This window comes from Zingiber officinale, chromosome 1A, assembly GCF_018446385.1.
Source record: "Zingiber officinale cultivar Zhangliang chromosome 1A, Zo_v1.1, whole genome shotgun sequence".
In the NCBI taxonomy this organism is placed as follows: domain Eukaryota; kingdom Viridiplantae; phylum Streptophyta; class Magnoliopsida; order Zingiberales; family Zingiberaceae; genus Zingiber; species Zingiber officinale.
Genome location: NC_055987.1, coordinates 123857619 through 123929251, shown reverse-complemented (window position 1 = coordinate 123929251; position 71633 = coordinate 123857619). Strand labels below are relative to the sequence as shown.

The 71633-nt window shown below is 40.3% G+C and overlaps 4 protein-coding genes and 1 long non-coding RNA gene across 12 annotated transcripts; 2 read left to right on the top strand and 3 right to left on the bottom strand.

The window, feature by feature from the left end:
* The first annotated feature begins 15144 nt into the window (after window positions 1-15144).
* Window positions 15145-25750, top strand: LOC122030410. Of its 5 annotated transcripts, none has more exons than XR_006125417.1 (6): window positions 15147-15418; window positions 23051-23133; window positions 23224-23369; window positions 23931-24123; window positions 24243-24399; window positions 25168-25750. It is a non-coding gene; the product is annotated as an uncharacterized LOC122030410 (long non-coding RNA). The 5 variants fall into 5 exon arrangements; XR_006125418.1 differs by having other exon boundaries at window positions 25137-25750; XR_006125422.1 differs by lacking the exon at window positions 25168-25750 and adding an exon at window positions 24514-24651.
* LOC122030385 (NAC domain-containing protein 68-like) lies at window positions 22842-24057 on the bottom strand. Its single transcript, XM_042589595.1, has 3 exons — window positions 23880-24057; window positions 23524-23804; window positions 22842-23413 (listed from the first exon to the last, which is right to left on the bottom strand). Exons 1-3 carry the CDS (start codon window positions 24055-24057, stop codon window positions 23036-23038), a joined length of 837 nt encoding a protein of 278 aa, XP_042445529.1. The 3' UTR covers window positions 22842-23035.
* Window positions 25751-25924: 174 nt separating the features above from the next.
* LOC122030393 lies at window positions 25925-34431 on the bottom strand. Of its 4 annotated transcripts, none has more exons than XR_006125411.1 (6): window positions 34100-34431; window positions 33762-33955; window positions 32619-32940; window positions 32202-32294; window positions 30455-30541; window positions 26528-26579 (listed from the first exon to the last, which is right to left on the bottom strand). XR_006125411.1 is itself a non-coding variant. In XM_042589601.1 (5 exons), exons 1-5 carry the CDS (start codon window positions 34199-34201, stop codon window positions 26544-26546), a joined length of 741 nt encoding a protein of 246 aa, XP_042445535.1. In that variant the 5' UTR covers window positions 34202-34430; the 3' UTR covers window positions 25925-26543. The 4 variants fall into 4 exon arrangements, 1 of the variants encoding a protein (XP_042445535.1); XR_006125412.1 differs by having other exon boundaries at window positions 26529-26579; window positions 30455-30536; XR_006125413.1 differs by lacking the exon at window positions 32202-32294 and having other exon boundaries at window positions 25925-26579; window positions 30455-30536; window positions 34100-34430.
* Window positions 34432-35960: 1529 nt separating this feature from the next.
* Window positions 35961-37416, top strand: LOC122009659. Its single transcript, XM_042565915.1, has 3 exons — window positions 35961-36105; window positions 36661-36825; window positions 36902-37416. Exons 2-3 carry the CDS (start codon window positions 36673-36675, stop codon window positions 37274-37276), a joined length of 528 nt encoding a protein of 175 aa, XP_042421849.1. The 5' UTR covers window positions 35961-36105; window positions 36661-36672; the 3' UTR covers window positions 37277-37416.
* A 386-nt stretch (window positions 37417-37802) lies between these two features.
* On the bottom strand, window positions 37803-41005 carry LOC122030375 (NADH dehydrogenase [ubiquinone] 1 alpha subcomplex subunit 1-like). The gene is made up of 3 exons (XM_042589584.1): window positions 40810-41005; window positions 40634-40723; window positions 37803-38030 (listed from the first exon to the last, which is right to left on the bottom strand). The coding sequence occupies exons 1-2, from the start codon at window positions 40918-40920 to the stop codon at window positions 40634-40636; spliced, it is 201 nt and encodes a 66-aa protein (XP_042445518.1). The 5' UTR covers window positions 40921-41005; the 3' UTR covers window positions 37803-38030.
* Window positions 41006-71633: the final 30628 nt, after the last annotated feature.

Below are 71633 nucleotides of genomic sequence, written 5' to 3'. Positions count from 1 at the left end.
GAGATGTGCCTCACCTTGAGCAGAGCGTTTTCCATAATCAGGTCAGCTATATTTGGATTTATTTTATGCAAATTGCAAATATGCAGCAAACACGCATGGCAAGGGGTGTGAAAGGCCATCTACCCTACTCCTACAGCGCCAATATTAACTACAAAATCAGGTTTTACACGTTTATCTCAGTTGCAGTTTTCAAGCACTACATTGACTTTATTATCCGAAATACATGCATGAAAAGAAATCATGAAGCGACTCTAGGCTCTTACCCAAGGGCCAATTTCTAAAAATATGTTTGCTAGATGAAAATTGAGCAGGAGAAGCTGGGCCAAAAGGGGACGGATCGACGAGCGTAGCAACGCCGTTCAGCAAGGGAGGGATACAGCCTAGGCCACAAGCAGAAGCGCCGTTTGGCAAAGGAGCCACTGAGACAACTATTCCCCAGGCCAGCTTTTACTCGTGGAAAGAATTGGCCCGGGGGAATGAACACTTCCGCGGGAAGACTTGTCGGGGGATTCGGGAGCGTTCACAGCTTGAGCCAGCTCCGCGCGCAAAGATCTGATGACCGCTTGCTGCTGAGTGATAGTACGTTGCTTATCCTCAAGGCCTGCGCGGAGGAGGGAGAGCGCTTGTTCATGCTCTTGACGCAACTGTTCCTGGATACCGAGTTGACGCTGCAGGCTAGCCTGGCACTGCTCCTTCCACGTCCTCTCCACATCCACGCAGTACTTCGCAAGGCGGTACTGGTCTTCCATGGAACGCAGAGCAGCTACCTGGCAATCTCGATCCTGAGACACGCGATTCAGCTCACGCTCTTTTGAGACAAGTAGCGTGGTGAGTTCGTTTACCATCACTCGGGAGGGTGGTTGGTCAACTTCCTGAGAAGGAGGAGGAGAATGTATCGTGTGGAGGAGCGGTTGGCGGAACGCAGGAAAGACAGCGTAAAAAAGAAGCGATAGCACGGAGAAGCAACCTTAAGGCTCCTTATAAAGAGGAATGGCAGCTGAATCCAAGCAACTAAGTGGGCGCGGCGCCCCAAGCGGCTGGCGACACAGTAAAGGAGGCATGATATCCCAAGCAACGTGACACAAAAGCTGATGCGTGACGCAGGAAGCAAGGTGCGCAGAGATATGCTGAGATCATAGAGATACGCTGAGGTAGATACACAGAGATCTGCTGAAGTCACAAAGATAGGCCGAAGTCACAGAAATGTGCAGAGGTCTAGTCAGTCAGACTGTCGTCCTCCTTCGACTAGACTTGTGGGGGAGGCTTGTGATACGGTTAGTGATGGAGGGGCCCAAGAGGAAAGGATTAGAAAAGTCCAGGCTATGTGGCGGTCAAAAGTCACGAGGAGGTGGCGGTCAATAGTCATGGCGACTTGGCGGTCAAAAAGGCAGGCTGACAGGGCAGTCAGGGCTCAGCATAGGCAGAAGCGGGTTGGGAGCGGCAGAGCTGAGAGGAGTCAGCTCGATCCACAGGCCTGCAGTAGAGGGCCCGGAAACACAGAGCACATAGGCCGGTCAGGGTCGGCAGAGCTGAGAGGAGTCAGCTCGATCCACAGGCCTGCAGTAGAGGGCCCGGAAACACAGAGCACATAGGCCGGTCAGGGTCGGCAGAGCTGAGCGGAGTCAGCCCGAACCACAGACCTGCGGTTGAGGGCCAGGAAGTACAAAGTGCAGGATGCAAGTCGGTATCGGCAGAGCTAAGCAGAGGCCAAGAACTGGAAGTATAGGCCAATGGGTCGGAAGCGGCAGAGCTGATCAGAAGCAGCCCGAGCTACAGACCTGCGGTTGAGGGCCAGGAAGTACAAAGCGCAGGATGCAGGTTGAAGATCAGCGTAGCTATGTCTAGACAGTTAGGGCTGCAGGTCTGCGAGTGGGAGGCCTGGAAATGCGAACCACAGGTGCAGGCTGGTGCGGGGGCACAATGAATCGGAGGAGCTAAGTAATACGGGAGCGGAGAATCTCAACGGTCCGTCAGGGGTAATCATTACATACCAACAATGCGAGCGAAGGCGAAGGTTCCTGAAACGAAAAGATGCCCTCGTAGCCAGTAGTAGCCTGCCAGCTGTCTCTCACTACAGGACAAAACCCAAGTGCGAAGGCGGAGGTTCCTAAACAGAAAGATGCTTTCACAACAAATAGAAGCGCGACAGGTGTCCAGGACTAGAGGAGAAAGCCGGGCGTCCAACGTTTTCTGACAGGAGGGCAGGTTCTAGCAGGAGGACGGATAAAAGGGGAGAAATCCCTCATACGCAGGTACGCGCACACACTCTCTCGTCACTTTTTTCCACAACTGTTTTTCTTTCTGCTTCTCTCTGTTCTTTCTGGGGGAAAAAGGACCTGACTTGAGCGTCGGAGGGCCTGATCCGGGGACTTTTTCCCTGGGTTTCGGTCTCTAACGTGGAAGGGGGGAGATCGTCTGAGTGTGTGCAGGGTCCTGCAGCCGCATCAGCCACCCGTGGGGAGCCTGCGCCGCCCGCGACTTTCCGTCAACGTCCAGTCCACCGCGACCGACCTTCGTCCGACTCAGCTTCCGGACGGGATCAAGGACGAATCGGAAGCTGAGTCCGAGAGAAGCCACGAATCCGCATCCATTTCCGAAGGGCCAAACCCCTCTGTAAGTAAATGTCGTTTATACAATTTAATTAATTATTTAATGCGTAAAGTAGCTAAGTCAATGTTCGGATCAAGTCGCTTCTAAAGGAGGCAACATCCCTTAAAGAAACGACTAATATCGAATCCTTGACTAACCCAGTTCAGACTGGAACCTCAACTCAAGTCCAAAAACTTGATGAAGAGAATTCTAGCCTGAAAAGTCAAGTCAAGGATTTGAAAATTGCATTGGAATGATTTACACTGGGTTCCAAGAATCTTGACTTGATTCTTGGAAAACAGAAAGTCGTTTACAATCGATCCGGACTAGGATTCAAAGCAAAAAAGGAAATTTCGATCTTATTTATCCTTAGTGAACAAACTAAATAGTAAAATAGTCCAAGCATGGGTACCCAAGTTCAACCTGGTCAATCAAGTTGGACTTGATCAATACTGGGTTCCCAAGGATTAAGTACATTACCTTGATAGACAATATCGAGACTATGATCCAGGGGGAACAAATAAAAAAAATATCCTGATAAAAAGATAAACCATTAAAAGAATAATAACTCAAATCTAATTTATAAAGTTAAATAAATAAATAAATACAAAAATCAATAATATAGGGGGAGACTCCAGAATAACTGGCACCTCTAAAAGTAACCTACCCGGCAGGGTAATTAGGATTAGAATAAAAAGGGGCAACAGTTTAACTTGACCTGTGGTACTGGTGAAGTTTTGGATGATAGTACGTTAGGGAAGCTTAGTCTATGAATGTCTAGGAAGATATGGTTTCAACCTGGTGTATTTGGCTAAGTGGAATTGACCGAAGCTACCCCTTACGGATCCTAACTAGTTAGACCAAAGTTTTGTACTAAATTTAGTGGATAGGACTATTTGGAAAACCTCGAAGGCATGATTACTCTAATGATGCCCAGGTGACTTACCATAGCCCAGAAGTTTATCCAAAGAAATGCCTATTTGTTGAGCCCAAAGCTAAACCTGAATCTAACACAAAGTTAAACCAACCCCTATAATCGAACCTAATTCATCTCACTAAATTATAGGATTTCCTGATTTAAAATTTAGATCGGGTGAAATGATTAAGGATTAAATTAACTAATTAAAAATTAAATTAACTAATTAAAATCAAATAATTAAATTAAAATTAAATTAAATAATTAAATTAAAATTAAATTAATAAAAAAAATAATAAAATAAAAAAACTTATTTAAAAATTCTTTTAAAAAACTTATTTAAAAATTCTTTTTTTTTAAAAAAAAAACTTATTTAAAAATTCTTTTTTTAAAAAAAACTTATTTAAAAATTCTTTTTAAAACTTATTTAAAAATTCTTTAAAAAAAACTTATTTAAAAACTGTTTTAAAAATTCATTTAAAAACTTATTTAAAAACTGTTTTAAAAACTTATTTAAAAATTATTTTAAAAACTTATTTAAAAATTCTTTTAAAAACTTATTTAAAAATTACTTTAAAAAATTATTTAAAAATTCCTTTAAAAATGTATTTAAAAACTTATTTAAAATTTGTTTTAAAAAATTATTTAAAAATTTCTTTAAAAATGTATTTAAAAACTTATTTAAAAATTATTTTAATAGCTTATTTAAAAATTCTTTTAAAAAAACTTATTTAAAAACTGTTTTAAAAACTTATTTAAAAATTCTTTAAAAAAATTTATTTAAAACCTTATTTAATTTTTAAAAAAAAACTTACTTAAAAAATTCTTTTAAAACTTATTTTAAAATTATTATTTTTTTAATTCACGTAAGTCAAATCATTCGAACCTAACTAATCAAATTAACTTAATCAAATTAACAAACTTGACTCATCAACCTAATTAACTTAGTCAAAATAACTTAATAATCTAACCATCTCACAATCACTCATAAGAGATATCTGATTGGAAACCTAGATTGGGTGCGATGGAAAATTAGGGAGTTAACTTCATTCAAACTATCTTTCCCATTAAATAAATTCCAATTCAAATACTTTATGTGTAGGAACATAAAGAATTGGATTAATGGATGTTGGATAGTAGATGCTCCAGACATATGACTGGAGATAAACTGAAGTTCACAAAGCTTAAACTAAAGAATTTAGGATCTATTGTATTCGACAATGATGGTAAACTTAAGGTAATCGGAAGAGGTAACATCAAACTCAGTTCCAATTTTATTATTCGAAAAGTATTATTAGTTGAAAATTTTAACTTTAACTTACTCAGTATAAGTCAGTTATGTGATAGTGATTATTCAGTAAATTTTACCAAATCTGGATGTATAGTTAAAAATATTGATAACCTTGAAATCACACTTAAGGGCGTTAGGAGAGACAATGTCTACAAAATTAATCTACCAATATCCTCAATAAAGTGTCTCCTGACACAACAAAAGGAAACTGAGTTATGGCACAGGAGACTGGGTCACATTCATACTAGACTCATTTCTAAAATGAGTAAAAATGGTCTAGTTAGAGGTTTGCCCAAATTAAAATTGATTAAAAATTCAATCTATGATGCCTGTCAATAAGGTAAATAAACCAAGTCAAATCATAAGTTAACCAATCTAAACAGAACTGCTTCAATACTTGAGCTCCTTCACCTAGACTTGTTTGATTCACACGGAGCCAAGTCATTAAGCAAAAACTAATATTGCTTAGTAATAATCGATGACTACTCAAGATTTACTTGGATAAAATGTATAAAAACTAAAGATGAAACTTTTGAAGTATTTAAGACTTTTTGTAGCATAATAGAAAATGAAAAAGACACACAGATAAAAAGAATAAGAAGTGATCATGAGGGAGAATTTGAAAATAATAAGTTTATTAAATTTTATGAAATTAATGGATATCAACATGAATATTCTTGCCCTAGGACCCTTCAACAAAATAGTCTAGTAAAACATAAAAATAGAACCCCGGCCTACAAAACATTCTTGCACCCAAATATCCTTTCTAAACTAAGTATCCTTTAACCTCTTTCAAAATTCAGCTAAATATTTTTTAGATTTTTTTAAAATTAAGCTAAGTATTTTTCGAAAAAACTTTTTAATTTTAACTTAATATTATTCAAAAATAAGCATTTTACAAGCTTACCTAGCTTTTTAAGCCTTTCAACATTTCTTCAAATTTAGCTGAGTTTACTTTTCAAAATTAAAGTAATTTTCCTTGGCTAAAGTCATTTTTCAAACTTAATCAAGAATATTAATTGCTAAAAGTTAAAAGTTTCACTTAGCTAAAAGTTTTACGATAATATTAACTCATAAAAGCTAAGTGTTAAAAGCCTTTATCTTTTCTAAACATTTTTAAAAAGTTAAAAACAAGCTAAGACTATTAATCACTGTTCCTTTTTACTCCCTTGTTTATTTTGATATATGTCAAAGGGGGAGAGTAGGAATATTCAAAGGAAAATTTAAAGCAAAATTTAAAATTTAGATTAAAAAGAGTTTTTATTAAGGGGGAGCATTACATCGTCAAAAGTTTAAGTATGTTTTAGCTTAAGTTATGCTTGCATTTAGATTTATTTACTTAAGCTTGCTTATGTTTCTTACTTAAACTTTGAAGATCATTTATGCATCTATTTTACTTAACTTTGAATTTTAGTTGCCATAATAAAAAAGGGAGAGATTGTTGGTGCGGGAAGCATCCGATGATCGAACCCAAATTTTGATAATGACAAAGGAGTCAAAGTTAATCTTATTTGTGATCTAACATGTCTGATGGAGATTGCAGGAAAGTCCTAAGTGTTCTTAGGCAAAAGTCCTAACTACGGTTAGGCAAGGTGAAAACCCTAGGGGGTGGTAATCCTAGGTCCTAGGGGGTGGTAACCCTAGGTGGAGAAAAATCGTAAGGGATGGTAACCTTAGGTCATAGGGGGTAGTAACCCTAGGTGGAGGAAAATCCTAAGGGGCGACAACCTCAGGTCCTAGGGGTGGTAACTCTAGGTGGAGAAAAACCCTAGGGGGAGGTAACCCTAGGTCTTAGGGGGTGGTATCCTTAGGCAGAAAGTCCAGTCAGTCTGGAGGACCGGACTGGCATCAGGTAATCTCTCCTGAGGGGAGTAGGTGAGGACGCGTTCCCCGCAGAGGGAACAGTAGACGTCGGGTCGACCTAGGGTTTCCGGTCGGAAATTCGAAGTCAGACCCGGACAGTCCGATGACTGTCGATCACTTGATTTATCATGTTCTAGCTTTGTCTTGCAGGGTAAGTTGTTGTTTTGGGACTAACGTGTCTTGCAGGTACAAAAGGAACAAGCTAAGCCTCGGATGAATAGTGTTCGAGGCGCCTCCATGGAGCTTGGAGGCGCCTCGGGTGCAAAACAGAAGTTGGCTGAGAAGAGGAGTTGGAGGCGCCTCGAATGGAGCTGGAGGCGCCTTGGAATAGGGCTTGGAGGCACCTTGGGCTGCCCATAGAGGCGCCTCAAGCAGGATAAGCGACGAAGGTTTCTGCGCTGATCCACGTGGCTGACTCAGGAGGCTTGGAGGCACCTTGGATGAGGTTTGAGGTGCCTCCAGTGTTAGGATCGATGTACTCGGCTAGAGAGGGGGGGTGTGAATAGCCACCCCAAATCGTTCGTTTCTTTCTACAAATCAAGGTTAGTGCAGCGGAAATAAACAATAGAAATGACAACGGAGAATAGCAAACCTCAAACTCGTCGATGTAACGAGGTTCGGAGATAAACTCCTACTCCTCGGTGTGTCCGTAAGGTGGACGAGCCCTATCAATCCGTCGGTGGATGAGTCCCCGGAGAACCGGCTAATAAATACTCCTTGTGGGTGGAGAAACCTCGCCACAATCTCTTTGCAACAGCAATAAGGAGTACAACAGTAGAGAAAGCAAACAAGAACAATCAAAATGTAAAACCCTTTACTTGCCTTCTCGTTGCCGACTAGAATCCTGATGAAGCAGCAACTTCTCGGATCCAAGCTCAGCTAGAAAACCAGCAGCAAGCTCACCCGAAGCTTCGGCAGCGAGAGCTCAGCAGGAAGAAGAAGAAGGGAGAGCAGAAGCAGTGCTGTAGAAGCCCTTGAACTCCTTTTATAACCTGCGAAGAAGACACAGAAGAAACTAGCCGTTGCTACGCAACGGCTAGGATGTGGACCGATCAGGCTTCATCCTGATCGATCCACAAGGGTCCTGAGCGGTCACAAGACCGATCAGGTCCTTCCCTGATCGGTCCCATGACCGATCAGGTCCTTTCCCTCCCGAAGGTGATCTCCTTCTGATCGTCTACTGATCGATCACTGATCGGTCTGCTGATCGATCACTGATCGGTCTGCTGACCGATCAGATAAGCAACAGAATACTTCTATTTGGTTACTGATCGGTCACCAGATCGATCAGATAACCCAGCGTATCACTGGATCGGTCACCAGATCGATCCAGGTTTAGAGCTCCCAGCCCTAAACCCTACTTGGTCCTGAGAACGAGCTACCGAGTTCTCTCCGACTTCGTCCGGTCCAGAGAACGAGCTACCGAGCTCTCTCTGACCACAGTCCGGAGAACGAGCTACCGAGCCCTCTCCGACTTCGTCCGGTCCAGAGAACGAGCTACTGAGCCCTCTCTGACCACAGTCCGGAGAACAAGCTACCGAGCCCTCTCCGACTTTCCGTGCCAAGTCTCCATCTTGGTCTTCTCCGTGCCAAGTCTCCAACTTGGACTTTTCTCGTGCCAAGCTCCCTGCTTGGACTTTTCACCAGATGTCTGGTCAACCTTGACCCATTTGGATTTCCCTTGCCTGGCTTCACTCACCAGGACTTCCAAACTGCCTAGCTTCACTCACTAGGTCTTTTACCTGGCTTCACTCACCAGGGTTTACCATCTGCCTGGCTTCACTCACCAGGACTTTCACTTTCACCTAGCTTCACTCACTAGGATTTTCACCGGCTTCACTCACCAGGATTTCCCGAACGCCTAACATCACTCACCAGGACTTCCCAGTCAAGTATCCGGTCAATCTTGACCTACTTGACTCTTCTTCATCCAACCTGATCAGACCCTGATCAGTATCTCTCCGCATGGACAACTGCACCTGCATTGTCCATGTCTACATGTCTTTCTGTATTGTCAAACATCGAAACCATGACCAAGGTTTACGCTTGGTCAACTAGGTCAACCTTGACCTACTGGAAATTGCACCAACAATCTCCCCCTTTTTGATGTTTGACAATACCTTTAAGTTAGGCTAAACCAATAGCCTCAACTTTCTTCATGTCACTAGGTAATGAAACATAAGTTACAACCTTACATTCTCCTTCTAAGAAGGCAACCTCCTTCTTAGATAATGAAGGCCTAACTTAAACCCTTCATTCTCCCCCTATTGGCACACATCAACAGACTCTCCCCCTGAAGAGTAAGTTATCGTTGTTCACAACTTCACTCGTTGTGATCAACAAACTCTCCTACTAACTCCAATTTTCTTCCTTGAACATTCTCTAGACATTCTCCATTTTCTCCCTTTTTGACACACATCAAAAAGAGTGAATCAAGGTCAAGAGTTTCTTCCTAATGAAAGTCCCATATCTTTCATTGAAACCCTTAATTTCCCCCTTGATACTCAATTCAGCAATCAACTTAGTGATAATCCCATATCACTCATCCTCAAAAATTTCGACGAGTAAAAACTCCCCTAAAAGTCAACTCCTCCTTGACTAATAGGTAAAACTCCCCCTAAAGGTCAACTCCCCCTTGACCATTGCACCAACTATGTCTTGGAGAGTTTCAAACCTTTAGAAATCCAAAACACCAACTCCCAGCTGAAATTTCAGACAAAACAGTCGAAAATCAGCAAGTTGGCACGCGCTGATCAGTCACCAGACCGATCAGCCTTCGCTGGATCGGTCACCAGACCGATCCACACTCTCCTGGATCGGTCCTAGTGACTGATCCACACTTTCCTGGACCGATCAGAATCCTCTCTGATCGGTCCATAAGTCTGATATCAGAATTTCTGATTTTCCTCCCGAAATTCAGAAACTCCTAGAAGATTACAGAAAATTCCAAAAATTGTGAAATTTTTAGGATACATTCCTCATAACATATACCATCAAGGAAAAATAGTTTTCTATGAAAATAACTTCCCTTTTCAAATCTTGATACAAAGTTCAAAAGTCTTTGAAATAGCTCAAAGTTAACTCATTTTGTATCACGTTGCTCAATGATGAATGCTATCACTAGAAAAGCTTCATCAAGGTTTTTCAAATCAATTTTAAAATGATTTTAAACCCTTTAATTTAGGATCACAATCTTAGGGCTAAATGTACATGACTTGTACACAAGCTTTCCCTATGATCCTCCAATTTAGAATTAGGCTCATCTAGGTACAAGAACTATGCACCTTGATCCTAACTCACAATCCTAATATCTCACACACATCTAGGGTGTATCAAACACATCCAAGTCAATTTTGATGTGAGATATGGGTTTAGGTTAGCTTAGGCTAAGTTCTCATGCATTTTCTAAACAACAATTTGATCTCCATATCAAATTGTGTTTTTGTCCTTAAATCAAATTAATTGATTTTAAATGCAAAAGATGATGACATGGCATATAATGATATCATAAGTAAAAACATGTGCCAATGTCATGATGTCATGTCATAAAGTATGAAACTTAAATAGAGCATGACATTTAACTAACCTAAGCATTATCATGACATTTCAAATGATAATAAATTAAATATGATGTCATGACATGACATATGACAAACAATACATGGCAAATAATATATAAAGGTATAGAAAATACCTAATTCTAGCCTTAGTTGCCATTTTTGATCATTTTGCCATAAAGTCCATATTCCTAAGTGTATTAGGCCTAAAATCATATACTAAGGATTTTTAGATCACTATGTGCCAATTAGATTGACCCTAGAAAACTCTTCAATTGTGATTGGCACATCCTAAACACCTTAGGAATAATTTTCCATTTCATTTCCAAGGCTTGATTACACCTTGAAAATTCCTAAAGTGCCACCTTTTGCCATGATTAGGTTAACTACCTATTCAAGTAAGATTGGCACACCCTAACTCATCTAGCGTGATGAAATCACGCTCCTAGGAACCCAATACCTATTGGAGCTCATTGGGTTCACTAAATATTCACTAGGGATGACTTCCCTAGCAACCCTCCTAATGACCCTCCTAGGCTTTGAAGCCTTGGTCATTTGGGACTCATCAAGATCCACTCTAGGGGTGACTCCCCTAGTGACCTTGGTGATGGTCTTCCTAGTCCTAGGTTTTGTTCCATAATCGAATGGAACATCATGGTAAGTGGGCTTGACTACTTGGGACTTAGGTTTGTGACCCAAACCTTTCATGTCCTTGGACTTGGGTTTTTGACCCTTAGACCCTAGAGTTGACTTCTCTAAATTTTTAAGGGTCTTTTCTAAAGTGTCAAGTCTTGACCTCAAGACTTGATTCTCCTTTTCTAATACCTCAAGTTTTAATTTGTCATTTTTCTTTGAGGTATTCCTAGGCATGTGTCTAGTTGATTTGGGATTCCTACCTAGGTTTCCCTTAACCTTGGATGAGTTGATCCTAGGGTTGGCTTTCCTAGTGTTATCCTTATCTAGGCTCACATGTTTGGCACCTAAGCATGTGTATTGATTCCTATAATTAACATGCTTATCATTCTTGACAATAGCAATAAGGCTACTAGCATGCATCCTACTATAATTGCAAGAATGTGCCTTAGAGATTACCTTTTGGTTTGCCCTAGCTCCCCCTATACATGTGCTCGATCTCTTGTCCTTGTGAGATTGCCTCCCCCTCGGACATTGACTCCTATAGTGTCCCCTTCGCTTGCATTGGAAGCACACCACGTGCTCCTTGCCCTTGCGTGTTGGGACTCCGGCTTCCATGACCTTTGGCGCCGGTGGAGTCTTCCTAACCCTCTTTGGACACTTACTCTTGTAATGTCCATACTCCCTACACTCAAAGCACATTATGTGTAATTTATTTGAAATTGAAATGCTTGAGTTACCTAGGGTTGAGGATGGATGAAGACTCTCTTCTTCATCCCTTCCGGAGGTAGACGCTTCTTCTTCTTGCTCCGATCTTGAAGAAGAACTCTCCTCCTTTTCTTCCTTAGATGTTGAGTAGCCCTCAACTTCTAATTCTTCTCCTCCATGATGTGAGCTCCTTGGCTCACTTGACTCCTCTTCATGGCTTGAAGTAGAGTTCCCCTCATGGAACTTAGCCAAGTTGTTCCACAACTCCTTGGCATTGTTGTATCCACCTATCTTACATAGAATATCATTAGGTAGAGAAAATTTAAAAATTTTCAATACCTCATCGTTGACTAGGGATTGGTGAACTTGTTCCTTGGTCCACTCCTTCTTCTCTAGGGTTTCTCCTTTCTTGTCCATTGGAGGCTCGAAACCTAATTGAACACAACTCCAATTTTCAAGGTTAGTCATAAGAAAATACCTCATTCTTACATTCCAAAACACGAAGTCGTCGCGATCGTAGAAGGGTGGAATTGTGATGTCTTCTCCGAGTTGATCCATCTCTAGCTTGTGCTCCCTCGGTTGTTAATCCGGCGAAGAGCGACCTCGCTCTGATACCACTTGTTAGGATCGATGTACTTGGCTAGAGAGGGGGGGTGTGAATAGCCGCCCTAAATCGTTCGTTTCTTTCTACAAATCAAGGTTAGTGCAGCGGAAATAAACAATAGAAATGACAACGGAGAATAGCAAACCTCAAACTCGTCGATGTAACGAGGTTCGGAGATAAACTCCTACTCCTCGGCGTGTCCGTAAGGTGGACGAGCCCTATCAATCCGTCGGTGGATGAGTCCCCGGAGAACCGGCTAATAAATACTCCTTGTGGGTGGAGAAACCTCGCCACAATCTCTTTGCAACAGCAATAAGGAGTACAACAGTAGAGAAAGCAAACAAGAACAATCGAAATGTAAAACCCTTTACTTGCCTTCTCGTTGCCGACTAGAATCCTGATGAAGCAGCAACTTCTCGGATCCAAGCTCAGCTAGAAAACCAGCAGGAAGCTCACCCGAAGCTTCGACAGCGAGAGCTCAGCAGAACTCAGCAGGAAGAAGAAGAAGAAGAAGTACTGTACAGGCCCTCGAACTCCTTTTATAACCTGCGAAGAAGACACAGAAGAAACTAGCCGTTGCTACGCAACAGCTAGGATGTGGACCGATCAGGCTTCATCCTGATCGGTCCACAAGGGTCATGATCGGTCACAAGACCGATCAGGCCCTTCCCTGATCGGTCATGGAGACCGATCAGGTCCTTCCCTGATCGGTCCCATGACCGATCAGGTCCTTTCCCTCCCGAAGGTGATCTCCTTCTGATCGTCTACTGATTGATCACTGATCGGTCTGCTGACCGATCAGATAAGCAACAGAATACTTCTGTTTGGTTACTGATCGGTCACCAGACCGATCAGATAACCCAGCGTATCACTGGATCGGTCACCAGATCGATCCAGGTTTAGAGCTCCCAGCCCTAAACCCTACTTGGTCCTGAGAACGAGCTACCGAGCTCTCTCCGACTTCGTCCGGTCCAGAGAACGAGCTACCGAGCCCTCTCTGACCACAGTCCGGAGAACGAGCTACCGAGCCCTCTCCGACTTCGTCCGGTCCAGAGAACGAGCTACCGAGCCCTCTCCGACTTTCCGTGCCAAGTCTCCATCTTGGTCTTCTCCGTGCCAAGTCTCCAACTTAGACTTTTCCCGTGCCAAGCTCCCTGCTTGGACTTTTCACCAGATGTCTGGTCAACCTTGACCCATTTGGATTTCCCTTGCTTGGCTTCACTCACCAGGACTTCCAAACTGCCTAGCTTCACTCACTAGGTCTTTTACCTGGCTTCACTCACCAGGGTTTCCCATCTGCCTGGCTTCACTCACCAGGACTTTCTCCAACTGCCTTGCTTCACTCACCAGGACTTTCACTTTCACCTAGCTTCACTCACTAGGATTTTCACCTGGCTTCACTCACCAGGATTTCCCGAACTGCCTAACATCCCAGTTAGGACTTCCCAGTCAAGTATCCGGTCAATCTTGACCTACTTGACTCTTCTTCATCCAACCTGATCAGACCCTGATCAGTATCTCTCCGCATGGACAACTGCACCTGCATTGTCCATGTCTACATGTCTTTCTGTATTGTCAAACATCGAAACCATGACCAAGGTTTACGCTTGGTCAACCTTGACCTACTGGAAATTGCACCAACATCCAGCAGTGTATAAAAGAGGTATTTGAGCAACAGCTTAAAATAATCAGTTCTAAAGTGACATTCTCTCGTGTGCTGCTAACAAGACGACCCAGAAGTGCTGTTGCAAGTACCTGACAACCCGAAGCTTCATTTTCTTCATCTCTAGTTGTCGGTACAAGTTTTCTTTTCAGTATATTTAATTGTAAACACTTATTGTACTCTTATCGATTTTATAGTTGTTGTCCACCGAAAAGCGATCAACGATCGCGGGCCTTGGAGTAGGAGTCGCCCTAGGCTTCGAACTAAGCAAACCCTTGGTGTCTTTGTGTGTGTTTATTATTTCTTTCTATTTCGCTGCTTACTCGTCGAGTTTTTCAAATCCTAAACGCGTGAAAGCCACGAGCGCTATTCACCCCCCTCCTAGCGTTTCTCAATCCAACAAACAGCTCCATACTAAGATAACAAAAATATACATGTAAATGCCCTCAGTCTTAAGTGACCACTTAGGATTGTAGGAGAAAGTCTAAAATCCCTATCAAAAACTCTAGTAGAGAATGTTAAATCATCTATCCGTATTAGGTTATTATAAAACCGAGTACATTGAGCTATGTTAAACCAACTGGTTATAGTAAACTATTTGGCCAAGTCGATAATATTCAATAACTTCAATAATACTCATGCAATGACTAGTAAAATAAGCCCTATTTAAGTATTTAGTCGGTATTTAATCTTAAGTAAGACATATGTATGATCTATGAATCCTAGGTTGAGTTGCTCAGTAGAGAATTTATCATCACTAGGAGGGGTATTACTAATACTAGCAACAGACAGATTAAGGGTCTGTTTTTCCTTAAACAAACATATATGCGTTCAAGATTATTTGTTTAATTTAACGAGTTGTTTAAACTTATTTATTTAATTGATTCTGTATCTATCTAACAAACATAAACAAGTTTTTAGTAAGTTGAACACTAAGCTGGTCCTCGGACATTCAATTTATTTATAACTTTATTAATAAATCGAATATATGTATTAAGTTTATTTATTTAATTTAATTAGTTGTTCAAATAAATTATTGATTCAATTGACATTTATATATTAAAGGAACATGAGTAAGTTAAAATAAATGTTGACAGACTTAAAAATAATTAATTAATATTAAAAATAAGTTTAGGTGATATTAGAGCAATTTTATTTGATATTAAAAATAGATTTCGAGTTTATTTATAACTACAGGTATGTTATAATTAAAACTGCTAAAATATTATTGGAAAATAGTTTTCTGGAGTGTTATTTGATGTTCTAATATAATTAAAAAAAAAAATCATTTACCCTATAATTTATAAGCTTTTCAAAATATCTCCACACTTTTGGCTGGTAAGAGGATGATGTTAAGAGAAGATAATGAAAAGTACTGGAAGCAGAATGAACTTCCGCTTAAATTTTATGGTGGGCCGATTCGCACCAATCCACCACGGCGGCCGAGTTCTACCGGCAGATCCAGAAATATTCGGCCTCTTCTCATCGGTCGACGCTCCCGTTCTTCGTCCTATCGATCTCTTCGAGCGCCAGCGAAGATAGAGTGAGTCCTCGGCCGGCTTTGGCCAACCTTCCAGGACACCTTTTCTATCAGGTACTCCTCCCGCTTCCATCTCAAATCGTTCATGGGTGCTTAGGAGGGAGATAAGGGCGATCACATGAATGAATAAAGGGGGTTCAGTTAGGTTATTGTTGTCGGAATGGAGTTTCTCAAATTCCATGGCTTCTTCAATCCGTCCTGTTTGTTGAAGGGCCGATAAATAGTTTATGCAGATGAAGTCTCTGATGATATGCTTCAGAGAGGTCTGCCTTCTTTCTATTAATTTTTTTTTAATAAAATTTGGGAGCAGACTGGAGTGGATGGGTCCGGCCCAGGCACAAAAACATGTGCTGTGGTGGCACGATGAACTTGATTTTAGTTGAACGAGAGACTATAATTTTTCATTTTCTATATTGGAGTTAGATTCCATGCTTGTTACATGCTTTCCATGTATTCCCACGGTTAGTGATTCTGTGGAGATCTTCATGTTCCGTGTCCTTCTTATCATGTGTAGTTTTGTGCTAGAATGTGGCGTGAATCATGCAGCTTCCTTGGCGATAACATGTTTCAGAAGCAGCTGTCCAATTGTGTGGGACATGGCCTTCTATAAGAAACTAACTAATGGATGCAAATTCAATTGGCTGTTCCACACTTAAATGAAAATATTGAGATGTGGCCTGGGCGAGATAATACATGGATAGTGGCTTTTTTGGGGAACAGCTCATGGTTGTGTTGAACACCTAGTTTAGTATCTATTTCACAACTCCTCTATTTATCTCCTTCCCCTGCCTGCCTTCCTAATCTACACTGAGTATGCAGCTTTTATCCTATGCACAAACTAGCTCCTCAGACAATTGTGTTCAGATTTATATCCATCAATAAGAGTGGGAAGAGAGATTACATCTGTGAGATCATACCACTTATTCCTTGTGAGACAGTGGTAATCAAATGATGACAGTTTAGGAATTTTTGATTTACCACTCCATATTTTAGATGACTAGGAGATGCAGTAGATGCTTCTCTTGTTCAACTTATCTGATCCCTTTTAATCTTTCATAGTGAGATAATCTTTTTTTTTTTTTTTAAAAAAAAAACTGGTGACAGTCTGATGCAGCATTTCTATTTATAGTTATCTTCAAAGATTTGATTTGAAATTTATGGTTAAGTTGTTTATTGACATCTCTGTCCATGTGTAACAATCAATGTAGCTTATGAAAATAACCTTTGTTATCAGATTTTCATATTTGATGTAATTTCCTCATGATGGGTGTCATATTCCCCTTTTAAGGTTTGTTGACAAGCAACACTCCATATTTCGCTGATAGTGTTGCATAGATGATTCATAGTGGAGATGTTGTAAGCAATCATCTTAAATTCTTAATTTGACAGATTAGTTGGCGGAGCTCAAATATAATCTTGTCAACATTTTGTAGCTAGAGGGAGTTTAACCATTCATCAGCTTGCCTTAACTGGACGACAATTGGAGATCCAATGGAAATGTCACTTCTGGTCATTTTGTCATCTTCTCAAATCTTAATTTGACAGGCTAGTTGGTGGAGCTCATAAATGATTGTCAGCTTTTTGAGGTTAGAAGGAGTTTAACTATTCATCACCTTACTCTAACTAGGGTGTCAATGTAAGATTCCATGGAAATGCCAATTATGGTCTATTTGTCACCCTATCCTTTTTTCCCTCTTAGAGTGGGTGTATTTTTAAACCGTTGAGAATAATTATGGTCATATATGACATGAAGCATTTATTACCCAATCTTAATAATGTGATGTTCAATTAAGTCACGTTAGATAACATTAGATAATATTGATTACTTTCTATATGGATCTCCCTTCTTGCATAATAAGTAATGGGTTATAAAATTTGTTTTCTAATTGCATTTAGGAACTCAAAATTCTTGTCCATAATGCCATCCTTTGGATCTTTCAACTCCCCAAATATCTATATTGTTTGGTGCTTTGCATCAAATGTCCCAGTATCTATATATTGCTTATTCATTGCATCGATAATACATGGAAATCATCATTTCTGGTGCTTGGTAGTCAGCCAAGTACGATTTGCAGCTGCATACACGTTAAAGTTTAAGGTAGCTTTATTCTTACTGAAAACTGGTGAATGAATTGATATAGACTTATACGGAAATAGTCAGCCAAGTAGGTATTGCCACCTTTTGTATTAAATATCTCGAAGGGAACAAAGATCATCAGATCAGCCAAGGACAATGATTTGCAACTTGAATAAATGCCTAGAAATATGCAATTTGGTGCAAGGAGAAATTGATTTTTAACTGAATAAACCAAGAATCAGAAAGGAAAAAGATTTGCAAACTTCAAGCAACACAAGATGAGATTAGAGATATATGTTATTGTAATGATACTCCTAAGTAGTTTGGGGAGATTGTTGATATAACAATGCTTGTTAGTGGTTGGTTTTGACCGCATTACCTTGGAATAATTTGATATACTTGATAGATGGCTTAAGTTCGGGGTTGCTTGTAGTACTAACATATTTGCATTAAGTTTGTTGGGACTCGATAGGTCGCACATAAAGTGACTTGACGAAGTTAAATTAGATTATTTTAGCTTCATAGTTTAGAGGTCCGGTTCAAGATGGACAGCGATCAACAAAGGATGATATGGGATTATCTAAGTGATAAAAAAATTCATAGTGTGGTGGACTGTAAGACAAGGAGCATGAGTCTAGCGAAGACTAGAAAGTGAGACCTTTAGGCAAGTGGTGAAGTCTTGAAGGCAAGACCTTTGGCATGTGAAGACTTGGAGTATGGATCCTTGGGCAATATTATCACGGATAATGGGGAGATCAAAGAGTTGGAGTGTGGTGCTTTGGGCAACGCCATCGAGGATGATGTTGAGTTTGAAATCTGGAAGATGGTGAATTGCGAAATAATATGTATGAAAATGTAATATGGGGTTAAAGACCTACAGTGTGGAGCTTTGGGCAACGTCATTGAGGATGATGTGGAGGTTGAAAAATGAAAGATGGTGAAGTGTGAAAGACTACTTATGAAAATGTTATCTAGGGTTTACATTTTTATGCAATATTATTAGTGGATAATGTGGGTATAGGAGCTACCTAATAAGCTTGTAGAGAGCATTCAACCAAGGAATAACAAGTCTCTGGTTGTAGTTTGTGGTCAAGCTCGACCCTAAGCTTTGTGTAGGCTCACAAAGGCATAAACTGAGTGAAGTCAAAATCACCAAGTAGATTAAGTCACCAATCGATTGTAGGTGATTCTTATTAACTAAAGTGTTGAGTCAACTACTGAGTCAGCTGTAAACTCGCTGGTGTGTTTGAGATGATTGAATTTTGATTTGAGTTGATTGAAGAGGGTTCTAATCGATTGAAAGATTAGTCCGATCGCTTGAATTTTTTTACTATTGGCATTGTCTTAATGATTTCGATCGACTGAATTAGATTTCAATCAACTAGAGCTGGTCTCAAACTAGCCATTGGAGGTCATTCTGTATAAGTGTTAAACATGTTTTCTCTTGGTTATAGTGCATAAATTGAGGAGTAATGTTCCATCTATTAAAAAAAAAAGGCAGTCTGGTGCACGAAGCTCCCACTAATGTGGGTCGAGGAAAGGTCCATTGTACGCAACCTTATCTTGCTTTGCAAAAGGTTGTTTATGAGACTCGAACTTGTAACCTCTAGATCACACGGCAACAACTTTACCATTGTGTCAAAGTCCCCTTCAATGTTCTAACTAGTAAGTGGTTGAGAAAAACATTGTCCAGGGACTTTCGAAGGATTTCTCTATGAATTGTTGGTAAATCTTCTCTTTTCATATAATTCTTACAAAACATATACAAGCACCATACTTATCTAACAAATTTGTTTGTTCTTGTACATGCAAAAGAAAGAGAATATATTAATTTGCAGGTTACAAACTATTCACCCCTAGCTTCCTGCCATCCACACATTGATTCTAACAATCTACCAAGAACCAACCAAAATTCTTTATTTTACTTAAGCCAGATAAAATATACTTTATATGAGATCTTAAATATGATGTGCTCGGTTCCTCCCCAAAATATGTTTCCTTGTATAATAATTCCAACTATGCTGGAGATCAATGAATGCTGGTTGAGAGGTTCTTCATCACTACAGAACTTGCACTTATTTTGTTTTTTTAATGATAGTGCATTTCAGTAGTCTGGCTGCCTTCTTTTATAAGCCCCACAAACTAGAAAAACAAAGCCTTGGTATATGAAGCTTGATTGAAGGCAAACCTTTGAGAAGTTAATAATGTTGGATCGTGAATGACGAGAGAGAGAAAGAGAGAGAGAGAATCTCAATCGATTAAAACTTTTCTTTTTTAATCAAACAATCAAACAAAGATAAGTAGCGAAATAAAAAGATAAGACTCGTTCAAGTTTACTTGGTTCGTAGCTCATCTGACTACTACTCCAAGGTCAGCGATCCTTGATCACTTTCGTTGGACAATCCACTAAATGATTAAATCGTACAAGTATGAATACAATATGCAAGTATAATAAAGATACCGACAACAACGCATATGAGATGAAGAGTAGATTGTCGGAAGCCTCCTGACGTCGTATTAGTTGTAACTTGCACGAGTAGTAGCAGAGACATGAATGAGCGCATTATGAATGATGAAATCCTTCATCAGCTCGGACTTCGAGGCCTTCTTTTATAGGCACCGTTCGGTTGATTGAAAACATGTTCAGTCAACTGGACCTATCGGTCGACTGAACCAACCATCCGTTGACTGATCCTCCGTGCCTTTCCTTCTTTGCTTTGATCTGATCCGTCTGATCATGTAAATCACGACATTTGGTCGACTGATTTAGCTGATCCGTTGACTGAATCTGAATTTGCCTTTTCTGTGTTGATTCGATTCGATCGTTGCTGTTACCAAAATTGGATCGGTTGATTGAGCAAGCTTTCGATCGACTGATAACATTGTGTTTCTAAGTTTGTAGAGCGTGATCATATTTGTGCCACGCTGGCCGGATCGACTGAACTGCTTGTTCGGTCGACTAAATCCTCAGTCAACTCAACCTTTGTTTAATATGCAAAAAAAAGTTAGAACAATAATAATATAGTGATGGTCCTGCAAAACAAAGTTAGACAGATGTATAAATGCATATATGAGACAGTTATGACGGTTTTGATCTCAACTTAAAAACCTTCATTGGTTTTTTTTCAGTTGGATCAGCTCCTAAAGTTTGTCCCTACCGGGACACGACCTCACTGTACTCCCTCCAGGAGGTTACCTCACTCACCTGCCGAACATCTAGTCCTCAGTCCTGTTTGGACTTTCTCTGCTCAGTGTTTTATCGTTTGATCCACTAAGACTTTTCCTGCAATATTAAATTAGTATAATAGCAATAATAGTAATAAAAAATAGTGTTGGTAAAACTATACTTAGGCTTACCAAAATCTGCTGGTTCGATCGACCGCGCGCGATCGACTGAAAATTATTCGGTCACACATTCTTGGAGTTCACTCCTACAAGACTTCTTATTACCTAGGGTTATTTCCCCTAGAATTTTTCATTGTCTGGCTTCACTCACTAGTGCTTTCACCACTTACCTACACTCACTAGGACTTTTGTTTGGAGTTCACTCCTCCAAGACTTTTCATTACCTAGAGTTACCTCCCCTTAGGGTTTTCCTCTTGCCAAGCATCAGGTTACCTTGACCTGCTTGGACTTGCTAGTCACTCGGTAGACTACTCACCTTTGCAATCACTTGGTAGACTACTCACTACTTGCAGTCACTCGGTAGACTACTCACCACTTACCAGTCATCAGATTAACCTTGACCTAACTAGACTTCTTGCTTGACTAGGTCAACCTTGACCAAGCTCTATTAAACATATTATAAAATATCAAAACCCTGGATATCGATTGCACCAACAACTAAGGGATTCCAAATTGGACAGCCAAAGATCATGATGAATCATAAAATCCACATACTTCAGTAATTTCCACTGTACATGGTTTATTTTCTCAAGCCACCGTATATAGCTTATCCGAAGCTCAAAGCAGTCTTTTACAGTTTTATGGACCATCCCAGATGCCATGATACGTTATCATTGATGGAGGATCTTGAGAAACTTTTATGACTAGACAGAGATCCTTTCAATCTTAAGTCTATGCTTATTTGACATCTAAGTTAGATTTTGGTTGAGTATTAGTCATCTGATCTAACAAACATCATTCACATATGTAACAAGATATTTGAGATTATTGTTGACATAATCATGATAAGGGTGAAACTTAAATTCAAAGTTATAAAGAAGAAAACCACAATGTAGCTCATGGAGCAATGGTGCAGCGGCAGGGTCACACTTTCTCAGTTTCCTAGGCATCTAAGAAGTCCTAACTTTGACGAATTAATGGATGATTTTTTTTTTAATCGATAGTTGCTTTAAGAATACTGGACTGATCGGTTGTCCGCTGCGAGTGCTTCCTGATTTACCTTAATGGCTAGTGGGGAACTTTCATAGGGTCGGATCGATCACCCGATTAGTCGGCATAAACTGGATATCTGATGCCAACTTACAGAAAAAACAGAATTTAGTCACATCTTCATTGGCAATGTTCTATTCAACAACATCTGTCAATTATGTATTCGATTAACATCTTGGCTCCATCAGTGACCTTGTTATTGTTAAGGGTTGGACGTGTGCCACACGACTAATTAGCTATTTTCCATATTGTTCCCTATCTGATTACTGCAGGAGCTGGCGTGGTGCACCAATCAAGTATAACTGATGCGTCACCTGAACAACCAATCATTTCAGTAACTTTGGCATCGCACTCATCCTTTCCCATCGCTACTATTGTCACTATGCCTATTGCATCCCATTTGGTGTCAACGTGCCGAACCCTTGTTATTGCTAATGATCACACAGGGCAAAAGTGACTCTGAATTGGTACTTGTAGGCGTATGATCACCATAAAGTTGATAGGTATAGATCAACAATAACAGCAGTATCTGACAGAGGCGATAATGTGTTTGTCCAGTTTCTTGATGGTACTACTTGGTGTTAGGTGATGGTTTAGGGATCATTAGTCATTATTGCCAATTTCTTTGGTTAGTCCCTCTTGACATCGTTGGTTTTCACTTCATTCAGAACGTATTTTTTTTTTACTAATGTCTCTGATTAGTCTCTTCTTGGATTGTTGGATGATCATCGCCTGCCAGCCATTTTCTATCTAACAGATTACTTTAATCTTGTTTAATATTTATCGCTTAAACTTTTCTTCTTGTTTATCTCCATGTTTTCTGTGGCTAAGTATGGCTTTGAAAGCCCTACTTGTTCAAATATATCGAAGTAAAACGACATCTACAGATCTATATACTGGATGAATCTATGAACAATCCTGAATGACGAGTAAATAGCGCCAGTCTTTATGATTCTCACTCTGAATAATTTGTTAAGCAAAATCTCATGTTGTTAGACGTTCCTATTAGAGAAATCGAAACATTCCTTCCATTATAAAATGCAGTCCTCCATTCAGGAAAACCTATTTTTGTACATAATGCATCAACATGAAACACAAATATAATGAAACACACAAATCCTAAAGTTTCTATCTTTGCTCTACCATCCTTCTACCATGTAAGTCTAAGCTATTTACATCTTTCGAGTCTTTTTCTTGATTCAGAATGGTTGCAGGTTGGTGTAACATGGCCTCAGAACCGAAGGTGCAAAGAGTTGCGAGTTATAATCTTGGTCGGTTGCATCCATCATGGCTACCGGTAATCCAAAACTCATGCAAGAGGTCTGCAAGTCTTCCAGTTTCAAATCCGTAAACCATTCACTGTCTTCTTTCTGGCTTCTTTGTCCAGTTGCAGCTTGGGCTGTGCTGATGAGATCATTGATATTCGGCAGCGCATTATCGTTTTCAATGTCGGATTCTGGCGTTATGAAGCTGTCTGACACTGTGTCGTCGACCGAATCCATGGTCGCTATGGATGACAACTTCTTCTGCCAGGTATTCTTCTTGTTGTACAACCGGCAAAGAACCCAATCATCTAACTGCATGCACGCATCCACAGACTTCATTCAATCAGCATGTTGAAACACATTCACTAGTTTTGTTATCACATGCAATTTGGAATTAACTACATGGTTTGGTGATTGCATACCCTTAAACTTCCTTTGTTGTGGCCGCGTTTTGCATCAGCTAGTCTGTACTCATGCATGATCCAATCTGTCTTCGTTCCTTGCGGTGCCTTCCCGGAGTAAAAGACCAAAGCTTTCTTGATCCCGACTGTCGTGTTGCCTTCCTTTGGCACGACCGGCTTATCCGCCCCGGTTGCCTTCCAGTATCCTTTCCCAGCGGCCCTATTCGGTCTCGATCCATTTGGGTACTTCCTGTCCCGAGGGGTGAAGAAATACCATTCCTTTTGGCCAAACAACGCCTTGTCTGCAAAACACATGAGTGGGGCGTTCAGAAGCTCGAGTGTTTGCTCTATTATTTCATGTTGCATTAGTTTTGTACCTGGAAGTTCCCACGGGTCGTGCTTGTAAAGATCGACCTCTGCGATGATAGGAGCTGGCAGGTACTGTCCCGCGGCCTTCCGGCAGAGGTAGTGCACGACGAGCTCCTCGTCGGTGGGGTGGAACCTGAACCCTGGTGGCAAGTTGAGCTCGGCTTCAGCGTCTCGTTTCCTTGCCATCTTTGTTCTCAAATAACTCCAATTCAGATGCGCCCTTCGTAAATGGATGCCGACTGCCGAGGCCGAGTAAGCTCTCTACTCTCTCCTTGGTTGCTGCCGATCGTTTAGATTGCTATAGCTGCCTGGTAAGATTTCATGGGCATGCAATGTGTCATTTCTATAGTCGTAGGTCGTGTGGTTTTCAGGTGGGCCCGCGAGGCAACAGGCCCCGGCATCCAGGCAGCTTCGTGTGCTTTCCATTAGTCAAAGGCGGCTGACTATCTTCCAAAGCATTGTCACCGTGGTGGAGACCACCGTGAGAGCTCGGATTCCACAGACCTACCTCCATTACGAAAATTACAGGTAATCCATAAACATACTTGAAGTAATTTCTGATGAACTATTTTTTTTTATGCGATCTAAACTATTCTTTTTCTTTTTTTTTTCGTTTTAACTGTGGTACTGAATTCTTTGAAGAGTGTTTCTCGATGTTTTATTGGACCGCCAATCGGAGACACTCTTTGTAATTCGTAGACAACTATCACAATATTGCCAAAATGTTGACTACGTTTAACATAGGGCTAGAGATTTAGCATATTGTTTTCGTTCTCATTACTTTTTTCGTATTTGCAGCGGTCAGTTTTTTAGTTTTACCCATTCAATGTAACATCGAGCGGACTGAATTTCAAATTTTAGTTGAGTTATTTCGAATTTTCTCAAAAAATTGGTTATATTAATTAATTCGATTTATTTTTTATTTTAAATTTTTTTATTTGATTAAATTAAATAAATCAAAATAAAAATTAATCCATAATTTTTTAATTAATTGAATTAATCGGTAATATTTTTATAAATTTAATTAATTTGATTTTCGAATGTATTAATTGCTATTTTACTGATATTGATTTTTATTTAAAAAATTTGATCAGATAGTTAGTTTAAATTTATTAGATTTATTTAATTTTAATTAATTCTGTTACTAATATTTTGACCGAATACTCTGTCTTGATTTACTTGACTGAGAAAAAGGTGTCCACTCTCTGTTGTTTAACTGATGCTGCCTGCTTCCCTTTTGCACTTGTTATTTGTTAATCATGGAGGCATGTCGACGAGATATTACATCTACTGTAGATCTCTGGACTCGTCGACCGATGGGACGTGGTAGATCAGGTCCATTGAACGAAGGGAAAAAGGTCAATAAATGCACGGGAGAAGAAATACTGAAACAGATGGTGGGAGACAGAATGTTTCGCAGTCACACCACCTAGCTTTCCTAGATTTTGAAAAGCCTGCGTTTCGCGAATTCGCTGGCTGCGACTTGCACCAGATACGCCCGGTGCGCTGCATGTGCCCGGGCGCTGTCCTGCTCACGAGCTCGTGTTTCCACCGCTGGTCTCTTTCTTTGTTGGCACGCAACTGAACTGGCCTTTGACGGCTGAGGAAATTTTACCGATTCAACGGGTTTGTTTGGGTCTGTTGATGTCCGGGCGAGGCATGCGAGTCGGGGCCAGTTCGGCACCTGAAACTCTGCTGCCGCTGCTCGACTCAAACGCCGTGTTCTGCCGTGCGAGTGTGCAGCGGTGGCAAGCTATTACACGAGTGGGTTTAGTAAGTTAAGCACAGTGGCCAGTCGTTTTCCTTGACTCATTTTTTCTGTCACGTGTTCAATTCAAATTTACTTGATAATAAAGTAAGCATCCTGAGGTGGAAGGCAGATCTGGGTCAGTCGTTATCTTGTTTAAAATATCGCTGAAATATAGATTTATAAAATTATTAAATCTGAACATTTATACATTAAATATATATAACAATATCAAAACATACGTGTACGTTCATGACATACTCTTGGGCCATTTTCATGAGAAATAACACAATAAATTATGTTACGACTTGGTTCTAATTTGTATCGCAGTACAACTTTAATAATACTCTGACGGTTTTACAAAGTCATGAATCCCCGGAATAGAAATCGAAAACATTAGCATTGATGTTTCCAAACCAAGGAAAAGAGGAACAAATTCTAGTAGAGAAATCAGATTGAAACACCTAATAGGATGCCACAATTGGATCTCAACTCCCAAGCCCCAAGAGCCCTAATGAAGACACCGATGATAAATCAACAGCGCAGATTTACCTAAAATCTGACATCAAGGCATCTCTATCTTTCTGGTGGTTTCTTTCTTCAAAATGATTCCAAACACCTCGATATGTTTTTCCGACAATGGTGTCTGTTTGACCTTTATGTTCAGAAACCTCATCTGGACGTAAAGAATGTTCTTTTGCCATTGGCACAGGATTCCAAGGTTGAACAGTTGGAAGTAAGGAAGGGTTACAAATCAATAGGAAAGTGCCGAAAGGATCCATAGAACAGTACGAATGAATTTGAAAGAGCTGGTTGCATCTATGACGATAAACCGTCATGCCAAAATTGGTGCTTGGGGGCACAATGTAGTCAAGCAATATGACATGAAAGCCAGATTACAAGCAACTTGTGGAAACACTATCAATCATTGTAATTGTGGTTTTCTTGAATCACTATCAGCCTGCACAGAAGTAATGGAACCATATTTAGACTTTACCATTACAAAAAAAAAAAAAAGGCCAAAAACTATCTCCACAAGGGGTTCATATAAACGATAAGAAAGTTGATATTTACTGGTTGATTTGGTAGGTATTGCATCTTTACAGTTTGTAAATGGGTATAGGATAACGAACACTCAACTGATCCTTCTAAAAAATAAAAAACCATCATTAATAGAAGCATTGCCATATTTTTTAGCTATATAATCCTCGACAGAATCAGCTGGTCATGCTATGGACATTTTCTAGCAGGAGAATACATGTTGATGTGGGGAGTATGAGGAGAGCTTCACGTGGACAAGGAGTCCTTTAGGTTTCCGTAGCTTTCCCTTTTCTCCCCTTTTAGGGTTTCCCTCCTCTTCCTTCCCCTTCCCTTCGTCGATGGCTTCCTCCGCAACTCCTCTGTCACCTTCCCTATCCACCCTAGTTCTTGTTGGATTCAAACTAGTCATCACCCCTACCTTTCGTGTCTTCCTTTCATGCCTCAACAACTCCGTCCGTCACCCCTGGTCCGAGCTCACTGATTGCTCCACCTTCTCTTGCCGGGAGTTCTTCTCCGAAGCCACCTCCCGCATCCACAAGAACTTGGTCTCTTTCGCGTCAATTACGCCACAGTGAACGTTGTTGTCCTTGTCGTTTCACTTGTCACCAACCCTTTCTCCCTCCTCTCGGGTCTCGTCATTTTCCTCACCTCTGTTGGATCCATCATCGTCTCCGCCCTCGTGACTGGCGCCGATATAGTCACCGTCCACAGGGCCTTCTGCATCTAGGAGGTTCCTCGACAAGCAAGAGCCCGGAAGTGCCACCAGGCTATTGTCCTTCCTCAGCGGAGCAACCTCATCTGTTGCCTCGACAGTCATCCCCGTACATGTTTGATCCCCAAATATGATAGTTTCTGCTTTCCACCACGGTGGCCAAGCAAAGGTGGAAGTCAATGACCCTCGACTCCCCAAGTTTAGTCTACTCGACTTTGGCATTCGGGGCTTAGCTTTGCCAACTCCTGCAGTACGCTCAACTACGACATCCAAGGATTCAACTCAATTTTTTCTGACTCCTCAAGCTTGGATTCCTCGACTCCTTCAGTTCAGCATATCCTTCTCTTGCCGGGAGTTCTTCTCCGAAGCCACCTCCCGCATCCACAAGAACTTGGTCTCTTTCGCGTCAATTACGCCACAGTGAACGTTGTTGTCCTTGTCGTTTCACTTGTCACCAACCCTTTCTCCCTCCTCTCGGGTCTCGTCATTTTCCTCACCTCTGTTGGATCCATCATCGTCTCCGCCCTCGTGACTGGCGCCGATATAGTCACCGTCCACAGGGCCTTCTGCATCTAGGAGGTTCCTCGACAAGCAAGAGCCCGGAAGTGCCACCAGGCTATTGTCCTTCCTCAGCGGAGCAACCTCATCTGTTGCCTCGACAGTCATCCCCGTACATGTTTGATCCCCAAATATGATAGTTTCTGCTTTCCACCACGGTGGCCAAGCAAAGGTGGAAGTCAATGACCCTCGACTCCCCAAGTTTAGTCTACTCGACTTTGGCATTCGGGGCTTAGCTTTGCCAACTCCTGCAGTACGCTCAACTACGACATCCAAGGATTCAACTCAATTTTTTCTGACTCCTCAAGCTTGGATTCCTCGACTCCTTCAGTTCAGCATATCCTTATACCAGGAACTCGACTTGGCCAGCTTCTACAGCTCAGCTCCTCATCATTCGGTCCCATCGACCGAACCGTCAATCTTCATCCATTCGGCTCCACTGACTCGAAGCTTCTCCCTCCGACTTAATTACTTAGTTGTTCAATAGCATGTGGTACAATACAAGAACTGACATGACACGTGGAACATGGTTGACATAGTGTGATCCCATACGATCTTCTATAGTACAAGACATAGTTGACATAACCCTAGATATGACAACATGACACTTTCTTTACTGTAAATGTGACATCCCACTCCATATTATAAAAGGAGTCCGCTCTCGTGAGCCAAGGTAAGTATATCTTCTACATAAAACTATATACACTCATCTACTATTCATCTTCTCATCTCTCCATCGAAGACTGACTTGACTGTCAGAAAGACCAAGCCAAGACATCCCTAGCCTCCATTCTAACTCTCTTTACAATTTCTTTCTCTCTTTCTAGCTTGGCAATCTTTCCAGGTGGTCAGCTCTCATTGGCGTTCAACGATCTTGTCTACATAGGCGACAGCTCACCTGTCGATCTCAGGCAGCAACACATCTAATTCAAAAGTAAGATGGTCATGTTACCGAGCAACAAAAGTAAGATGACCAAGCTGCCAAACGACAAAAGATGCAAACTAAGTTTCCTACTGTTTGTGATACTGGTATCTTCCTTATTCTAAGATGCTGAAGCTGAGATTTTCAGAAATGCGGCAAGCATGTTCTCACTGGCAGAGTCTTGTCATTTCATTTTAATGTTGCACAAGCACAAACATGATAATTGAGTTCCATGATGATAAGGGAGAAGAAGAGAATAACAAAATTTTCAAAAAGAAAAGGTAGAGATAAAACATGCAAAATTATTCCATGAAACCTAAATTCTAAAGCATAAAAATACTGATGAAATTTCAAGGGGAAAAAAACAACAGGCACAAAAGAGCTTGTTGATTTAACAAAATTTGCAAGACTGGAATTGGCGAATTGTGGAACATAAGTTGCAGGGACTCTGGGGCACTTAAATGAACATGAACTTATGTTTGGTTGAAGTAAGAAAGCACTAGGATCTAGGGCTACAAATAATTTCAGCAAATGACAGATGGATAACTGAACAATGAAAACGATGGCCAATGATGTCAGAGATGATACCTGGACGCCAAAAATCATGGGAGATGTGAGATGCCAATGATCAGAGAAGGGGGAAAAAAAAGGAGTTACATCTAAATGTATGGCTGGTGTCTGAATTCATCTTCGGTCTAGAAATGCGATGCACAATCAAATTTAATTACAAACTTGTATTAGGTGTTTTGACAGTTGGACTTTATTTGTAATGCAGCTGCAGTAGTTACCTATAGCCAATTCCTCTACCGTGTAAAACTACCTGTAGGATAACCTCTTTAGCATAATCAAGAAGGCTCGCCCACATCATAACTGACATAAGTCAGTTGGAGATGGACATCAGAGTAGACAATAAATAAATAAATTCTCATGTTATATTTGGCAAATAGGGCAGACAAAGAATACAAACCGAACTTGTGCTATTCTCAATAGTCACATCAGTCAATTCACTTCAGCTTACAAACTCCTATGTAATCGAAATATTTAGTTATAGTGTTTTCTGAACATTATCAAATGGGAGAGAACATCATAGAGCCATAGCAACGAAAATATAGCTTAACTTTGATTAGTTTTATTTGTCAAATAAGATGGATTGGCAGAATGGTAATGAAGTCTTGACATTCTCAGTAATTGCATTCGTCAACCTCTTCAGCTTATCATTTTTATGCCATTCAAGTAAATAGTTGAAGTTTGCAAAAGTACACTATGTTAACCTAAAATACAAGAAAGCACATTGAGTGATTCCTAACAGGATAAGAATAGACTAACAAGACCGAAGACCAATAAAAACGATAGCTACAACCTAACTGATTGACAAAATAATTAAAAGGCAAAATAGTCATGGAGTGCTAACTCGAGCTAAGTTCCAGTGCCAAGCCTAAAAAAACGAGATTGTAGAAGCTTCTCAATTTTGCTGATGAGTAATGAAACATCAACTCAGGTACTTACATTTCAACATTTCATATGCATGAATGTATTATAAAGGGAAGAAAAAACATATTGGGAATCAAACATAAAATGAAACAAAAGTAATTGCATCTCTAACCTGAAAAAGTTTACTCACAAATGACTTGAGTTTTGGAGATTCAACTACCAAAGATGAGTTACCATTGTAAAGAATCTGTTTCCTGCCCTGCCAAAAGAAATTAAACAACCAAAATTTATGTCTTTTGCACATGTCACAGATACAGTGGGAATATCAGTCATTGAAACTGATTCAATTTATACATGCAACTATACAAGATAGGAAAGTTGGGATATAACAAAAAGACCATGTATTATATATATTCAAAAGAATGAGCACAGTAAAAAATACATATGAAAAACAAGAATCCATAAGTTTTTCTATCACTAAAATCCTAACTAAGTAAAAAATAAAATGATTATAGTATAGATGGTGATAAAGTCAACCATGAAATGATTAAAATTAAATATTTATAGTTTATTTAAGCAAGAGTTTAAAGATACAAGACAATTATCCATGTGTAAGAACTAAGATAAATCGTGGAAAGTAGCAATGCATTGTTGCAAGTAAGATACCAAGTGAAGTCACTTGTAAATTCATGTTTGAAACGAATTACATAAATATGTTGAGAACACCAGTTGAATTTCATTCACATAATCTATACACACCATGATTGTGAAAATTTTTTCGACGTCCAAATTTCCAAGAAGTTCTCACTCATTATATAATAGTAGACAGTTACTTAAAAATGATATTTGCTTACTGTCACTCAATTTGTAAGTAAGAAGTGATGTAGTGCCTTACAAAGAGGATATCAAAAGTTTATTAAGTAGAAAGAGGAAATAACAAGAGATACAGGGGTTCTTTTAAAGGTCCTAACCATGACCAATTTCCCTTAAACACGGTAATAGTTAGTCTATCCCTAAAATAGCTCGATCAAACATGGACAGAAGTTCCTAATTTTCTATGAGTAATAAAAAAAAAAAAAAATCAAATCTATCAACTTAAACCTAATTTTAGAAGGAAACACTAATTCCTAAAAGTTTCTCTCCAATCAGAAGAACTCCACTATGTATACTCTAGAAGACTAGGAAATCTTGATCAAGCTTTCCATGTCAAGCATAAGTGCAAAATGGATCATTGACATTTGCTGTTGGATCTAAAAGAATATTTCTAGTATTATCTGATAAAGATCATCTTTTGTGATCTAAATATAATCTATAAATATTTCTTTTCCAATGGAGTATCATTGAGTGCTTCAAAGGGGAGTTAGCGCCATCTTAGCATTAACTACGCTCTCAACCTAAGGTGATGAATGTGTAGTAGAGGGAAGTGAAGATAACAAAGTTGAAGCACGACCTATTGAAAGACTGACATACAAGGAAAATGAAGTTGCTTAGGTGTTAATTAGGTACAAAAAACTAATGATTTAGGAGTCCAATTTCCCAATTGCTGAATTTTCTTTCAATAATTATATAAACAAATTAATTGGCAAATGTTCTAAGTTGTTCGTGGAACAAAACTTATATAAAGGGGTTCATCTAGATAGGGTTCATCTAGGTAAAAGAGTCTACCTAAACATGTTAACGTTCATGTTTCTATAATTTCTAATTTTTTCATTGCATGCTTATCTAAAGTGTCATTGAGAATTGGATGCATATTCTAATTTCTACATATTATATCGATAATGCTTAGGTGGTGTATTGAAGCAACTAATTGAGAATTAAAAAATTTGGCACATATCTATCATTAAATAACATGCTTCATTCACATAAATAAATTGAAATTAGAATCAAACACTCTTGATAAGTCACCCAGTATGACTTACACTTGAATATTTCGATTGAATAATCATCACTCAAGTCCTTTAGGAAATATTTTACTTGCACATAATTCACCTTTCAACTATATGGACAAGCTCCTGCATACCAAACAATACCATAAAAATATCCAGACAAACACTTACATGCACTATCGTTAATGCAAATTATTTGCTAGTGCATGTTTAATTTCATTTGTAGTTCAACTAGGAAGGTATAAGACCACAAAATGCCATAACACCTCACTGTTATCTTATAAAAGTTATAATAGAGACCAGAAGGTATGAGGCACAAACTCTGATGTAATAAAGGCCAATAATGACATAAAAAAGAATTCTAGAAGAGGAACAACATGAGAAAACTAGGCTGCTTACTGAAAATTTAACACATGACAGGTTTCAAGTTGACACAGGTGCAGATAATACCTCAGTCATGTGTTGTGTCTCTTGAATATCTTCAAAGAGGGAGGAATAATAGGATGGATCATAAACAGAACCTCCCAAAATCTCATCAGAATTGGAGGTCTGCCTAGCTACTTCATTTGTTGGAGGGTTCACAAAGCTATCTCTAACATTATAATCTGCACAGTATGTCGTATTGTCCATTGTTGAAACCCCCAATCTGTACATTTGAACCCATAAAAATGAGGACAAAAACCTCACTGAAAAGCCAATGATTTCCATCAACAATGCAAGTTTGATTGAGAAGACAAATACTGGCCCAAACTTCTGATCGGGATTGAAGTTCCTATAGAATGTAACAATGCACAAAAGAAATAGTGAATGCCCATAACATAATGTATAAAGCATGTGGGTAATAAAAGCTTCAGGCAAATAAATTTAGAACAAATAAATTTGGAGGTCAATCAATAACCCATATGTAATCATGCAAGATAGTTGAAATGGCAACAACCAAGAATGACAATATATAGTTCAAAATGAATTCATGCAGTATAAGCAATAAGAATGATAGGAGATACTTGGTTTTGTCATCATGCTACCTTGAGTTGCAAATCTCATGGTGTGCCATCACATGGTGTCATATGTACATTCAACTCACTCCATCTCACTTGCTAATCAATTGAATGGACAACTGATCAAGAATTATAAGAAACATAATTAAATTCAAGTCACTAAGTGGCTTACGGTCCTTTCAAGACAATTTGGCTTCTTGGTTTTATCCTAGCTATTTAGGTCTTCCTCTTGTAGACAGAAGCCCTTAAGAAGCAGTTACATCAAAAATAGTCACTTACTTTTTATCAACCTTACTTGATCCTCTCCCTGTATATTGCTCACTTTCAAGATTTAACAGTGAAGATGCCTTCTTACGTTGTGAACCCCATTTGTATTTTCTATATTCCATTTAACATTCCACTTCAACAGTTAGCCTCCGAAGAAGACTAAAGTTACACTAGATGCAACTCAGCCATGCAACAGATAGTTGAATGCATCTTCTCTGTACTCAACGAATAGTGCAATCTTCATCTAATTTCACATTTAACACACCTATTGCAGACTGCTATTACCACCTACAAGCATGACTGCTAAAAAGATTCATCAGGATCTCACCATATAGTGTGCGAGAAAAACATGAACCAGGCAATGTCAAGAACAATAGAGAAGAAGAGAAGCACAGCATAAGTCCTTCCCAGGCTCTGGCTACTGCTCTCAATTGCAACGAGCGCAAAGAGGGCCACCACCAGATTGATCAGCAAAACGCCATTGAACAATGCGCCAAGCGATCCCACCAGAGCGCAACCGATCTAGTATTGCAACATGTACATTAGAACGTCTCACATCATCCGTTCCAACCCCATTCTGAAAAGACCCCCTTGCATATTAACCTAATCAAGTCCTACCTCAAAAAAACGACCACAAAAACGACGGCGGGTAGCAAGATGGCTTACCTGGATGTAGATGAGAACAACAGCGACGAATTGCAGGCAGTCGTAGTCGCGAAGCCAGGATCGAATTCTTGATCCGAGGTACGGAGAAGACCAGCGCATCATAAAAGAGGAACTTCTCGGGAACGCGAGGTTTCAAGGATCGGATCTAACACCGAAGAAGCAGCTGAAATGAACAATTCTTCCAGAAAATTGAGCGAATCGGCTCTCCTCTCCTCTCTTCTCTTCTCTTCTCTTAAATTCCTTTTGGTTCGTTGGTGGAATCGAACGCTCGATGGATCGGAATCATAAGTCATCGACTTCCGGAAACAAAAAGATCAAAACTCTTAAAACTAGCAATTTCCCCCCCGCAACTAACTATTTAATTCAATCTAACCTCTAATTTGCTTCATTCGACAAATCCAATAATCACTATCCAGATTCACAAAAAACGTAAATAAAATATTATTGGGGGGCAAGAAGCAAACTACAAGCATACTGTATTTCAATATTATAAATCTTTTATTGAGTGGATATATTTAGTTAAAATTGGGGTTCAATTTATTCCAATTTAACTTAAAATAATTAAGTCAGATATTTTTAATTTATCATCAAAAAAATACTTTCTTTTTGCCATAATTATTCAATTGCAATCTTTTTTTAACTTAAAACCAGTGCAATTTTCCCAATATGGCATTAATCTTGACCGTTAAAATGAAAACGGCTCGGATTTAAAAAATTGGGATCGAACGGTTATATAAGGAGCTTCACGCATTTGCGGGTGAGGTGCTCTTCATTCGATCCTCTTTTTTTTTCCACTTCTTTTTCCTATCAAAATGCAAACTAACCGCCATAGGATGGCAACGGTCTCACGACCCGACCGACGTCTTCACGTACGCAGAAACGAACCGGGGTACGTACGGGAGAAATAACCGGGGCCCGCGGCCAATTTGGGTCGTAGATGCATTTATGCGGGCGGTCACCCGCATCGCATGGACGAAGAACCAAATACAAGGATTCCCCCTTCGGTTCGCGCTCGCAGTGAGGCGATGGCTAGCCGGCGAAGAAATAGCGTGCCGTGGTCGAGTACCTCCGACGATTTCCGTCCGTTCCCCGGGGAATCGCAGCCGACCCCCGCCGCCTCCTCTTCCTATGCAGTTGTCCAGAGCGGGCTCGCTCGCCAGAGACATTCACTGGTTCGTCCGCCCCGATCTTTCTTTCTCCCAATCTGTTCTCGCTCTGTGCTTTTCGGCGATTTAGGATTGCTTTTGTTGCTCTGATCCATTTACCTGATCGCAATGTGTTTCTTAGACGATCGATTCGATTTTTCCTCTTCCTTTTTTTTTTTCAATGACGTGTTTTCGTTTTTTCGCCCTTTTTGCTGGAAAACTCTGAGAACCCGTTTGATCTTATGAATAACTTTCGATCTCTGATGGTGAATTTCTTTAAAAAATTAGAATCTAGAGGAAATGCTTAGGGCTGGACCTTCAATCAGGCAGATCGAGAGATTTTTCTTACCTTAATCTACACGAACAACTTCATCATCATGGATCCATGCTATTTGAAGCGACGAAGTATGCTTCAACAATGCATGCAATTAGGCACTAGTTTATCGATTGATTAGATGCAAATGAACAACAAAATAACGTGAACAATATGTGTTTTGCGCTAATGAATTCAGCTTTTGCTTAACCAGTTCAATATTGGTATTACATTTGGCAGTCTAAGTTCTAGCACATCTTAATAGTATGTGTATTAATTGAACTATCTAATTATGTTCTTCGGTTTCATGACATTAAATGACTGCTAATCGGATGTTAATCAAACATCGAATTCCTAATGGTCTTGCTTTAACCTCCTATAATTTGCTAGGGTTACGATACAATCCAAGAAACAAGGGAGCTGCAAGTAAAAGGGAAACCTGGAACCCTTGATGTATCGAGTCAATATACAAAAACAAAGGTCCCGACCAATCTCTCCCACAATCCGGCTGGCTACGAGGTCCAACTGAAGGCTTCTCGCGACGTAAGGTGACAACTGTGTATCGCTTGGTTTGCATAACATAACAATTTTACTCTCGCTAACTAGTATACTCATCTCATATAACACTGGTTTGGAGCCACTGACTGTGCACAACAAAGCATATGGTCAAGCATCTCATCTCAAAGTACCTCTGCTAAAATTAAGACATTTGTTTGAAATCTCCACTCTTTGAGATGGATCATAATGTTTTTACCTAAATGGTCCTGGGGCAGGATTGAGCTGACTAGTACGAGACATAGTTACTATCATAGGAAAGGGTCGAATTTTGATAAAATCAAGAAAAAAATCCTCCTGCACTGATCAACTATAACTTCTCAATTTATCTTCTCACGGATGACCATGAGACCGACCATGTGGGACCATTGGAATGATAGATTTCACCTTTTACTACCACAATATTATTGTGTTGGTCGATGTCTTCCTTTTCATCATTTTTGAATGTGGCATCTACTTTGATAAGATTGGATCAGAGAACTTGAGCAATTGTTTATTTGGAGATTTCATATTTTATATGAAGAGCAGACTCTTCTTCATTCTTGTAGGTTGCCAATGCAATGACTGCTAAGGCCAAGATTCTTCTGCTAGAACTAAAGACTGTCAAGGAAGAATTAGCTTTCGCAAAGGAAAGATGCGCTAAGCTTGACGAGGAGAACCAGACCTTGAGGGAAAGTTGTCAGAAAGGAGACGCCCCAGCCGACGAAGACCTGGTTCGTTGCTCTTTTGCTGCATTGATTTGTCCAACAAGCCCTAAACTTTCTTGGAGTTGAATGTGTGGCAATGCAGATTCGACTCCAGTTGGAGGCATTATTGGCTGAGAAATCTAAGCTAGCAAATGAGAACGACATTACCGCACGGGAGAACATGTTCCTCAGGGAGATGGTGGAATACCATCAACTCACTAACCAGGGTATCCTCTACTTGGATGATAGCAACGAAGAAGAAGAAGACGACTACTCAGACCTTGTTGATAAATTGACCTTTTCTCCATCACAAGCAGATTATGAAGTACCTTCCCACGACCTTTCGAGTTCCCAGGTAACTAAACTAGCACCAGGAAGCTCATCACCCTCTGCCTCACTCGGCCGTATTGCACACACAAATTTCGGTCCATCTTCTGCTGTTGATGGTTCAATTCAGTGGCATCCCATCTCGCAATAGCGCCTGCTCAAGTAGTTAGTTCCGAACCTTGTGTTCCTGCTTGTGCAGGCAGCCACGCAGGTTGATTTTGTTCATTCCTCTCCTCTGTACTTTGTTTTATCCTTTATTCTAAATATTTATATAACAGCAGCAATTATGTGGAACCAGATCATGTACTTCATTTAGATGTGTAAAAGAACTCAAACTACCAATCTTACTAAACCGCATCATCAATTAAGAGAAGTCACTAATTTCACTCTAAAATTGATTTAAAATCCCATGATTGCTTATATCGGGATGTCTATATTTAAGTATATTTTTTAAACAGGGGATCAAACAATACATTTGATTGACATGAATACTTATTGCATTCTTGGATGTTTCGTTCCATAGATATTTCCTTCGTGATATTATTTTCTCTCGATATTTTACAATATTCTCTAATGAATTAAAATTGCTACCGCGAACCAAAAGAATGCATTTATTTGACTGAATAACTATTTGTTCCTTACCAACTCCTCTACTGAATTCACAATGCTAATAAATCTGACTTGAACAATAGAAGAAATATAAATTCCACATGACCATCAAATTCTGAAGTTTTACATGCAACAAGCAAGCAGAAAGTCATGTAATGGTTTAGCTAAGCTATATCCTTATTATTGACAAGGGCTCTTAGTACCCATATTATAAGCAGAAGCAAAGAGCAAGAAAGGAATTGAAGTACAAAAGATTATTATGCAAATTAGATGGTCATCTTGTGTGAGATCGCTTCCTGCAATCAAGAAACTCGAAGCAGTCAGTAAAAAAAAGGGGGGTAGCTCCCAATACAGAACTTAAGCACAAATTCAACTAAAGAATGCATACAAAGATCAGGCAGAAAGAAATGAGTTCGGTTGAGAATGAGACAGATTTATGTTCCTTATACGGAAGGAACGGTTTCGAACTCATTTCCATGGAAACCCCTTCTGGCCTAAAAATTTCCACCCAAAAGTGAGGGGAAACAAATTCTTTCTGCAGAAAGCCAGGGGAAATGTCTTTTTTTTTCTCCCCTCTTTTCAATTAGCTTTTATCTCCTCTTGGCTCATAACCTAGATGACGCATCCCCACAACCCAACCCTTCTCTCCTCTCACAATATATGAGGCTTGGTTACATCGAGGCCCAATTGACATTCAGTACTCACTCGCCAACCTCGCCAAAAGGCTCCTAACACCATGAATCAATTTGGCTGACATCATTATCTAGGAGGCTCTACGACAGCATTGGCAGTAACATCCATAAATTTGACTGGTGTTCGTATAGTGTAGGAGGCTTAGCATAACACCATCGATGGCGTCATCAATTTGGTTAGCATCGATGTCAAGTCTTGAGTGGCTCAGTGATAACATTGGCAACAGCGTCATTAAACACAGGAGACTGATCGAGCATTCCATTCATGCAAATGAATAGGTTAATTGTGGTCAAGCATTTTGATGGTTGTTGCCAGCGATTGAGCATTTGAATGAGATGATTAAGGAAGACGGGGAATCCAAGAAATTTTCTAATCTTCTTATCTTTTTCCCTTCTTTTTTTTTTTCCTTTCCACCGTCAAAGTAATAATGGATAATGGAAACAAAAGCCCACCCAGTTCCATTTCTTTTGCTTCACAAAAGGTATAGAGGACCTAAGGGTGGATGTATGAATCTAAGAGCCTTTTTTACTTGGATAGAAAACTTTAAAAAATTTCACGCTTCCTACCGTTGACACAGATAATAAGAAAAATGAAAAGGTGAAAGGATGAGATATCGCGCCAACCCATCCATTTTGATTCCATACAGATTGAGCATAAACTAATTCTCATTCTCATCAAAATATGTACCCTATGACTCCTTACAAAACCATACTTGTCCATAACTCCTAGCAAAATAATACCCATTTGATTCCAACACGCTAGTTAACCTCACAAGAGTTGGAATTGCAAGCATTAAACGTCATCATCAAGCCCTAATGTTGAACTGTTGAGGGTGTCCAGTGGGTTAAGCGCTCTCAGTGGACTAGACAGGCTGACTGGGTTTGGTATCAGGCTAATCTGGTCAGGTCCATCTTGTAGAGTGGTCAAAGTGGATTGGCAATCCGGTTAGGTAGTTCAAACAAGTCGAGCGCGAATCAGGTGGGTTAAGCGAGCCTAATAAACCAACCAAACTAAGCGAATTGAGTGAGCTGAATAAACTGAGCATCTTGGACGAGTTGAGCAATGCAGTAGTTATTTCGCTTCATTTCTACCCATTATCTGACATTGACATTAATGCTAATCCCACATCCATTAGAAAACATTGAGCATGTGTTTCTCTTATATGTTTGTAGCAGCTATATTAAGGATAAAACCAAACTTTTACTGAACTTAATACAATCATCAGAATGATGCTGCCAAATACACAAAGATGATGAAGCTACACACTCAAGCTGACTATCTTTATAGTTAATCTTTCAAAATTAAAATAATAAGCTGCAGAAAGATCTAAGATGTAATGAAACATCTGGAACAGAGTTTTTTTCCTTCTTTTTTTGGCACATTCAGAGAAAGGAATAGAAAAAGTGAATATGGAATCTCTTATTCAAAACGAGATAACTTGATTCAACTCCGATGCAACTTGCTAGAGGTATTAGACCTAGTTTTTTTTTTATTTAACTTCTTGGTTATTGCACAAACAGGAAAACACAACAGAGGTTAAAAAAAACAATTCAGAGATGAAAGATTAACATCCTCTCAAACAAGATCTAGAAATTTTCAAGGTAACGACTAAAACATCTAAGATGTTGTCCAACAATTCTCATAACTGGTTACATATTTGATAATCAGAATAAGTTAAGGAAATAAATTCCATCCTCTCATTCTTCATGCACCCCTAATCCCTCTTGTGGCTAACACTCTTGAATCAGACATAGACACCTTCATTGACCAACCATTAAAAAATTAGAAACATTATTCATACACCTACATCCATACTTGTACTCGGATACTATGTACTTGAGTCCAAGTAACAGAAGATTCATCCCACCAATATTCAGACAACACTAGACCTTGTTTTGTTAGTTAGTACTTACTAGATAGTACTAATAGACACTGAGTCATTTGCGTAAAATTTGCTTTTGAATATAGTTCCAATTTTCCTCCTGAATCCAAATCCAACTTTTTCAAACTTTTATAGTTCACCATTGTGTCTGCAACCAATCAAATCCCTTATCGCAAGGGTAAATCCTAGTTGAGTACTACTACTAACGTATGAAGCATATTAACGGATCTGGAATTAGGATAGCTACAACCGTCCAAATTCCATTACACAAAATCGAACTACCTTGACAGATCAAATTAGAATTATGATAAACAAAACACACACCTAATTTGCAGCGTTGCTGTGCTGTTCCATGATCTTCTTGTCCCTCCTCTCCATCGCCACATCCCAACCGTCGTTACCGACATGCTTCGGCTGCAACTCGATCGGCGAGAGAAACAACCTCATCTACCAGACCAACACAAAAGTAGAATGAAAAAAAAAACCCCCCGAGATCTCACCCTCCCATGGACGGCCTTGTGGATGTAGTACTGCCCGTTTCCCATCACGCAGAGCATCACGCCGATGATTCCCAGCGGAAGGATGGCCTCCAACCAAAATAATTTGGCCATTGCAAGGCAACGAACTGAGGATCCCAGAAATTTCCGACCGAACCCTAACGAAGAGCAACGCAGAGCTGCCCGTTTGTCCAGCGCCTGGCACCCTTTTAATTCTATCGGCAATGGATCCAGCCCAGATTTAGATGGGCCGGAATTGTAGGCCTATTGTGATTAACTGTGTTTGCTCTTGTTTGTATACTACTTCTACCCCACAAAACAAGGATGGATGTATCCCCCGTCAACATAACAATGCGGGATGGATTATCTATTATTAGCCCTTTTCGATTTATTTGATGGATGATAAAATTTTTTTATAAGGTCAAGTTAATCATTCATAGAATTAATCGATATAAATTAAATACTTGAAATCAACTATTAAAAATAATAAAATAATAATAAGGAAAAAATACCTTTAACCTTTTTTTATTTTCTATCAAATAGTATTTTGCTCCATTGAATTTAAAAAATAACATTTAACCCCCTTTGACCAGTCAAATGTGATTACGTATATTTTTAGAGTCGGCTCTTTGATTATTGATTAGTTTAATTGATAGTGTAAATAAGGAGAAAAATATACATAAAATGATAAAAAAAAATACAGAAACATCCAGTGATGGTGCCCTTCATCAGTTGTTCGAATTTGTGATTGATGTCGATTTGTTGATGCGCCCGTTCTAAATGTTCTACAAAGCAAAGCTTGTCAACTGAGGGTTGGTATTGTTGGTTTTACCTTCTTTAACGGTCAAGTCAGTGATAAACTAAGATATGAGGCTCGCGTGCACAAATGAGAAAGTAAACGAGCTTGAAGAATATGAAAAACATTTAACTTCGCATAAGAAAAGAAAATTATATATTCACTTTTTTTTTGTGGAATCTTATATAATCGTAGACAGGGACGAATCTAAAATATTAAATTTAGGAGTAAATGAAGAAAATAATTATTATACATTGTATTCAAAAGCAGCGTAGCCGGGATGATAAAATATATATTTTAAACTACATAATTTTATTTTATTCGTATAATTAAGTATTAATCTTTATATATTATTGAAAGTTATATACAATTTATTGATTTTAATTAGTAAATCAATAGTTATGCACATATTGAAAATATCAATTAAGGCCTTGAATGGTCTAAAATTAGTTTAGATATCAACAGAGGAAAGAGAAATAGACGGAAATCAATAAATTTAATACTTCATCTTAAGATTATCAAAAAAAAAAAATATCAAAAAGATAAGGACATAATTATCTTTTACAATTTTTTACAATTTTTTTCACATTTGACTTTGGTCAAAGAGGGTTAAATATTATTTTTGAAATATAGGGAGGCAACATGCTATGTGATAGAAAATAAAGAGGGTTAAAAGTATTTTTACTAATAATAATAATAATAAAGACTTATTTTTGGCATTTAGGGTGTCGATCACAATGGAGTACTTCGGACAATTGGTGGCAACAATGACTTCAATGATTAGGAGATTGTATCTAGAGATGGGGTCAAAAATAAAGTCTAGTTTAGTCAAACTTCATGTTATACACGTTTGATGCGGTGATGAAGAGGGGCCCCACCAATGGACCAAAGTAGAAGAAAAGCGGTCGATGTGGAGGTCAAAGTCAGGATAGTCAAAAGCCTATGCTTCTAATTCTAAAGCAAACTAATTGAGCCAAGCGGCGATATTAACTATTTGGTCGGTCGTGCCCATCCGGCTGTGATGAAGCATGTCCGAACGGTCGCTCTCTAAAAGCATGCGCCTGAGGATAATAGACAAACATCAACCCTCTTGAGTCACTTCATTCGAGCAGGAAGCATGACCGATCGAACACAAGGCAGCCTTCGTCAACAATGCAGCCGAATGGAAAGAAAGACAATAGCTTTGCTCAGTATGTCCGGACGGGGACTACCCGGCCGAGCGGTGATCGGTCAGCCTCGTGTGGATCTTCTAACTATCTTATCGTATCCTTTTGGGAGTTTGTGCCACTGACAGCAAAGCATGTTTAGTAGACAAATCGTACTTTAGAAACTTTCAGACTATCATATCAAAGAGTTGCATGGTTGTTTAAGGAATGGTGTCAGAGACATTTTTTTAACTTGTCTTTTCCTAGAATGCCTAGGAAAACATACCTACACTTTGAGATGCATGCATGAACATCACAGTGACGCTATAAAAGGGGTTCCTATCTACAGGCGGAGGTATGCACAACTTCATTTTCTATACACTTTTGCTATAGTTCTCCATTTTTCTACTCACCGAAAACTGACTTGAGCATCAGAAGGTCATCGCCAAGAACCCCTTCCTAGCTTGGCACTAATACCTCTTGTGCTGCAGGTATACTTGGAGTCCTCACCTCGTCAACTTTCCAGCCATATCCCTAGCTCACCATCATCTTCATTTTCAGACATGATCATATTTGGGGCCGTTTGTAGGAAAACTACCTGTAGCTAAAACACAATGATGGAGGACGCTAGATGACTCACCAAAGTGACGTTAACACCAGAAGAACTGGAAATGCTAATACAAGCATGAGCGACAAAGATGTTGGAGCAGTAGTAGGCAAAGGCCGATTGGCGAGCGAATGAGCCCGCGGTGTTGGCGATAGGACAACAAGCAGATCATAAAGGTTGAGAGGAAAATCCTGCCATCCGCAAGCCAAACAATAGGTCGAATGGCACATTTGGAGACGCATCGAATACATCGATCCCTTATCACTGAGCGTTGTTCTGCATCCCTTCGGAGGAATAAGGCCGAGCGGAGAGGGCACAAGGATCCTCCACGGATGATGCATCCGTTCGGGATGAGTGAAAGGGAAAAGGACTTAGGCTCGATGATTCCCCCAAAAGGATAAATAGACAGTTCTCTAAGGAGATCTTGGATAATCAATTGCCGCGACACTATGAGCCATTAATGATCAGAGAGTACCCCGAGGACTATCTGATCAAATTCGATAACATGGCCACTCTCCATTATAGGATCGAAAGAGTGTGATAGAGAGAGGGGGGGGGGGTGAATATCGCTCTTTTAAAAACTCTTTTCTTTTCATAACAACTCGTAAAACAAATAACAAAGCGGCAGTAGAAAATAATACAAAAGACTCGAGTGGTTACTTAGTTCGGAACCTACGTTGACTCCTATTCTAAGACCCGCGATCCTTGATCACACTGTTGAGCAATTCACTAAAACTCTTTTTTCCGAAAACCTCGGAGAGAAGCAGTGCGTACAATGAAATAAGTAAGATAGTAACAACCTACTATCTTACTAGTAAATAAGTACAATGCAAGCTAATAAAAATATATCGACAGAAGAATAGAGATATAGCTTGTCGACTCTTCTTGAAGTAGTAGCTTGCTTATGAAGATGAATAGTCGTAGCATGAACAACAACCTGCATAGAGATAAACTTCAAACAGATGTGTCACTGAGCCTCGGACCTCGAGCTCTTTTTATAAGAATGGTCGATGTTCGGTCGACCGATCCTTGGGTTCAGTCGACCGAACCCGCTCCATGCCTTCTTTGCTGAGATTCGATTCTCGGGCATTAATGATGTTTAATGGTTCGGTCAATCGATCCCTTTGTTCGGTCGACCGAACGGTGAGTTTACCCCGTTTATCGAGATTCTTCATTAATGCACCATTAATGTCTTTATTGTTCGGTCGACTGATCCCTTGGTTCAGTTGACCGATCAAGCAGTCATCCTTCTTTGCTTTGGCTCGATCTGATCTGTGCTAAGTCATTAGGGTTTGGTTGACTGATCCCCTGGATCAGTCGACCGAGCCCTGGATTAGTCGATCGATCATGCATTGATCAGATTCTGCCTTCATCTGATCTGTGGTCTGAGTCAAGCTGGTTCGGTCGATTGATCCCTACATTCGATCGACCGATCAGGCCGAGCCTGCAACACAGAGTTAAACAGAATATTTCTGCAACATAAATGTTAGCACAGTAATATATATAATGCATGAGTAATATTAGACAGTAGAACTGTTTTGATCTCAACTTGGAAACCTTCCCGGTTTCTTCAGTTGGATCAACAACTTTAGGTTGTTTCTTTCAAGAACACAACCTTACTGTCGCTCTTCCAGTTACATACCTTAACTTACTTGTTAAACATTGGTCCTTCAGACCTGTTTAGACTTTGCTTGCTCAGTGTCTGATCACCTGATCCACTAAGACTTTTCCTGCAATACTACATTAGCCAACAATAATAATAGTAATACAGAATACTATAGTAAATCTAAACTTAGATTTACCAAGATCCGCTGGTCTAGTCGACCGTGCCCAGTCGACTGGAAATTATCCGATCAACCTTGATTGGAATTCACTCCTCCAAGACTTCTCGTTACCTAAGGTTATCTCCCCCTAGGATTTTCTCCATCTGGCTTCATTCATCATAACCTAAGGTTATCACCCCCTAGGGTTTTCTCCACTTGATTTCACTCACCAAGACTCAGTATTCTGCTACCCAGGGATCAGATCCTCTAGACCTATCGAATCCACCTAACTTCCACTATTTATTGAGATTTCCTTTATGTAGCCTGCAACTAGGACTTCCCTTGCATAACCAAGACTTAGTATTCGGCTACCTAAGGATCAGGTCCTCTAAACCTATCGAATCCACCTGCCTTCCATGATCTACCAAGTGTTCCCTTGCCTAACCTACAACTAGGACTTTCCATGATCAAGCTCTATTAAACATACTTAAACATATTTGTTGGACATTAAAACCTTGGAGGTCGATTGCACCAACATCCATCAGTACACCGACGAAGTCAAATGCCAAGTGTTCCTCACCATGCTCTCTGGATCAACACAGAGGTGGTTTAGGCGATTGCCGATCAAATCTATATGCAGCTTCAAAGACTTCTGAGTGGCATTCCTGCAGCACTTTGCAAGCAGTTGCCTCCATTAGAAGACAAATGCCAACTTGTTCACGGTTAAGCAGGGCCCAAGGAGGTATTACGGGCCTACATCAAAAGGTTTAACAAAGTGGCTATGAAGGTCCCATCAGCCACTCCAGAAATCCTAGTAAGTTGTTTCTCCCAAGGACTTGTAGAAGGCGAGTTCTTTCACTCGCTCATCCGGAGGCCCCCGCGAGACTTCAACCACTTGCTTGGTGGGCTACCGAGTACATTAATGTAGAGGAAGCCCAAGCAGCCTAGAGGAGGGAAGTGATCCCCGAGCTAGCCACCGTTACGGAGCGCCGAGCAGCCCATACTTACCAACCACCAAAGGGGCCCGAGCGGGAGTGGACAACCACAGTTAGAGCCTCATACACATGCGGTCCAACATGTGGAAGCAAAGAGGACGAGGTTTCCAGAAGGTCGACCATGGTGTTGGTTAGTTCTAGGAAAACGTACCGGTTCCACTGTACAAAATTTTTTTGTACAAGTGTCGAACCTTTCCTTAAATAACCTATTGTGTTCTTTAGAAGTTAAATTGGGAATCACAGACAAAACTTAACATCATTAATTCCAAATTTAACTTATCTGTTCTTAATGGTTTAGATTTGAATCGCAAGCGGAACTTAACACTATTGATTCAAATCCACCTATGTTATTAATTCAATTAAATATTAATTTCCAAAATTGGCTTCCAGGATTGCATGGCGAGGCATATGACCTTCTTGGATATGGGAGAAACCACCACCGCCTAGACAAAGTCTTTTAAAGAAAACTAATATTTAATTTTCTTAAATAACTCTAGGTTAACCAAAAAGAACAATCGAATCACAAATTCGAAAAAGAAGAAAACACAAACTCGAAAAAACTAATTCGAAAAACTAGATCTAATGCCTCTTGTATTTGGAATTCTTACAAAAAGAAATAACTAGCATGATGCGGAAAATAATTGCTAATTATACCTTCTCTTTGTATGCTAATGACCACGAGATCTTCTGCCGTATTCCTCGCCTCGCCTTGGACGTCGTGTGCGTGACGATCCTCCAAGATGAACACCACCCAAAAGCTTTCTTCCTCTTCCTCTAAAATCCGACCACCACTACCACCAAGGAAAAGAGAGCAAAGGGAAAGGAAGAAGAGAGAGGGCCGACCACCAAGAGATTCTCCAAGCAAGAGAATAAGAGTTGTGTCTCATGAAGCCTCCTCACCCCTTCTTTTATATTAGTTGCCCAAGGCAAATAAGGGAAGAATTTTCACAAAAATTAAAATCTTCCTCTAGTTTTTCCTTTTTCCTTTTAATTTTCCTTTTCTTTCCTTTTAATTGAATCAATCACCAAATCAATTTGGATGATGATTTTATTATTTTTGTTTTGGCCAGCCACCTTACTTGGGCACCAAGCAAGGGTGGCCGACCCCCATAAGAGGAAAGGAATATTATTTTTTATAAAATTCTACAAGAAGAAAAACTCTTATAAAATTTTACAAGCTCTCTTCCTAAAGTAGGAGTTAAAAAAGGAAAGTTCTATAAATTAAAACTATGTTTTAAAATTTAAAACTTCTCTTATAAAATTTCCTTTTTTAACATGGTGATAGAAAATTTAAATTTTAAAACTTATCCTCCTTTTTTCTTAAACTATGAGGATAGTTAAAAAAGGAAAGTTTTAAAATCTTTTAAACTTTCTTTTAAAACATGTGGCCTAATTTAAATAAGGGAAGTTTTAAAAATTAAGATATCTCTTTTGAAACTTACAGTTTTCTATAAAGAGAAGATTTTAAAAATTCAAAACAACCCTCCTTGTTTAAACTATTGTGGCCGACCCCTACTAGTTTGTTCATCAAACAATAGGGCCAACCCTCATGGAAGAGGATGTGGCCGGCCCTTGCTTGGTCACCAAGCATTGGATCAGCCCCTCTTCTTGGACACCAAGAAGAGCCTTACATTTGGATAGACTTGAGGCTATAATGAGACTACGACAAGGACTTAGAGGAGAATTGGTTTTGGCCTTCCGATGAGCTTGAGTATCCTATGTTCGCCCCGAACACACAACTCAAGTTCATCGATAATAACTCATTCCACTAGAGAGTTATTATCGCACTACCGCACCAATCCCAAATTACATTATGGACTCCTTCTTATCATGAGTGTGTTAGTCTCCCTATGTTTAAGATAACGAATGCCCACTAATTAAGTAAGTTACTGACAACTCACTTAATTAATATCTAGCTCCAAGAGTAGTATCACTCAACTTTATTGTTATGTCAGACTAAGTCCACCTGCAGGGTTTAACATGACAATCTTTATGAGCTCCTCTTGAGGACATTCTCAACCTAGATAACTAGGACACAGATTCCTTCTATAATCAACAACACACACTATAAGTAATATCATTTCCCAACTTATCAGGCATATTGATTTATCAAGCTAAACCTCACCTTTTGATAAGTCAAAGAAATAAATATTAAATATATGTGCTTGTTATTATATTAGGATTAAGAGCACACACTTCCATAATAACTAAAGTCTAGTTCTTTTATTAAGTCAGTACAAAAAGAACTTACCTAAAATGGTCCTACTCAATACACTTAGAGAGTACCAGTGTAATTTATTAGTCAAGATAAACTAATACTTAATTACACTACAACACTATTCTAATGGTTTGTTCCTTTCCATCTTAGTTGTGAGCAACTATTTATAATTTATAAAGAACCGATAACATGATTTTCTGAGTGTGACACCACACTCCATGTTATCTACTATATAAATTAATTGAACAATTACATTAAACAAATAAATGTAGATATTGACCAAATGTTATTCTTTTATTTCAAAAATAAATGTTTATAAAAGTTAGGCTTTTAGTATACACTCTAACAATCTCCCACTTATACTAAAAAACTAAGCTACTATATCTGTTGCCATACATCTGATTCTCATCCCCTCCACATGCCGATCAAAAGCTTTCGCCGGAAGGGCCTTAGTGAAAGGATCTGCCAGGTTATCTGCTGATGCAATCTTGGCGACGACAACTTCTCCTCTCTTGACGATGTCTCGTATCAGGTGGTACTTGCGCTCTATATGTTTACTCGCCTTATGGGCTCGTGGTTCCTTTGAGTTTGCAACTGTACCACTATTATCACAATAAATTATAATGATTTTGGGTAAACCAGGAATCAATTCCATTAAAAAGTTCCTGAGCCATACAGCTTCTTTGGCTGCCTCAGAGGCTGCCACATACTCAACTTTCATGGTTGAGTCTGAAACACATTTCTGCTTAACACTCCTCCATGCAATGACTCCACCTCCTAAAGTAAACACATACCCTGATGTAGACTTACTGTTGTCCCTATCTGATTAGAAATCCGAATCCGTGTAATCCACAGGGAGCAAATTATCTGCTTGGTAAACTAGCATATAATCTCTAGTCCTTCTAAGGTACTTCAATATATGCTTTACAGCAGTCCAATGTCCTTGTCCAGGGTTACTCTGATATCTGCTAACCATGCCCACGGTAAAATAGATATCAGGTCTCGTACACAGTATTGCATACATAAGGCTTCCTACAATAGAAGCATAAGGAACTGCCTTCATATCCTCCATCTCCTTTGATGTCTTCGGAGACATCTCTTTAGATAAGGCTACTCCATGTCTAAAAGGTAAGAAACCTTTCTTAGAGTTCTGCATGCTAAAACGAGCAAGGATTGTATCTATATATAAAGCTTGGGATAGACATAACATTCTTTTCTTGCGATCCCTTATAATTTTGATCCCAAGAATGTGTGCACATTCTCCTAAGTCCTTTATATCAAATTGTTTGGACAACCATACCCTTACGTCCGATAATACCTTGACATTGTTGCCAATTAACAAAATATCATCTACGTATAGTACAAGAAATACTATCACGTTTCCGTTACACTTCTTGTATACACAAGACTCATCCGGACACTGAATAAATCCATATGACTGGATTACTTCATTAAACTGGATGTTCCAAGATCTTGAAGCTTGCTTCAATCCATAAATAGTGTAAAATACCGAAAAAGGACGAATAATCATAAGGGAATTTTTAGAAATTTTTAGAAATTTTCTGAGAATTTTTCGGAGTTCGTATGTCAAGTTTAAGGGGATAAATATTGGGCCACAGAAAGCCTGTTTGAAATATCCATTCAGTGGGAATTGATTGAGAAAGTCAACTTATGATTTAATAATTTAAGACTAAGCTATATATATATATATTATATAATATATATGTATATATTAATTTATTAAAACCGTTTCCCTTTCCCCTCTTTAATTCTCTCCGATTTCTATATATATATTATATTATATATAATATATATGTATATATTAATTTATTAAACCGTTTCCCTTTCCCCTTTTTAATTCTCTCCGATTTCTCTGCCGACTCCACTTTTCTTTTTCGCTTCGTCTCCTCCCCTTCTTCACCCAGCCAAACCTTCTCTTCTCTTCCTTTTCATCGCCAAAGCCTCCGAGTCTTCCTCTCTTCTCTTCCATCCTTGCCCAAGTGCCAGCGACGCTCGAGCCACCGCTGGCCGAACCTATCTCCTCTGGAGTCTCAGCCGACGCTGCTCTCCCGTCTACTTAGATCCGTCGACCACCAGTCATCGGCAACGACGCCGACGAGCCCGACGAGTAGGGAGCAACACTAAGCGCAGGTTTCCTCCCCTTCGCTGGAGACCAGGTCGATGATGCAGTCGACCCCTCATTCAACCGCCATGCCCTAGCATCAGTTGCCGATTCTTATTTTTCTTACTCTCTGGTCGTGGGGATCTTGGGTAAGTACTCTTCCTAGTTTGTTATTTGGGGATCTAATCTCTAAGTGGTACTAATATGGGATGATTGTTGAGGAAACATTGCTGCGGTTGGCTCCGGTCAACATTATCGTAGACAGAAGATAACTTCCTTCATCAGATCCTTGATCACCACCATTAATTGGAGAGTAATCTGCAGATCTAGATTTGGGCAAGTAAAAAGGAATAGGGCAGCAGTAAACCTCTGTTGACAGCTGCGTATTACCATTAACCACCTTCGAATTGGGGTAAGGAATTGCATTCTATTTGGGTAACATTACCTAAGTAGATCCTTCCGTTCAATTTAAGTAATTATAAGTAGTTGAGATAAGGTGTGGATAATTAAATGGAATTAAAACATAGTTTCCTAATTGGATTACGATTTAGTTTAGCTATTGTGTTTTTAGATAAACTGTATGATTTATTACAGGATTCGTAATCCGGGATGAGCACATCGACATAGAGGTTGATTAGCTCGATTTACATTGGAGGCGGGTACCTCTTGACTTATCTTTTTATGATATTGTCAATTGGATATGCATAGTATTTTATAGCTGCAAGCAATGATCATGTTTGCCTTTGGTATGTCACGGTTTGATACCCATAGCATGATCCGTTTGGTCGCTTGTTATGTATCCATGCTTATACTTCATGATTATTACTATGAGTATCTTAGTTCCTAGAGTATGTGACATACCATGTTTTACTGAGTTTAGGACTAGACTGTGGATTCTTTTATTATCTGACATGTGTATCTATATTTTTATATCATACCTGTTCTGTGTACCTAGACCTTTTACTTTGATCCATGTACATTGTTGGTACATATTTTATGGAGGGGGATATGTTCAGGACCTAGATTGTTATACCATAGAGGACCTGTATACCCTAGATCTGTGGATTTGCCTTACTTGTACTAGGGTACATGTTTCTATATATATATGTGGATTTGGTTCAGGATAATGTCATGCCTAGTTTCATGCACCATTTGCATGATTGCATGCTGCGTGATAGACTACTCCATTATTGTAGAGCATATCGCCAGTTTCATCACTGTTCGATGCTCCGTTGGTTCGCTCATGGGTAGCGTGGTAGCACGTCGGTTTGCTCTGTTCGATGCTCCGTTGGTCCGCTCGTGGGTAGTGTGTGTGGTAGCGTCGAGGATCCCTCCCGTCGTGGTGTCTGGGAGGCGAGGCATTCAAGCTCCCCACTTATGATTTGGGGTAGGAGTATGTGTGTACTCGACATCCCATCCACTCGGTCGCTCATCAGGAGCGGTGACGTCAGTTGTCATGCACTACCCACTCGGTCTCACCGTTTGTGTGTGAGATGATGATGGCTAGGGGTGACCATGTCATTGATCATATCATTTATTGCATTTATTTGCTTATGTTCTTTGCACTTATATCTTGCGTTTTATGGATGCATTTGTTTGACATCGTGAGGCATATGTGTTTTGGTTTGGCGACCCTTTTGTTACGGATAGGGTTCACGGTGAGTCTGACTTCTGTTACCTTACAGTTTTGCATATTTCCTATATATGATTAGGAAGCTGTATTCCATGTTTATTGCTGTTAGATATTTCTTACTAGACATGTCTATTGGTATTCGTTGAGTTGTTGAACTCACCCCCGTGGATACTATCTTTTTCAGGTACCAGGTTGTTTATGGTGTCGCTTGGAGTATCCTGCCTGCTGGTCCCATGTCACCTCAGAAGATCTGTCTTCGCTGTTGTCCATTTGTACTTTGGTATTTGTGTATCTAGATTGTGTTTCGGTTTTGTTTCCGCAGTGGTGTTTTGTGGTGTGGTGTAAGCCTAGCCGGCTAGCATGTCATGTAATTTGGTTTTCTATCATTTTTCTACTGTGTTTTGGATTCTTGTTCCAGCCGTGTGGGCTGATGATATAAACTGCGTGGATGATTTTGTGTTATATTTTTATTACTGTTATTGTTCCGGCCGTGTTGGCCGAGGTATATGTGGCCCCGAGGGATTTGTATAAATGCTTCAGATTGTCACCTGTACAGGAGAGGTGTTGTCGAAATTTCTTCAGACAGGGACTCCCCCGGGGCGTGACAAATGGACCGATTGAGCTTGCACACTAGATGCTCTTTGCCCTTTTCAATGAACCCTTCTGGTTGTTTCATATGGATGTTTTCTTCAAGACTTCCATTAAGGAAAGCTGTCTTGACATCCATTTGCCAAATCTCATAATCCATATGAGCGGCAATGGATAAGAGTATCCGGATAGACTTAAGTATGGCTACCTGCGAAAAAGTCTCCTCATAATCGATTCCCTCTTTCTGAGTATATCCTTTCGCAACAAGCCTTGCTTTGAAGGTTTCTACCTTCCCGTCTATCCCTCTTTTCCTTTTGTAGATCCACTTGCATCCAACGACTTTTATACCATCAGGTGGTTCTGTAAGCTCCCAGACCTTATTAGAATACATAGATTATATTTCGGAATTCATTGCCTTTTGCCAAGATACTGCATCTATATCTTGGAGTGCTTCGTCATATGTTCGGGGATTAGGTTCATGTTTACACGGATCAGTCCGAAGACTCTCCCAAAACATGAATCTCTCGGGTTACCTCCCATACGACGAGACACTGTTAGTGGTTGTGTATCATGTGTGACACGTGTTGCGGTCTCTTGTGGCACTTCATCTCACTGTTGGTATTAAAGTAGGCGTACCCTCTCAAGTTCTTCTAGAACAATTTTGCTATTGGGCTTGTGGTCCATTATATAGTCTTCTTAAAAAGCGGGCATTGGTGCTAATAATGACCTTCCGATCTTTAGGACTATAAAATAAACCACCTTTCGTTCCTCCGAGATAACCCACAAACAAGCGCACTTTTATGCGAGATTCTAACTTATCGATCCGGTTTAGCATATGTGGACTACCCAAATCCAATATGTCTTAGATTGGGCTTTCACCCATTCCACAATTCCGGGAGTAGAGGATCTTGATTTAGAAGGTACTAAGTTCGGAATGTGTCTTGCTGTTTCCAAAGCGTATCCCCAAATTTGGTAATTCAAATAACTCATCATCGATCTAACCATCTCCATGAGTCCTATTCCTTCGTTACGCCACACCATTCTGTTGGGGTACGGACAATCGGGATTGAATCCCGACCTCTGATAAGTAATTCCTAAACTCTCCTAAGAGGTATTCACCACCCCGATCAGACCTTAGTGTCTTGATACTTTTACCAAGACGTTTCTCCACATCAGCCTTGTACTCTTTGTATTTATCAAAGCACTCAGACTTGCGGTGCATCAGGTAAATGTATCCGTATCTTGAATAATCATCTATAAAAGAGACAAAATATTCAAAACCACCTCTTGCCTGTATAGACATAGGACCACACAGATCAGAATGAACCAGTTCTAACGCTTCTTTTGGCTCTATACCCCTTGACCTTAAACGGTCTCTTGGTCATCTTACCTTCCAAGCAAGATTCATAGGTTGGAAAATTTTCCAACTCCAATGGACCCAAGAGTCCATCAGCTATGAGTCTTTGAATCCTACTTAAGTTAATATGACCAAGCCTTAGATGCCAAAAATACATTTGGTTCATCTCCGAAGGTTCTTTTATCTTATTGAAATTAGAAGATGTGCTATTAATTTCCATATTTTGCTTTGTGGGAGAAATTGGATTTAAAGTATATAAATTGTCAACCAATGCACCAGAACAGATAATCACCTTATTTCTCTTTATAACCACATTGTTACTAAAGGAAACTGAATATCCATCCAAATGCAGTTTAAAAATTGAAATGAGATTCTTTCTAAAACTGGGTACATAAAGACAATTTCTTAAAATCAAATTTCTATTCCTATCAAAAGATAAGTAGACGTCTCCCACTGTAACAGGCGCTACCTTAGTAGCATTGCCTATATAGACGGTTATCTCTCCTTCAAATAGTTGTCAGGTTTCCTAGAACCCCTGCAAAGAATTGCAGACATAATCAGTGGCTCCTATATCTACACACCAGGTACTGGTAGATAACACCGCTAAACATGTTTCAACTACTAGAGCATGAGATATACCTTTATTGTTCTGATTCCTACGAGGACAGTCCGCCTTCCAATGTCCTGACTGCTTGCAGATGAAGCACTTGCCCTTCGGCTTCTTCATTCCGGCTTTCTGTCCTGTACCCTGAGGTTTATTCACCTTCTTTGCTGAAAAGACCTGTTTCTTCTTCTTCTTGCCTTTCGACTTAGAAGTAGAACCATTTTCAGCATAGTGAATCTGAGAACTGTGACGAAATATTCCTTCTGTTGCCTGTAGTTCAACGTATACTCTCTTTTGTTCATGTTATAATTCAGGCAAAACTGCTCAAAACTTCTGGGTAGCGTTTGGAGAATTATATCGACCTGGGTTTCCCCATCGATTTCTCCTCCAAGGACTTGTATTTCATTCAGATAAGCCATCATTTTGAGGATATGATCCCTTACAGGTGTCCCCTCAGACATGGTGGCTGTCATTAGCTTTCTCATTACCTCTTGCCTAGTAGTCCGACTTTGGTGCCCAAAGAGTTCTTTGAGATTGTTCATTATATTATAAGCTGTTGGTAAATCTTGATGCTGATGTTGCAATACATTTGACATTGAAGCCAAAATGTAACATCGCGCCATCTCATATGCTTTTACCCATTTCTTATGATACTCAATCTCCTCTGGGGTAGAGTCACCATTAGGTGCATCAGGGCAAACCTCAATCAGTACAAATTTATAGCTCTCGGCAGTAAGAACAATGTCCAGGTTCCTTTTCCAATCTATATAGTTGAGACCAGTAAGTTTGTTTTCTTTAAGTATAATGGCCAGTGAGTTGAAAGTCATCCTAAGAATCATAAAAATAAACTTTGGTCAGGACTCTAATTTTAGAATAATATTGATTCCTTAAACAATACTATTTTAAATTAACCAACACCTCAAATCACTGTGAATTTTACATGCCACAATAGTGTGGACGTATACAAAATCAGACATTTGTAAGAGGAGGTTTTAGCCATTAATTTTATTCTTGTCAACCTAACTTTATGAAAAATTAAATTAATAGTTGGTTTTCCTTCGGTCATACAAATAATAGCAGTGACTCCGATGGGGAGGATACTATTAGACGTGCCTAAGTGTATACCATTACTTGACACTAAGTCTATTAATAAGATTGTGCCCCTTCCGATCGGGAAGATCACCCGCTCTTAATTAATTTCCTATAGTCATCCAAAATGGAAGTTTGATCTAGTGATCCGCAAACAAACTCATCCGATATAGAGGAAGGCACTCAGAGCCAATGCGCAAGTTTGTTTGCATCACTTACAAACCAGTAATAGAGACCATGGAATTTATTAAAATAAATCTCTCTCCCACTTAGTTATTTAAAGTGAGGAATTTTAAACTATCCTAGCATACATCACATGCATACACACACATCACAGTAAATAAAAGCAATAAATATGGAAATTTATTTTCCAACTATTATGGCCTTTTACATCACTGTCTTCAGTATGCTCCAACCCTAACTGCTGCCATCTTTAGCCACCGCCATCGGGTCGAGTTGTCGCATCTATCTTGCTTCTTATTTCGCTGCGTCTCTAGTCCTCCAAAAGCACCACCCCTCGCTAAGATACGATCCACGACAAATATAGAATTTTACATATATCGATCCTATATTCCATAAAGGAATGTACATATATTCTAGATCGAACAAAAATAAAATTCTAAAAATAATACAGCTCCTGCTGTATTTGATACATACAATCATGCACACAAAATAATGCCCTTGACATGTCAAAGGGTCCAATCACACACAATATTTAAATGCCATAATAGTTAGAGCCTGCAACCACAAAGTTAGCACATCCTACTATTATCCTGCCTAAATTATGTATGACATGTGCATAATTAATTTGAAAACCAAAATACACAGAGACAAACCCTAGCTTTGATACCAATTGTTGGTTAGTCCTAGGAAAACGTACCGGTTCCACTATATAAATTTTTTTTTGTACAAGTGTCGAACCTTTCCTTAAATAACCTATTGTGTTCTTTAGAAGTTAAATTAGGAATCGCAGACGGAACTTAACATCATTGATTCCAAATTTAACTTATCTGTTCTTAATGGTTTAGATTTGAATCGCAAGCGGAACTTAACACTATTGATTCAAATCCACCTATGTTATTAATTCCATTAAATATTAATTTCCAAAATTGGCTTCCAAGACTGCATGGCGAGGCACATGACCTTCTTGGATATGGGAGCAACCACCACTGCCTAGACAAAACCTTTTAAGGAAAGCTAATATTTAATTTCCTTAAATAACTCTAGGTTAACCAAAAAGAACAATCGAATCACAAATTCGAAAAAGAAGAAAACACAAACTCGAAAAAACTAATTCGAAAAACTAGATCTAATGCCTCTTGTGTTTGGAATTCTCAAAAAGAAATAACTAGAATGATGCGGAAAATAATTGCTAATTATACCTTCTCTTTGTATGCTAATGACCTCGAGATCTTCTGCCGTATTCCTCGCCTAGCCTTAGACGTCGTGCGGGCGACGATCCTCTAAGATGAACACCATCCAAAAGCTTTCTTCCTCTTCCTCTAAAATCCAGCTACCACCACCACCAAGGAAAAGAGAGCAAAGGGAAAGGGAGAAGAGAGAGGGCCGACCACCAAGAGATTCTCCAAGCAAGAGAATAAGAGTTGTGTCTCATGAAGCCTCCTCACCCCTTCTTTTATATTAGTTGGCCAAGGTAAATAAGGGAAGAATTTTTACAAAAATTAAAATCTTCCTCTAGTTTTTCCTTTTCCCTTTTAATTTTCCTTTTCTTTCCTCTTGATTGAATCAATCACCAAATCAATTTGGATGATGATTTTATTTTTTTTGTTTTGGCCGGCCACCTTACTTGGGCACCAAGCAAGGGTGGCCGGCCCCCATAATTGGAAAGGAATATAATTTTTTATAAAATTCTACAAGAAGAAAAACTCTTATAAAATTTTACAAGCTCTCTTTCCTAAAGTAGGAGTTAAAAAAGGAAAGTTCTAAAAATTAAAACCATGTTTTAAAATTTAAAACTTCTCTTATAAAATTTCCTTTTTTAACATGGTGATAGAAAATTAAAATTTTAAAACTTATCCTCCTTTTTTCTTAAACTATGAGGATGGTTAAAAAAGGAAAGTTTTAAAATCTTTTAAACTTTCTTTTAAAACATGTGACGTAATTTAAATAAGGAAAGTTTTAAAAATTAAAATATCTCTTTTGAAACTTATAGTTTTCTATAAAGAGAAGATTTTAAAAATTCAAAACAACCCTCCTTGTTTAAACTATTGTGGCCGACCCCTACTAGTTTGTTCATCAAACAATAGGGCCAACCCTCATGGAAGAGGATGTGGCCGGCCCTTGCTTGGTCACCAAGCATTGGACCGGCCCCCCTTCTTGGACACCAAGAAGAGCCTTACATTTGGATAGACTTGAGGTTATAATGAGACTACGACAGGGACTTAGAGGAGAATTGGTTTTGGCCTTCCGATGAGCTTGAGTATCCCGTGTTCGTCCCGAACACACAACTCAAGTTCATCGATAATAACTCATTCCACTAGAGAGTTATTATCGTACTACCGCACCAATCCCAAATTACATTATGGGCTCCTTCTTATCATGAGTGTGTTAGTCTCCCTGTGTTTATGATAACGAATGTCCACTAATTAAGTAAGTTACTAACAACTCACTTAATTAATATCTAGCTCCAAGAGTAGTACCACTCAACTTTATTGTCATGTCGGACTAAGTCCACCTGCAGAGTTTAACATGGAAATCCTTATGAGCTCCTCTTGAGGACATTCTCAACCTAGATAACTAGGACACAGATTCCTTCTATAATCAACAACACACATTATAAGTAATATCATTTTCTAACTTATCAGGCATATTGATTTATCGAGCTAAACCTCACCCTTTGATAAGTCAAAGAAATAAATATTAAATATATGTGCTTATTATTATATTAAGATTAAGAGCACACACTTCCATAATAACTAAGGTCTAGTTCTTTTATTAAGTCAGTACAAAAAGAACTTACCTAAAATGGTCCTACTCAATACACTTAGAGTGTACCAGTGTAATTTATTAGTCAAGATAAACTAATAATTAATTACACTACAACACTATTCTAATGGTTTGTTCCTTTCCATCTTAGTTGTGAGCAACTATTTATAATTTATAAAGAATCGACAACATGATCTTCTGAGTGTGACACCACACTCCATGTTATCTACTATATAAATTAATTGAATAATTACATTTAACAAATAAATGTATATATTGATCAAATGTGATTCTTTTATTTCAAAAATAAATGTTTACAAAAGGTAGACTTTTAGTATACACTCTAACACATGGACGCCACTCTTCTATTTTTATCATTGGGTAGTAACACATAACACCATAGATTGCTATAGTTTCAAGCCGAAGCCACATCGAGAGGCTTCACCAAGATCCTTCCATCAATCCCCCTCTCCTGATTGACATCATTACCACCGATCCGAGGGGCGACATGAAGATAGAAGGCTGGCAACCAAACCACACCAACAACTAGCTTAACGGAGAAACATTGATGGGCCCATCAGGGCATTAGTTGAGCGATCACGTCCGTCAGCTTGGGAAGAGGAGAACTGCAACAATGTCGCTCGAGGCGATATAGGTATGATTGTTGGATGTCTGACTAACGATGACTCTAACCGAGCCCAGAAGTCACATGCTCGACATTTGAAAACCCACACAGTCGGGTGCAGCAAAGCAATAGCAGAAGGACCAGAGATTAGTTTTGATCCTCAAGACTTAGGGGAGTGGAGGTCCCTCACGATGATGCCCTGATCATCAAAGTGGTAATCGCTAATTATAATATTTACCGTACTTTTGTAGATACAGATAGTTCGATGAATATTGTAGGACCGTAAATACGATAGAGGGGGGGGGGTGAATATTATTTTTCACTTTTTCGAAAATCAAGAGTACGCAATGAAAAAGAATAGAGACGAAAAGCAAACTCTAACACAGGTGGTTTTATTTGGTTCAGAGTCTTCGATGACTCCTACTCCAAGGCCTGTACTCATTGAGTGCTTTCATTGGTCAATCACTATAATCACAAAGTATGTAACGACCCGCCTTCTACTAGCTGAGCTGTAAGGCCGATTGCTACAGTTATGCTGTGCTAACTGTGCGGAAAACTAATCTAATTTAAATTTTAGTCACTAACTGATAACCATTCTTGGTTCTACATGTACTGGTGCATGTAATCTAAGGGATACAAGGTGTATCCCACATCCCCTATGGGCTAGTAGCTGATCTGCTAAGTCTCTTGGTCAAAACTGAACTTCCCAATCGATCCAGACTGAGCTGGGTTGATTGCTCTCTGTTGGATCGATCCATGGATCGATCCCGACTGCTACTGTGCTCGGGTGGTAATCTGGATCGATCGGCTGATCGATCCAGGCTCACTGATCGATCCCGTGATCGATCCCGCGTGCTTCTGTGCACGGGACTTTATTTGGATCGATCGGCTGATCGATCTAACCTAGTCAATCGATCCCATGATCGATCAAAAACCTTTCTGTTCGCTAGGGATAGCTTGGATCGATCGATCCAGAAGCCTTCTGTTCGCGACAGCGTGTGACTGGATCGATCGGCTGATCAATCCAGAAGCCTTCTGTTCGCGGAATCGGCCCTCAATCGATCCGAGGATCGATTGGGGACCCCCGATCGATCCATGGATCGATCAGAGTTTCTGATTTCGCACTGAAACTTTGACTTCAGTACTGTTTCGTGCCTCAATCACTCCTACCAACTCTACAACAACTGCAAAAACATTGTAACACTATCTGCCAATATTCTAATATCATGAAAGAAGTATTCTAAACATAATAAGGACATGATTAACTAATTCATAACGATGAACAACTAGATTGCAAAATGCTAAATCTCTAAACAGTTCTAGTATTTAGATAAAGCTTGTTAAGTTCCCTAAGACCTTCTTCCAGGTTCCATCCACACACATCTTCACCTGCATTGACCTCCAGCCTCCACTGCTAGTCCATTTTCCTTTTACCTGTATCTGCAGTATAAGGAAAATAGTATCTGTAAGCTAAAAAGTTTAGTAAGAAACCATCTACCTCACTAAAACATGCATACGATGCAAATATGATTTTAAATCATGCTGTTTGAAAGGATATGCTAAGTATACTGAATAAACTAAACATGGCATGACATATAAGCATACAATCATGGCATATCTAAAGTTGATCATGATATCAATCACATGGGATCAATGAAGAACTAAGCTGATACTAAAACTGAGCTAAGCTAATACAGAGCTACTGCTAGGACTGTACTGAATTCACGAACTAATTTGTGAAAGGTTGAAAACCATATACATATAGTAAGTAAAAATACTAAACATGCTGCTGATGGGCCCTGACAACTGTACTTGCTGTGCGCGCATCCCTAACTAGACCCGGGATTGCAAGTTCCGAATCTAGTAGGGTTTACTAGGTTAGCTAAACCTAGGGACGACTATGGGAGCCCAACCCAATGGATATCTAATCCAGTACAGTGCCACTGAAAAGTAAAATACTGAAATAGCTAATACTATTTTGCTGAATCTAGGTTATCTGAACCTAGAACTAGGTTGTCTGAACCTAGAGACGACTGTGGGAGCCCACCCATTTGGACATCTAGTCTCATAAAAGCTGAAATAAAAACTGATCATGCTAATTAACATGTTCTAGGGCATTTAACTAAATGCCACTGTATCATAAGGCTGTGCTAGGCATTTTGTCGAGCATTTGGCGCTCTCTAACCCTCCTCTCGATCAGGGAGACCACCTCTAGGCACCCAGCAGCGTCTAAACCCCTATCTATAGAGGATACACGTGCTCGGCCCATCTAGAGATGCTCACTAATCCCTAAATCTGTGAGAAGAGTTAAAATACACACTATATGCTGACAAAATTCAATAAAACTAATCTAATGCATAAAAGAAAACACGCGAGAGCTACTTATACTGCAGGTGAGGGGTTTCTTACCTCGTACGCTAATTTTCTTACAACTCTATTCGCTAGAATTCTGGTGGAGACGATCCTTTCGATAATCTCCTCGCTCCAACGCGTTCTTCTCACGGAGGGGAACGTTCTTGTGTTGGAATCGCTGCCGGAAGGTGCGCTTAGGGCCCTAGGGAGGGAACCCTAGGGTTGGCTTTGGCTTGTTTGGGCGCCGAGAGAAGGAAGAGGAGAAGGAGAGGGTATTCGGCGGTGAGGGTTTTTGAGAAAGAGATGTTGCCGAACCAAACTAAAAATAACCCAAACCAACTTAAGTTTTTAATTTATATTAAGTGGGTAACTAGGCCCAACTCAAATATAAATATAAATGTTTCCCTTCTCTTTCAGCACGGCCCTGCTGGGTTCACCGGTTACTAATGCTAACTAAAGGTTTAGCGGACCCGAGAGGTCCCGGGTTCGATTCCCGCTTAAGCCATTTTACTTTTCTAATAATTTTTGCTACTTCCGCTACTCGGAAAATTCTGAAAAAATATTTAATAATTCCAGAAAAATCATAGAATATTCCTACAATAGTCTTGAGAATTTTCGGGCGTTACAATCCCCCATACCTTATAAAAAGTTCATCCTCGAACTTAGAATAATTCTGGGCACTTCTGTCTCATGCTGGCTTCTGCTGCTGTGTGACTGTGCCAAATGACTTTGACTAATGGTACTTCCTTGTTCCGCAATTTCTTAACTGCTCGGTCTATTATCTAAATAGGCCGACTATCATAGCTGAGGTCTTCGCGGATCTGTACCGACTGGGGCTCAATCACCTGAGTGGCATCTGGGATATGCTTCTTCAGCATGGAGACATGAAATACGTTGTGGACAGCTGACATTTCCTGGAGTAGCTCTAGCTCATATGCTACCTTGCCCACTATTCTGCTGATAAGGTATGGTCCCACATATCTGGGACTTAGTTTGCCCTTCTTCCCAAAACGCATTACTCCCTTCATGGGAGCTACTCTGAGGAACACTGAATCCCCAACTGAAAACTCTAAAGGTCTGCGCCGTGTATCTGGCGGCTCTGAGCTGTCTCTATCCTCTGGCGGATCTGCTGTATAGCTGCTGTGGTATCTGCTACTAGATCTGTCTGAAGTTCTAGTTCTTTCTGTTCACCACTCTCATACCAGCAGATTGGAGATCTACACCTCCGCCCATAGAGAGCCTCGTAAGGTGCCATGCCGATAGTGGCCTGATAGTTGTTGTTGTATGCAAATTCTGCTAAGCTCAGATATTTGCACCAACTTCCCTTGAAGTCTAGGGCACACGCTCGGAGCATATCTTCGAGTACCTGATTTACTCGCTCCGTCTGACCATCTGTCTGAGGATGGAATGCTGTGCTGAACTTTAACTTAGTGCCCAACGCTGACTGTACACACTCCCAGAAGTGTGATGTGAATCTGCTGTCTCTGTCTGAAATGATGGTTCGTGGGACTCCATGTAGTCTGACGATCTCCTGGAGATACAACTGAGCTAGCTTCTCCATGGAGTAGGATATCTTGATAGCTAAAAAGTGGGCTGATTTAGTCAACCTGTCGACTATTACCCAGATGGCGTCAAAACCATTCATGGTTCTGGGCAGTCCCACTATGAAATCCATAGAGATATCCTCCCACTTCCATTCTGGAATCTGTATAGGCTGCAGAACTCCTCCTGGTCGCTGATGTTCTGCCTTGACTCTCTGACAGGTGAGGCAGATGCTAACATATCTGGCGATGTCTCGCTTCATCCCGGGCCACCAAAAATGGTTCTTCAGGTCTTGATACATTTTGGTGGAACCTGGATGCATCGCATAGGGAGTCTTGTGAGCCTCATCTAAAATCTGTCTCCGTAGCTCCTCCTGATCTGGAACACAGAGTCTGTCACCAAAATACAACACCCCGCTATCGGACACTCTGAATTCTCTACTTTCTGATTCTGCTAGCCCTTGCTTGATTTTCTGAATTTCAGGGTCCTGCTCCTGAGCTGACTGAATATCACCAAGCAAGGTAGACTCTAAGGTCATAGTAGAGGGCAGTCCAACGATGAGTTCGAGACCGAAATCTACGATCTCCTTCTGTAGGGGCAGTGACATGGCTGTAAGAGATAATAAGGTAGCACTGGATTTTCTGCTAAGTGCGTCGGCTACCTTATTGGCTTTCCCTGGATGGTAGAGGATGTCTATATCGTAGTCTTTGACCAGCTCAAGCCATCTGCGCTGTCGCATGTTCAGATCCTTCTGAGTGAAGAAGTACTTCAGACTCTGATGATCTGTATACACTCTGCACTGAGCTCCATATAAGTAATGTCTCCAAATTTTGAGAGCGAACACTACTGCCGCAAGCTCAAGGTCATGAGTAGGGTAATTCTTCTCATAATCCTTGAGTTGTCTGGAGGCATAGGCGATCACCTTGCCGTTTTGCATCAGTACTGCTCCTAGTCCCAACTTAGAGGCATCACTATAGATGTCAAAGCTGCTGGTGTTGTCTGGTAGAGCCAAAATGGGAGCACTGGTCAATCTCCTTTTTAGCTCGCTGAAGCTGTTCTCACAGTCCTCTGTCCACTGAAATTTCCTGTTCTTTCTGGTAAGAGCTGTCAGTGGGGAGGCTATCCTGGAGAAGTCCTCTACAAACTTTCTGTAATATCCTGCTAATCCCAGAAAGCTCCTGATTTCGCTGGCGTTCTTAGGTCTCTTCCAATTACTTACTGCTTCTATCTTGCTGGGATCTACCATAATACCATCCTTTGAGATGATGTGACCCAGGAAGGACACCTGATCTAGCCAAAATTCACATTTCGTGAACTTGGCGTATAGCTGGTTCTGCTGAAGGGTCTGCAATACTAGTTTCAGGTGCTCTGAGTGCTCTTCCTGAGTTCCTGAGTAGATAAGGATGTCATCGATAAACACAATAACAAACTTATCTAAATACTCCCTGAATACTCTGTTCATGAGATCCATGAATGTAGCTAGAGCATTGGTCATGCCAAAGAGCATGACTACGAACTCGTAGTGTCCATATCTGGTTCTGAATGCTGTCTTGGGTATATCCCCTTCTTTAACCTTCACCTGATGATAACCTGATCTGAGATCTATCTTAGAGAACACTGCTGCTCCCTTCAGCTGGTCGAACAGGTCATCGATTCTGGGAAGGGGATACCTGTTCTTGATCGTGATTTGGTTCAGTGATCTGTAGTCTATGCACAGTCTCATGCTTCTATCCTTCTTCTTCATGAATAATACAGGCGCTCCCCATGGCGAGTGACTCGGCCGTATGAAACCCTTGTCAAGCAGCTCCTGTAATTGCTCATGAAGTTCCTTCAGTTCTGCTGGAGCCATGCGATAGGGCGCTTTGGAAATAGGGTTGGTACCGGGAATGAGCTCTATCTCAAATTCAATCTCCTTGTCTGGTGCTAATCCTGGTAACTCTTCAGGGAAGACTGCTGGGTAGTCACATGCGACTCGGACCTCTGCTAGCTGTGGGTCCTTATCCTGACTGGTACTGACTACGTGTGCTAAAAATCCCGTACACCCTGAACCCATTAATCTCTGTGCCTTCATAGCTGAGAGAACCCTCTTGGCCTTTCTCTTCGGTTCTCCGACGAACTCGAACTGTGCTTCTGCTTCAGGTTGGAATACGACTTTCTGTAGCACCGTATCTGATCGTAAAGTCCATTCCAAAGATAACGTCATAGTCGGTCATCTCTAGCACTATCGGATCACAAAAGAGCTCTCTGTCTGCTATAATGACCACTGCTCTAAGCCAGTGCGTGGATGTTATGATCTCTCCTGAAGGTAGTGCCGCTGACCACCGAGTACCTCCGAGGGTATTTCTAATTTTTCGGAGAACATCCCGGCTATATATGAATGGGTTGCCCAAGATGTCAAATAGAACAGAGCACTATCTTGTAAAATACTAATCGACTGTGACAACCGCCGAGGCATTGGCTCGCCTCTTTGGTGAGTGAGTAGATCCTCGAATTCGCCATAGCTGGAGGAGCTTCTAATCGCCTGGCCGATAAGTGGACCTTCTAGAGCGGCCTGCATCTGGTGCACTGAATCTGCTGTGGCCGAGGAAGACCGGTCTTGTTCGGCACCGCTGGCCATGTGCCCTTCTTGTCCACATTCAGCATCCTCGTGTGCCCTCGCGACAAACCCCGGGTGAATTTCCCCAAGTAGCACACTTTGGATAACCGGGTCGCTTGCTAGATGGTCCTCCTTTGGGTCACTCCTTGATTTGCGCTTGCTGTTGGAGTTCCTTTCCAGAGCTGTGGCCTTGCTGTTTTGAGTGTGAGAGTTTCCTTGGCCTTTGGACTCGGAGGAGACTTGCTTCTGCTTTATGCTGTTCTGGTAATGCTGGTCAAGGCACCGCTCACTAACTCCTCCGTGGTTTGTGGCCTATGTATGCTACCACACGCTCACTGCTATCTCGGCCTCAGCATCTTGAGCATCAACCGGATTCGTTCCTTCTCTGTCCGACTAGCTCGGGCATGACGAGCCAACTGTTGAATTTCTTCACGGCTTCCTCAACCGAAAGGTTGCCCGACGAAACTCGGTGAACTCGTCGTAGTGGCGGTTCGTAACCCGTATGTGAAAGAACTCCTCAAGAATTCTTTCTCAAGTCGCCATGACATCCGGTTCACTGGGCGCTTCGTTCGATTCTTTCCCACCACATGAGTGCATCTCCTATCATGCGTAAGGAGGCACACTTCACCTTCTCGTGTTCGCCACCCGAAGCTCCATCGTGCTTTCTAGTGTTTTGAACCAGGCTTGTGCATCCCATGGTTCACTAGTGCCCGAGAAGTTCTTTGACTCACTGCCACCGGATCGATAGGCTTCCTTTCTTGGCTCAGCTGCTGGGGCTGCTGGTATTGGTGCTGTAGGCTGGTGGTGGAACCTCTAAGACTTCTGGCGTCGTTCCGGGGTGACTGTGGGGTACTATGGATTAGCCTTTAAGGTGGCTATTTCCTATTGCTGTTCAGCAGCCACTAATGTCGTAAGGTCGGGAGGAGGCACCGAACTTCCTGCTCAGTAGCTAGTGCCCTTCTAGCTGGGCGTCCTCGTGCCATTTCTAAAGACATAGAGGACAGAACATGAATAACTATTACAATCATAATTGTATACCTATCGTTATCATGTTATATACTATCACATACTATCATGCAGCAGTTTATTTATAAACATGAACTATAGCAAGGAACAGAAAGCATAAATAAAGTAGAGGTATTCTTACTTGGAAGCTGCAGGTTCAATGCGGATGTGTGTGTAGGAAGTATGAAACTTGGCTCTGATACCACTCTATAACGACCCGCCTTCTACTAGCTGAGCTGTAAGGCCGATCGCTACAGTTATGCTGTGCTAACTGTGCGGAAAACTAATCTAATTTAAATTTTAGTCGCTAACTGATAACCATTCTTGGTTCTACATGTACTGGTGCATGTAATCTAAGGGATACAAGGTGTATCCCACATCCCCTATGGGCTAGTAGCTGATCTGCAAAGTCTCTTGGTCAAAACTGAACTTCCCAATCGATCCAGACTGAGCTGGGTCGATTGCTCTCTGTTGGATCGATCCATGGATCGATCCCGACTGCTACTGTGCTTGGGTGGTAATCTGGATCGATCGGCTGATCGATCCAGGCTCACTGATCGATCCCGTGATTGATCCCGCGTGCTTCTGTGCACGGGACTTTATTTGGATCGATCGGCTGATCGATCCAACCTAGTCAATCGATCCCATGATCGATCAAAAACCTTTCTGTTCGTTAGGGATAGCTTGGATCGATCGATCCAGAAGCCTTCTGTTCGCGACAGCGTGTGACTGGATCGATCGGCTGATCGATCCAGAAGCCTTCTGTTCGCGGAATCGGCCCTCAATCGATCCGAGGATCGATTGGGGACCCCCGATCGATCCATGGATCGATCAGAGTTTCTGATTTCGCACTGAAACTCTGACTTCAACACTGTTTCGTGCCTCAATCACTCCTACCAACTCTACAACAACTGCAAAAACATTGTAACACTATCTGCCAACATTCTAATATCATGAAAGAAGTATTCTAAACATAATAAGGACATGATTAACTAATTCATAACGATGAACAACTAGATTGCAAAATGCTAAATCTCTAAACAGTTCTAGTATTTAGATAAAGCTTGTTAAGTTCCCTAAGACCTTCTTCCAGGTTCCATCCACACACATCTTCACCTGCATTGACCTCCAGCCTCCACTGCTAGTTCATTTTCCTTTTACCTGTATCTGCAGTATAAGGAAAATAGTATCTGTAAGCTAAAAAGCTTAGTAAGAAACCATCTACCTCACTAAAACATGCATACGATACAAATATGATTTTAAATCATGCTGTTTGAAAGGATATGCTAAGTATACTGAATAAACTAAACATGGCATGACATATAAGCATACAATCATGGCATATCTAAAGTTGATCATGATATCAATCACATGGGATCAATGAAGACTAAGCTGATACTAAAACTGAGCTAAGCTAATACAGAGCTACTGCTAGGACTGTACTGAATTCACGAACTAATTTGTGAAAGATTGAAAACCATATACATATAGTAAGTAAAAATACTAAACATGCTGCTGATGGGCCCTGGCAACTGTACTTGCTGTGCGCACATGATTGCAAGTTCCGAATCTAGTGGGTTTACTAGGTTAGCTAAACCTAGGGACGACTATGAGAGCCCAACCCAATGGATATCTAATCCAGTACAGTGCCACTGAAAAGTAAAATACTGAAATAGCTAATACTAGTTTGCTGAATCTAGGTTATCTGAACCTAGAACTAGGTTGTCTGAACCTAGAGGCGACTGTGGGAGCCCACCCATTTGGACATCTAGTCTCATAAAAGCTGAAATAAAAACTGATCATGCTAATTAACATGTTCTAGGGCATTTAACTAAATGCCACTGTATCATAAGGCTGTGCTAGGCATTTTGTCGAGCATTTGGCGCTCTCTAACCCTCCTCTCGATCAGGGAGACCACCTCTAGGCACCCAGCAGCGTCTAAACCCCTATCTATAGAGGATACACGTGCTCGGCCCATCTAGAGATGCTCACTAATCCCTAAATCTGTGAGAAGAGTTAAAATACACACTATATGCTGACAAAATTCAATAAAACTAATCTAATGCATAAAAGAAAACACGCGAGAGCTACTTATACTGCAGGTGAGGGGTTTCTTACCTCGTACGCTAATTTTCTTACAACTCTATTCGCTAGAATTCCGGTGGAGACGATCCTTTCGATAATCTCCTCGCTCCAACGCGTTCTTCTCGCGGAGGGGAACGTTCTTGTGTTGGAATCGCTGCCGGAAGGTGCGCTTAGGGCCCTAGGGAGGGAACCCTAGGGTTGGCTTTGGCTTGTTTGGGCGCTGAGAGAAGGAAGAGGAGAAGGAGAGGGTGTTTGGCGGTGAGGGTTTTTGAGAAAGAGATGTTGCCGAACCAAACTAAAAATAACCCAAACCAACTTAAGTTTTTAATTTATATTAAGTGGGTAACTAGGCCCAACTCAAATATAAATATAAATGTTTCCCTTCTCTTTCAGCACGGTCCTGCTGGGTTCACCGGTTACTAAGGCTAACTAAAGGTTTAGCGGACCCGAGAGGTCCCGGGTTCGATTCCCGCTTAAGCCATTTTACTTTTCTAATAATTTTTGCTACTTCCGCTACTCGAAAAATTCCGGAAAAATATTTAATAATTCCAGAAAAATCATAGAATATTCCTACAATAGTCTTGAGAATTTTCGGACGTTACAAAGTAATTACAAAATTTAAGTACAATTGCAGGAATTAAATTATACCGACAATACAACTTTGAAAACTTAAGCGTAGGTTGTCAGTGCAACTTTAGGTATCTTGGAGACCTTTTCGAAGTAGTGCATGAGTACAAAAATTATAGCAATTGATGTTATGAAACTGCTGGTTGAAGGCCCTTATATAGGCCCATTTCAGGTGCTTGGAACCCCTCCGGGTGCCTGGACCATGCTGACATGGTGACCTCTCATTGAAACTTCATTCGTAAAGTTTTATCCGCCTCCGGATGCTTGGACCCCCTCTGGGCAGCTGGACCTTTAATGTGGGCTTGGCCAGTTAACGAACTCTAACTCAGCTCCTGGATAACTTTTCTGGTCCGGGCGCTTGGAGCAATTTTGGGCACCTAGACCACCTGAGTGCTTGTCCAAGCACCCACCTAAGCAAGCTGGTCTGGGCACTCGGACCAGCTCCGGGCGCCCGAATCCCTTTTGGGCGCCCAGACTCCCCTTTTTTGTACTTCTCCTTACTACAAAAAGAGTAGTTCAGGTAAATAAAAATATATTTATTTTGTAAAATAGAGTTATCATAACATAATAAGATAGGAGTAGTAATTAGATCCTGTCTCCTTGAAACCAGAATCTAGTCAAGGTCTCAGCTTAGATTTCCCAAATGGACCTAAGCTGGTTCGACACCTACACTTTCCTCAACCGGGAACGCGTCCTCAATGGATCTCTCCAGTTGCTTATCTCTTACTTACCAATTACAATAGCTTGACTTACCTTTGACCCATCAGGTCTTCCCGCCAGTTGTTAGGTCCACACACCCAATTAGACTTCGGTTGGTTATCAGGTCTCGTGGACTTAACTAGACTTTCCGCTAGATATCAAGTCCCACGGACCTATCTGGACTTCATACCAACTATCGAGTCCCACAGACCTAGCTGGATTTCAGCCTGGTGTCTGGTCCTCCAGACCCGTCAACTCTTGCACACTTGGTTAAGCAATTAGATTAAAAAACTCTAACTTTAATCCATTTTTCATTCATCAAAACATAAGTTAGATCATTAGTGCAAAGTCCACCAACAAATATCATTTTTAAGAAAGCTTTCAATCAACTACAAATCAACCAGGTTGAGTTGCAGTCCATGACAACACCCTTATACGGGTTCACTGGCAACAAGGTATTGCTGATCGACCAGGTCCGACTAGCCATATCCCTCGGAGAGGGGCCGCTTAAGAGGAAAAGGACAACGAACTTCATTGTGGTGGACACCCCATCCACATACAACGTCATACTGGGCCGACCAGCACTGAATGAATTCTGAGCGGTTGTCCCCATATTTTGTCAGAAGATTAAGTTCCTCATAGAGAACTTGGTCGGTGAAGTAAAATGTGATCAGCTGGCTACTTGGTGATGCTACGTCGAAATGATCAAAACTGAGTCACAGGCCGCGCGAAGAGCTCAACGACTGGAGGTAAATATAATTATAGAAGAGTCTCCCTCCTTGGTCTATGACAAGAAAGAAGAAGTCCAGGTGCATTCCAGTTGGCCGGAAGTCACAATTTTCATTGTGGGCAACCTGAGTGTAGAAAAGAAGGAGCTAATTGCCTATCTAAGGCAAAATCATGATCTGTTCGTATGGATGACACATGAGCTCCCTAGCATCTCACTAACCATCGACCAATATGAGTTGCACGCCCGATCAGATGCTAGGACGGTAAAACAAAAGAAGAGAGACTTCAACTCAGAGTAAAATTAGATCATCCGAGTGGAAGTAGAAAATCTGCTGGAAGTTGGCCACATACAAGAAGTACAATTCCTGAGTTGACTAGCTAATGTGGTGCTAGTCTCCAAGTGAGGCAATAAATGATGGGTCTGCATTGACTTTTGAGACTTGAACAAGGCTTGTTCGAAGGACTACTATCTATTGCAGCATATTGATCAGATGGTGGACTCGATGGAAGGATGCAAGCTAATTTGCATGCTGGATGCGTACCAGGGTTACCACCAGGTGCTGCTCACGAGAGAAGATCAAGAGAAAGTTAGCTTCATAACGTCTGATGGAACCTTTTGCTATAATGTGATGTCGTTCGGACTAAAGAACGTTGGGACCACTTACTAGAGGCTGATGAATAAGGCGTTCCGAAGGCAAATCGGC

What these genes read in the sequence shown, in the direction of transcription:
- LOC122030385 (XM_042589595.1), bottom strand. Translation starts at nt 24,057, where the DNA reads ATGGCAAGGAAACGAGACGCTGAAGCCGAGCTCAACTTGCCACCAGGG. An exon ending in CGACCCGTGGGAACTTCCAG is followed by an intron (nt 23,805 to 23,879) that starts GTACAAAACTAA and finishes TGTGTTTTGCAG; the next exon opens with ACAAGGCGTTGTTTGGCCAA. An exon ending in ACAACAAAGGAAGTTTAAGG is followed by an intron (nt 23,414 to 23,523) that starts GTATGCAATCAC and finishes GCGTGCATGCAG; the next exon opens with TTAGATGATTGGGTTCTTTG.
- LOC122030393 (XM_042589601.1), bottom strand. Translation starts at nt 34,201, where the DNA reads ATGATGCGCTGGTCTTCTCCGTACCTCGGATCAAGAATTCGATCCTGG. An exon ending in TTTTTCTCGCACACTATATG is followed by an intron (nt 32,941 to 33,761) that starts GTGAGATCCTGA and finishes TACATTCTATAG; the next exon opens with GAACTTCAATCCCGATCAGA. An exon ending in AGACACAACACATGACTGAG is followed by an intron (nt 30,542 to 32,618) that starts GTATTATCTGCA and finishes TTCTTTTGGCAG; the next exon opens with GGCAGGAAACAGATTCTTTA.
- LOC122009659 (XM_042565915.1), top strand. Translation starts at nt 36,673, where the DNA reads ATGACTGCTAAGGCCAAGATTCTTCTGCTAGAACTAAAGACTGTCAAG. An exon ending in CCCCAGCCGACGAAGACCTG is followed by an intron (nt 36,826 to 36,901) that starts GTTCGTTGCTCT and finishes GTGGCAATGCAG; the next exon opens with ATTCGACTCCAGTTGGAGGC.
- LOC122030375 (XM_042589584.1), bottom strand. Translation starts at nt 40,920, where the DNA reads ATGGCCAAATTATTTTGGTTGGAGGCCATCCTTCCGCTGGGAATCATC. An exon ending in ACAAGGCCGTCCATGGGAGG is followed by an intron (nt 40,724 to 40,809) that starts GTGAGATCTCGG and finishes ATCGAGTTGCAG; the next exon opens with CCGAAGCATGTCGGTAACGA.